Raw genomic sequence first — 72089 nt, 5'->3', positions numbered from 1 at the left:
AGACTCAGTGCTACATGTCGTTCTTGGTGATGTAATGGCTGTTGGCTCTAAGATCGATTTTGAAATTGAGGTTTTATTGTTGCACAAAATCAAACTTTACAGTCTTGTGTAACTAAATAATAGTGATCTCTTAAAGAGAAGCTGTTATAAATCAAAATTAACTTCACTTGGCACATTGTAGGCCTAGTATTTCTTCATACATAGTTGGAAACCTTTCAGATTTGAAAAATTCCTGGATTGGTTCAGTCATAATATCTGGATTTTTGTGTATATATTTTTGGAAAGGGATATCTTTATGTATTTTCTTTTTTTTTCAAGAGTGAATAACTGGACTCAAACAACTGTTGATCTTACATAAACCAAAGCTGATGATCCACCACTAGAGGGCGTCCTCACTGCAGCAGGAGCACTCTGCTGCAGTGAGGCTGGGCTCCACAGACAGATGTTACACAAACACTGTAATAATTTCAACGAGTGAAATTCAGTATTCCTCTGCTGCAATATCCGTTCATTCATGATTCCAATTCAATGAAATCATACGAAACCTAAGGTTGTAAAAGCACTGATTTTATTTTTATTTTTTTTTACAAAGAACTTTTATAGGGTACTGTATATGATTTAAAGGGAAAGGTTATGTGTGCATTATTTTAATGGTACGCAGTTTCACTGTAATGTAGAAGTGTAGGACCTCAACAAAACACTGTATTTGATTAACCAAAAAACTAAACAAAACGAAAGCCGCAAAATGCTGCATTAAGGAGATTAGATGTACAGTACATGTAATAAATCATTTTTTATGTTCTTTATGTGAAGTTTGTTCTTTCAAACTGGCCTCAGTGCACCTCGTCCTGCTTAAGGCCCAAAGTTACTGAAGCACATTTTCGAATGCATTGTATAGAAAAACACACATGATTGCTATCTTCTGTAGAAACATGTGCAGCTATAGGGTTTTGATCCAGTTACATAATAGTCTAATTTCCAATTCAATGTAAAATTGACAATGCCATGTAATTTTAATACCCATTTTAAAATTGCATTTGCAAACTTGGATTCATTCTGCAATTCATGAAAATCAAGCTCGGTTTATCATTTCAGTGAAAAGGAATATTTTTGGCACACCTTTAAATCAGCTATACTTGAAAAAAAAAAATAAAAACACAAAGTTGAGGCTTCAAATTAGCTTTTATTAACTGGTTACAAACACAGGCAAAAGTCTGGTGCATTCACCAGTTGTCAGTCTTAGTTTTAGTTATTTTGTGGGGTAAAATTACATAACAAACAGCACCAGACATTTCAGCCTAATAATAAAGTTGGGTATGCACAACTAAATAGTTTTCCTGTGCAGTATTGTTGGCCCGGTGAACTGTGACTGAACGATCATGAATAAATGAACAAGCCCCCTCAGTCCAAACTCGCATTTACAGATTGTACTGTATTGATTCTCATTATACAGTAGATATTTTCAGCTCTCTCCTCTTCCCCTCAAATCACATCATGCAGTAAGTCCAGAGTCAGGAGGAAAGTGTGCTCCTGGAGTCAAGAAGTCTGGTCTAAAATTCCTTTTGTTGTCCTCCACGTGTTTACTATGTTTATGAATATTTCAGATTTCTATTATACCATGAGTTCTCTGAAGAAGGCCTCAGCAGAAATGTATGAACGAACAATTCTCACCCAGCAGCTGTTGCATGAGCCATGACGAACTGGACAATAACAAAAATAGATTTCTGCACTGCAATGTCCCAGTGTCTCCTTCACTTAAAGTACTGAGTGATAGTATGCTAGAATTCCTGGATTCATGTCTCTAAATGGGTGAGGATGCTGTTTCAAAGTGTTCTTTCATCAAGATTAGAAATTGAACAGATAATTATGGACACTTGAAGACACATCGTCCATTTATTTACTGCATGTTGGCGCTCCACTTTTAAACACTAATCTTGTCTGGTATGGGCTGAAATAACCTTCATATTTTTAACAGTGAACCATGGCTAGAGCTCTACACCTATTTAAACTTTCTAATGTGTAATCCTGTCTAATGTCAAATCCCTTTCCTTGTCACTCCCCTAAGGCTATTATGCAAGGAAATAAGCTGTACAACATTAACCGAGATGAAAATGGCCAGGAATTAAATTCTGTAGTAGCTACAATCAAAGACGTTTTGATGTCTTTGCCTAAAATGATTTACTGTGTAGCATTTAATTTCTCAGTGGAGACCAGCAGGTGAAACCATAAGTCTAAGTACTGTTCAGATCTATGAAGATACAACCTAGTCCAGTTAGAACGCTAGTTTTCAAAGTAGTAAAGTTCTGTTTAATGCCTTATGGTGGAACATCACCCCCCAGTGTCTGTGTACACTGGTGTATGAGAGAGTGTGTGTGTGTGTGTGTGTGTGTGTGTGTGTGTGTGTGTGTGTGTGTGTGGGGGTGTGTGTGTGTGTGTGTGGGGGTGTGGGGGTGTGTGTGTGTGTGTGTGTGTGTGTGGGGGGGGGGGGGGGGTGGGGGTGTGTGTGTGTGTGTGTGTGGGTGTGTGTGTGTGTGTGTGTGGGGGTGTGGGGGTGTGTGTGTGTGTGTGTGTGTGTGTGTGTGTGTGTGTGTGTGTGTGTGTGTGTGTTTCATTGATCTAAGGTGCTTTGAGTGCCTTGAATATAGAAAATCACTATATAAAAATGTAACCATTTACCTTTTAACATTCCTGGCAAAGCGATAACCTCTGAGACAAGCAGGTAGTGACCCCTGGACCAGAAAAGTTACAAAGTGCAACTTTTATGCTCAGGAGCAACAGTGGTCCCCTAACTTTTAGGTTTAGGTGTCTTGAAAGTCACTGAATCAAATGCTTTATTATATTGTGTGTATATATATATATAAGATTTAAGTGAGGTTTTGCATGAGTAAAAATAAAACTTAAACAAGTTGTTGTGGAGGGATAATAAATAAATAAAAAAATGTTTATTATCCAACTATTCTTTACTATTTATTTTCCAGTAAATGACACAGTGCACACATTTGTAAGAACAATGAACATTACAAGTATCAAAAGATTCCTATTCTAAAAATGTTTCTAAATGTGTCGACAACTGAAAAATAATGCATGTATGTCTAATGAGAGGATCTTATCACAAACAGAACATGGGACAGTTTTTCACATTTTAAAACAAGTCAATATTCCTCGCCCTCCTCTCCTTCTCCCTCCATGGAATCAGCACCCACTTCTTCATAATCCTTCTCTAGAGCAGCCATGTCCTCTCTGGCCTCAGAGAACTCTCCCTCCTCCGTACCAGTGGACAAAGGCACGCTTGGCGTACATCAGATCAAACTTGTGGTCGAGCCGAGCTCAGGCCTCAGCGATGGCCGTGGTGTTGCTCATCATGCACACGGCCCTCTGCACTCTGGCCAGGTCTCCTCCAGGGACCACAGTGGGAGGCTGGAAGTTGATGCCCACCTTGAAACCTGTGGGACACCAGTCTACAAACTGGATAGTGCGCTTGGCCTTAATGGAGGCAATAGTGGAGTTGACATCTTTGGGAACCACAGCCCCGCGGTAAAGCAGGCAGCAGGTCATGTACTTGCCGTGGCGAGGGTCACATTTGACCACCTGGTTGGCAGGCTCAAAGCAGGCGTTGGTTATTTCAGCCACTGTCAGTTGCTCATGAAAAGCCTTCTCAGCAGAGATGACTGGGGCATAGGTGGCCAAAGGGAAATGAATCCGAGGATACGGCACTAAGTTGGTCTGAAACTCTGAGATCCACATTGAGAGCACCATCAAAGCGAAGAGAAGCTGTAATGGAGGACACAATCTGACTCATGAGCCTGTTCAAATTGGTGTAGGTTGGGGCGCTCAATATCAAGGTTTCTGCAGCAGATGTCATAAATGGCTTCATTATCGACCAGGAAGGCACAGTCTGAATGCTCCAGGGTGCTGTGTGTGGTCAGGATGGAGTTGTAGGGCTCCACCACAGCAGTGGACAGTCGCAGAGAAGGGTAGATGGAGAACTCCAGCTTGGACTTCTTGCCATATTCGACAGAAAGACGCTCCATCAGCAAAGACGTAAAGCCAGAGCCAGTTCCACTGCCAAAGCTGCGGAACACCAGGAAGCCCTGGAGACCAGTGCACTGGTCAGCCTAATGACCGATAGGAGATATAACAGACATTTAACAACCATAAGGTATGACCAAAACACAAAACACAGCGAATAAAAATTTACCCAACAGTTTTCGGGTCCTATCCAATACAAGATTGTGACAAAGTGGGCCTTTGTCCCTTTTAATAGTACTATGATTTGGTTTTGCACATGTTTGTTCATTTAATAACTTCAATACTCAACGAAATAGAACTATCCCGGGTTTGTTTTGTTTAGTTGTAATCAGTTAAATCACCACACATTTGTTAGTTAAATATATTTTATTTAGTTAAATGCATCTATTCAGTTCAGTTCAATAATCGTCTTACCTGCATCTCCACATGGTCTAGACAAAGACCATATAAAGTGCCCTATGTCGGCCATTTTATAGGCTTGAGTGGGGTCGTGGGCCGGACCATGTGGAGGGGGAAAAACTGATTTAAGTTTGTTTATTTATTTGTGTTAATGTCTTGTGTATTTTCATTTCCTGAACTAAGTGTTTATAGTTTGTTTAGTTGAACACTTTTGGTAAAGGGACTTGGGCCCGAGAGATGTTTTTATGGAATAAAGTGTTTATGTTAATGTTATTCCCACCGCCCCTGGACAAGAGATGGAGTAGACCGGGGGTGGGGCTTCCGGTACAGGGAAGTATTTTAGTCTGGCCAATTAGACAGATGGGGAACACCAGTGTAGCCAGGGTACACGTGGCTTTTGTTTCAGTTGTTTAAGTTTGGTTGCTTAGTTTTTCGTTGAGCACCGTTCATTTTTGTAGACATGTATTATTTTTTGTGTGTTCACGGTGTACCACTACACGGTAATAAATGTGTCTAATGGGACTTCTTTTGATCACTCGGGCCAGCTTCCCCACAAAGATCAATAATTTCTTTTCCAACTGTGTAATGCCCACGAGCATAGTTGTTAGCAGCATCTTCCTTTCCAGTGATGAGTTGCTCAGGGTGGAATAGCCAACGATAGGTTCCAGTTCACACCTCATCTACAAATACATTAGATGTGAAATGGCAGTGGTCATTTTAGTAACAACCTAAGTGCCAACAACTGACTTAAAAAGTGCTTTAAAATCTGACTTTACCTATTACAGTTGGCTCCAGGTCCACAAATATGGTTCTGGGCACATATTTTCCCGCTCCCGTTTCACTGAAAAAGGTGTTGAAAGAGTCGTCTCCTCCTCCCAGTCTTTTCACTGGGCAGCTGTCCGTCAGGTTGAATGCCATGTTCCAGACAGTAAAGCTCCCAGCAAGAGTTTCCAATCTGAACACCAGCCTGCCCCACGTGGATGGAGATGCACTCACGTTGAAACAGATCATACAAAATGTGAAATACTGTTGGAGGCAGCTAGAAACACATTTACAGCACGTTTCAATTCTAATAAAATAGTAATAAAAGTAACACTGTGCTTAGCTAGTAAAGGCAGTGATGTTAGCACCAATATCACATCACAAGTATTATAAAAATACTGATAACTATAGACCGAAGTTTATAAATCGTTGCATTTGTGTCATAAAAAGGTTATAACTTTGAAGGCAGTGTATTGTTGATGCAATCACAAATACAATGCTATAACTGTTGCTAGGGGCAACGGTAAAAATGGTCTCAGGCCATAAAAAGCGGGAAAATACATAAAAGTTCATCAAATCTGCACTGCCAATGATTAAATAACCACACAATAACTCAAAATTACCCCCAAAAATACTACATACACCAACACCTCACACACGATCATTATTTAGCACAAAGACACAAAAAACGTCTGAACTTGTAACGGTGGGTGTAGGTGCGGACCAAAGGATGCAGATCTCGGGACAGATTTACAGTGTTTTATTTACAAGGTGCGGGATTCAAAGTCAAGAGTAATAGTCACAACTGGGGGCAGGGGGCAAGGTGCAGGAGGCAGAGCGGGCGGCAGGACGGGACAAGCTAGGACAGACCAGAACCGGGACAAGACGGGACCAGGAACAGGACCAGGAGAGACCGAGCAGGAATAATCAAACAGGTGAGAGCCAAGGCGGAGGACGGGAGACGAGCCGGGAACCCAGACGGGACAGGAGGCGAAGACAAAGGGTGAACTTTACCGGAGCTGGCGCGCAGAGGCAGGAGCAGGAACGAGCGGGAGAACAGGCATCTGAGGAGTGGCAAAAATCCGGTCAGAGGCAAGAAAGCAGGTAATAAAATACAAAGACTTAAACTGGAGCATCCACGTTTACACGCGGACGATCTGGCTCCGAGTGTGTAAATACTCGGCAGCAGGTGACGGTGATTGCGGTGATGCGCTCCAGGTGCGTGCAGGAGGAGTCAGGGACTCCTCCCAGCTCCAGGCAGACAGGTAGGGGACGGGGAGAGGACACAGGAGGACAGGCACAACAGGCATCGTGACAGAACTAAAGTTAGCTAACGCCAGTTGATCAAATTCAATGGACGTTTAAAGAAAATAAACAAATAAAGATGAATACACAATGAAATGCCAAAAAGCAAAGAAAAAAACGTACCATGACTGACGGTTTTGATGAATTTGACAGTAGCTAATAAACACTGGGATTGTCCAGAGTCTTGTGGTCGCATTCTGACGGTTTGAGGCTGGAGTTGTTAAACTTCAGTGTTTCGGCCCAATGTGCCTCCAAAAGGCGCCAAAAATATAGTAATATTTTTTTTCTTACTTCAATTTAATTCAGTTAAATTATATATATTTTTGTAATAAACACATTTCCGTAGGCCTAATAATCTATTGTGGCCTACTGAATCTGTCCTGCTTCTCCTATACTCTTTTTTGGTCTTGTTTAATTATTCATAAACCATATAATCCTATATAAGCCTATTGAAAATAAAATAAAAAATAAGTGTAACTGCCACGTTTTACTTTTTATGTGTTTTGTATTATAATATTTTGATGTAATTTTGTCAATTGTCAGTAGAGGGCGCAGTAGCGCAGTGTAGGTGTAGCCCATGTGGTCTTTACGTTTGTTTTATTTCACCAAAATCTTGTTTTGTTTACTATTGAAATTGTACTTTATGTTTATTGAGCTGTTTTGTCGGAGGCTTTTATTTTGGCGGTGCCTGTATCTCCCGGGGCCTCAGTTGCTGCAGATGGAGGGAAGGAGTGGATTTGTTCCCGTGTCTAGAGTTAAAATAGTTCATAGAAAGTTCGTGCCAGTACCGTTTGCGTTTTGTTCCTGATTTGTAAGACCTTCACCATTATTCCTGCTGTAAAGATATGTGTGAACAGTGTTTTATATGTAAATACAGCACTTAGGAAAAGTACGGCTAGCTAGTGAATTTGGGTTAGCAAGTGCGATCTCACACGTGTCTGATACTTTGTCTTTCTGTAGACGTGCGGGATTGGCAGACCTGGACTGTGCTGTTTTTTGATTTTTATTTGTTTCACACAGATAATAAACCCTCCCCTGAATGGCAGACCCCTGTGTGTGGCTCAGTTTGTCTGTACAACACAACGCAGAAGGTGTTAGCCGGACAGCCTAAACCACCCAGCTACACCTGGAGGATTTACAATAAGGCTATATGTTTGTCCACCTTATCCATGTTTGGTCACACTCTCATTTAAGCATCCTTGTCCATAAAATCCATCCATGTCCATCAAATACTTTATTATTATTATTTTATTGTGTATATAGAAGATTTAAGTGAAGTTTTGCATGAGTAAAAATAAAACTAAAATAAGTTATTGTAGAGGGACAATAAATGGTAAATGTGAAAATGTTTATATTCCAACTATTCTTTACTATTTATTTTCCAGTAAATGACATACAGTGCACACATTTGTAAGAACAATGACCAAACATTACAAGTATCAAAAGATTCCTATTCTAAAAATGTTTGTAAATGTGTCGACAACTGAAAAAATAATGCATATATGTCTAATGAGAGGGTAGAACTTATCACTGCTCTGTCAGTTTGCGCCTGGTTGGTGCTGGACGGTGTATTTGTGCAGTGCAGCAGCAGCTCATGTGAAAGTGCCTGGAGCAGTGAGAGCTGCCCTGGGCTCAGTGTGGGCTGTGGGCTGCTCCAACCTCAGACTCTCTCCTCTCTCAAACCAGAATCATGTCTCCACTGGTTTAAAGTTACAGAGCATATATTCACACGTGATTGTTAGAAATGCATTGTTGGCTGTAATCCTGTTTGGGACCCACAGGATAACCAATCACAATTAGTTGATCTGCAATAATTTATCATTTATTTTGGATTATCCAGTAATTTAATTTGTACACCTTTTTCAGTACTTTTTTGTAAAAATAAATATGGCTTATTCTTTTGTACACCTCCTCATGCTCCCGTTTTTGTTCTATGCCCTTTTAGTTACTTGCCATCACCCTAGACCAAGTGGCTCGTAACAGTTTTCTTAAAGCTACCATCTCTAATTAGACTGGCCCACCACCCTTATTGTATTGTCACATATAGATGCTATTTACGTTACTGCAGTCCAACAATGTGCCAGCTCTGGACTGACAGAAGAAGACGAGACCAGACAAGTGAGCCTGAATAAAGGCGAGAGGGAGAGGGGGGGGGGCCAGGTTTCACATCTGTCATCTACTGGTGAAAAAACTCAAATAAACTTGCAGATGGTAGCTTTAAAGGTGCAGGATGTAACTTTTTGGTGAGGGGTCTGCCATTTGCTTGTCTCCATGGAGATACATTACGCAATATGACATTAATTTTACATCCATTCAATTAGTGGTGTATTTTATTGCTAACATGTCTTTAAAACACGCATTCTTACTGTAAGTGGACTCACCTTTCCACAGATCTGACCTGTAAATTGGCCTGGTGGGGTCACACGCTTCCGCAAAAAAGTTACATAGTGCAACCTTAACAGTTCCAAATGCAGAGTGATAATACTCTTTTATTTGCCATGGCTGCAGTATTAAAGCTGTTGCATGTTACTGAGTTTGACCATTCATTTCTGTTTATGTAACATTCTTCATTCTTAAAACTCTCTCCTCCACCTCAAAACGTGCAGTCAGTGTTGGTGCTTTCCTGTAGCTGTATCACTGCAGCAAAGATGAAGAATGTATTCTGTCTCCATCCTTGAACCTGTGTCTCTTCACACAATGAGGTCAAGGCCAACTTACTCCAACAACCAAAAAAAAAAAAGGAAAAAGAAAAAAATGAGTAGGGCATATGGGGTCCAAACAGAATTTACCCCAAAACTATATTTCGTCTGCTCTAGGCACATATGGGATCATGATGAAACCCACCTGAATCCAGCTGAGAGTAAATGAATCCACTGTAATGAATCTAATCTAAAACTTCGCATAATGTTTCCTCAGTTTATGTAACATGTTCTTTCATTCTTAAAAGTCTCCCCAACATGTCTTCGGTGTTTACTTCCTGACTGCAGCGCGTTCATATTGTGAATGTAATCTGCCCATGTCCTTGAGCCAGTATTTATCAAAGTGGATGAATAGGAGTCGGTTGTGCACGCGCTTGGAAACGTTGCGTCGTGTCTCCGGGAGCGCGGCGGGGGAGCTGGGGGTCGCAGATGGACACAAGTGTTGTGTTTGTTCCTGTGTCAGTGAATATCTCCACAGATGGGAGAATTATTACATTCAAAGGCGAAACACTCAAATCTGCAGAGCAATGAAAAACGCTTTAGACGACACAAGGCCATGGCGCACACACAGTTACTGTACTTGTTAAGATTTTTTTTTTTCTCTCACCATCTTGTGAAAGAGCCAAGCAGTTTTGTGGATTCAAAATGCATGCTAAATGACTGTAACACATCTTTCTCATGCGCATGGACTGAATATGTGCACGTTTGTTACATAACAAGCAAGTACAAGCAAACAAAATGAGAACTTTTAAAAACTATACATTATATTTGATTATCTTCAGCTGCACAGTTACCTTACATAACAGTGGATCATAATCAGTGAACATAATTTAAAAAAAACAATCACATTTTTGATCTTTTGGTGTTGCATTTATCCAAGATTCTTTGCCTGTCCCGAAGCCTGATTGGGATAGGTTTGATTGAAATGATTAAACCTAGAACTAAACATGGACAACCAAACAGCTTAAATGAGGACAGGTTTGAACACACCCTAACTCATAATAACTCTAATCAGTTCACTTAAATGAATAAACATCAATAATTCAGAATTTAAATAGTAATCTTGGTCCTCTGGTTGGTGGAGGCATATGAATAATTGTACCTACATAACAAATCCTGTTTCTTTATTATTTGACTAGTTGTTGTTCTCACTCCATGAGCCTGAGTGCACTGCTTTTGACAGAAGTATTTTGGGGCGACATTGACAGAAGAGATACTGACTCACTATTCACAGGTGAAAGGTGGAACTAGAGACAAATATAGAAAAGTCAGCATGGTTCTCACTGCCAAAACTTCACCAAAATGCACATTACAAATAATGGTTAGTCCCTCAAATGTTTCATTTTTAACTAAAATAACATCTCATTTTATGTAGCAGCCCTAAAATGACAAATGACAAAATGCAGGATGACATGTAGGAAGAAGCTGTGGAGACATGGGAGGAAGTGTATGGATAATGGACAACTTTTGTTTGTACTTGTCTACAACCGTGTGGGATTTAGTAATGTTATATACACATTAAAAGTTGTAAGGAGCGGTACATAACAGAGACAAGAAGGTGATGCCATCAGGCCATGTTACTGGTCAGAACAGTGACCACTCTAATAATGCAATTTTTAAAAACAATTAAATGCAGTTTGATGAGTTTAACGTCTTACTGTGGAACATTTAAGGCAAAGCAATGAATGAAATTTCATGGGGATTAGAAAGGTTACATAGCACACTTTAAAACTGAGATCTCAGTTTTGAAAGGAGCATAATGCAGTCTGACCTTTGATACATGTCTCTTCTTATTTCATTGCCTTTGTCTCTATTTTCTCCGGAAACATTTAACAAAAAGTTCTTTCACAGTGAGGCTACATAATACGTTTTCTTTCATCATTTAACTGACCAAGTTTTAAAGATTGAAAAATGTAACTGATTATGTAATTAAAATGATCTGACAAAAGCCTAAGTGGTGGAAATAGTTTCACTGAAAAGATCAAATTGTTCTATTGTTCTTGTTTAAAACCCTGTAATCGTAGTGTCTGCACTGGACTTGGCTGTTCAGACTGTAGACTGTAGATCACACTCTCCATTGGCAGAGTCTGTGTGAGGTTTTTACTTTCACACTTACGACCATCCGACACAGAGCAGCGCGGACTCTCAAAGTGCACAGAGGAAATGTAACAATTTTACTTAAGCATGGGTCTGTATGTGTGGTGAACTAATAATATGATGTGTTAATGATTGTGCAAGTGTCCAAAGATTAATCAAGAAGTATTAGCACTGCGGTAGTAGTGTTAGCTCCGTGACTCAAAGGTTGCCAATCTGATCCTAGCTCTCACATGTGCATATGTTGTGTCTTTGGGCAAAACACGCAACCTTCCTCGGCCCCAGTGTTTCTGTTTACTGGTGCGTAAATGTGCGAGTGAATAGTTGAGAGGTTCCTTCATTTTGAGTGACCATTGGAAGCATATCTTATAATAATCACAACATCAAGCATTCCACTGCCTATTGTTACTCTTTAATCTGTGTTGGCTCTCGACAGAAGGAATTTATTTAGCGTCAGTACAAAACCTGGACACTTGCACGCTCAACACATAGTAGCATTGCCCATTCAACCCCGGCTACGCAATCGTTCTGGAGTATTATATCTGATGACAGAGGGTGAGATAACAAAGGCTGAGCTGGCAGTGTTATGTTGGCACAGCATCACAGTATATTTCTCTTACAGCTGAAAAGTGAAATTGCTCTGGTAAATAAACCTATCCTGCATTAGCCTCATGTATCAATTCTTGGGCTACTCCAGTTTATTCTATAATAGAGACCCTGTATTGTTCCATATGCAGAGTACAGTCCCTGGATTTGCTTATTTGATTTGATTTAGTACAGTAACAAAGCAGTGAAGTCATTTAGGCCTCACATATCTGTTCGCTTCATGTTGCTAAAATGTGCTCATAAACACTCTATCAACCACTGACCTTGCCCTAACCCCATCCTTAACACCATCAGATACATATATTCTGACTTTTGAAAAAACAGCCTATCCTACTTTGTTCTAAACAGCACTACTTCAGAGCAGATTTTGTGTGTGCCTCTAGTTTCAACTTCTTGACCCCAAATATCTGTTTGACAGTTCCAACTTTGAAAACACATTTGTGTTTTGCTGTCACTGACCTCATCCATCTGTTGTGTGCCTTCACGACTCTAAAGAATAATTAGTCTTCTCAACTAAACCAAATATTGTCTGTTTGATCCTTGAACCCCGTGCTACATCCTGGGTTAATATGTGACAATAATTATACCAGCATATAAATTACTTAATCCTGATGTATTTTGGAAGTTTTTTTTGTGTATTTCGGATGATGGAAAAAGAGATCGGTGTTGTCGTCCAAAAGCCTGTTGTGGTTTGTACGCCTGTTGCTATGGAAACTACCATTTGATAGCAAGTGTGTAGGAAGGCACTGAGATACATGGGGAAATTAGCAAAATGCATGCTTTTGTGTGTGTGCTAATCTATTCATGATGTATATAAAATTGTTTGGAGAATTGACGAGGATTGGGATGCGCGTTGCAACACTGCATCCATTCAAATATCAGGCAACACACTGCGATGCTCTGTCTCATTATTTATTCAATGATTATTATACAGTATATGCCTCAAAGTGAATACTCCACTGCAGGCATACACTAGCACTAGCAGCATGTGTTTTTCCTCCCTTTCTTTCAATATAATCTGCATATTATCCAAGCAACTAACTGTGATCCCAGCAGCATCGCATCAAGGAGACATATTTCTGATTAGCGCTACATAGAAATGAGTTTGTCAATGTGGATTCTCATCAGGCTTGGGGAAAATGCATGTAAAATTAAAACATGACTAACAAATGAGTGTTATATGGTTCACTGCAGTCTTTCTGTCCATTCACACTGTGTTTGGTGTGGGAGGTGACCTGTGCTGCAGAATGACCCCTCAGGAAGTGAATATAGGCTATTGGTGGATTTCAGATTGGAGAATGTGATGATGTCATACTGCCAGATGGGGGAGGCAAGACAGACACAAATTTCCCTATAGTTTACCTTTTATTTTGCCATGAAATAGCTAAATTTGCAAATGATTAACCAGATTTTTTCTTGTATCACAACAAAAACATGCATTTTAACAATATTCATTATATAGCGTTAATACAAGCTCTCCTATAGGTGAAGTCAACAGGTATTTGTGCTTTAAAGGTACACTGTGTAACTTTTCTGGTGTAAGGGTCTGGCACCTATACTTGTCTCCAGGTAAATGTTATTGTTATGTGCTGGAATATTACATCCAAAACAATTACATCTCCATGGAGACCAGCGGCTAGTCAAAAAAGTTACATAAGTGCACCTTTATAAAGATTTTAATTTTTTATACATATATATTTGAGAGAGGTGCACTATGATATTTCTAGACCCCGTCCATCTCTTGATATGTTTACATTTACAGCAGACATTCTCAAACTGCAGTACAGGCACCAGTCAAAGGCCTCAGTCAAAGTTTTGTTAGTCCCAGTTTGTTGTTTGTCCTCCTGGTTGAATTCTGTTTCTGACTTGAGCTTTGGTTCAAATCACACTTTGGAAAAATCTTGTTTAATCCTAGCTCAGCCCTCATTTATATTATTTATGTAATTTAAATTATTTCAAGAGGACAGACAAGACACCACCCTCAGACTAAAACATCACCAGTGTCCACTGGAAATATTAAAAACAAAATTACTTCTGAAACAGTTTTAGAAGCTGATAAATCATGTCATATATTAATCAAGTTAGACCTAAATGTTGTGTCAGTTGAGGTTGTAGTAATTGTTATGAGAAAGATCTACTTCCTCTTACTTTGAAACAACTCATAAATCTGCATAAAGAACAGTGCTTTAGTCCCAGTGCAAGGGACAGGTTCATTTAAGAAAACTGCAGTACAAGTACATTCATTTATTTGTTTGGACCAAGTCCCAACAGTGACTTTAAATTACATTATATAAAGTACTGCACTAAATGACAACACCCAAAGGAGACCAGGAAGGTCACACAGGTACAATACTGTCTGTTTCATCCTCCTTAAGCTCACTGGCTTTGTTAAATCACATTTCTGGTGGTAGGTGCTGTATTTCCATGGAGACACCTTAATATTACTTTGTCTAAAATATTCCAAAGTATTGCATTAAACGTATCTATCTCCCTGGAGACATCGCCAGGTTAAGTTACATGACAGATCTGGAGAGAGGCAACTCTGCTCACTAGAAGAATACATGTTTTTCAAGGTATTCTAGCAATAAAAAAACACCTGTAACTGACTAAATAATACAGTAATGCCATACTATGGAACTTTTCTGTCAAAATAACAATAAGACTCTACATCAGGAAAAGTTACATAGTGCACCTTTACATCATCCAAATAGCCACAAAAGGTTTTCATAAGGTGTTATGAAGTAGTTTCAGTTAAGTTCAGCGGAAATCTTTTAAATGCAGTTATTTATGTAATTTTATGACAAAGATAAGGTTTTTCAGGGTCGTGCAAAGATACAACCGAATGACAGCCCAAATATTTGACAATGACATAACCCAGGCGTCATAGAAACTCAGGAGCTGCTGATCAAACTTATGGACATCCGGTTTGAGCCTTGATGCTGTCGCCATGGTAACCTCAAAGAGCACCAAATGTTCCGCTCGACGTGTGAGAGGATCATCTGTGACACTGGCACCGGCCCCAAACCAGAGTCAAAAACAAAACTGTGTCTGTAATTACCATGAGGACAATATCATATGTGCAGAAGGACATCAGATAGTCCTACAGGAGTGATGTAATGTTTAGGCCATCGGATAGTCCTACAGGAGTGATGTAATGTGTAGGCCATCGGATAGTCCTACAGGAGTGATGTAATGTTTAGGCCATCGGATAGTCCTACAGGAGTGATGTAATGTGTAGGCCATCGGATAGTCCTACAGGAGTGATGTAATGTGTAGGCCATCGGATAGTCCTACAGGAGTGATGTAATGTTTAGGCCATCGGATAGTCCTACAGGAGGGATGTAATGTTAAGGCCATCGGATAGTCCTACAGGAGTGATGTAATGTTTAGGCCATCGGATAGTCCTACAGGAGTGATGTAATGTTTAGGCCATCGGATAGTCCTACAGGAGTGATGTAATGTGTAGGCCATCAGATAGTCCTACAGGAGTGATGTAATGTTTAGTAATGTTTTTGTTTTGTTTTTTGTTAAAGGCAAAAAGGATATCCATGAATATCTTACTGCTTTGCCTGAAATGTTCCACAGTATGCCATTAAATACTTCTACCCCAAGCATTTCAGTGCTGTGTGCTCTTAAATACCTGGTGACAGGCCTGCTTATCTCCAAAGATATAATGCCACACTGGAACATTTCAGGCAAAGCAATAATATTGAGATTAGAGTTACCAATATGACATTAGTTAATGTGACTTGTGTCTATTCTTTGGTTTCATCTTCCTGTTAAAAGTTTGAGGGTTTTTCCCCCTTCAAAGGATATAATATTTAGCTTTAAATTGTTAATCGCTATGGCAACAGTCCCCATTTTTTATCATTATGAAACCCGAACAAATAACTAACACAGGTATAAACTGTGTAGCCTTTGTCATATCTCTTTTCATATTAAAATATCCACTTGAAGTAATCCTCTCTCCCCGATCATGTGTTTTTTTTCACACACTGCAGCAGCTCGCTCCTGTGTTCGTTTCTGAAAGTGCTGCAGTGGTCTCAAGGTCTGTACTGCTGCTGAAGCATTCCTTCTTTCACCAAAGGTTCCCGTCCGCTACGACCTCACAAGTCTACAGCTCTGGTTTCTATGACAACTAAGTTAAGCTAAAGTTGACTCATCTTTCAAAAGCTCTAGAAACAAAACAGTGGAAAAATATATTTGAAAAAAAAGAAAGAAATGAAATGAGCAGCAGTTTAGGCTCTTGATAAAGAGGCTCTTTCTAAAGCTCACTGTGGAATAGGATGATGTAGAACAGTTTCATGTCATCAGCGCTTTATTGAGTCTAGTCTATTACATTTATATGGCATCTTTTCCTTTATAGAATTGGGAAATCAAACATATTTTGAATAATAAATATGCTTTTACATTTTTCTGTCAGTTATCTCTGTGTAAGCAGATCTATTATGCACAAACAACTTTTCATAGCTCTTTTAACCATGTTACAGTTGTTTCTCCTCACCATTTACACTCTTAAAGTAGTATTTGGAGCGAGTCGTGCATGTTTGAGCAATCTTTAATCACTTATTTTCAAGACGCCATATTGCTTATCAGCTCCCCCGGTGTACGCCCACTTCTCTGTACTCTGTTCCCTGTTCTCTAATTGTATTTTCTTAATCAGTACGTAGGATTTGGCAACATTGCATAGGTGTTTTGATACAGATGAAAACAAATTCTACTGCTCACTAGTGTGAACTTCAGCTATCCATCGGAGGGGCCGACACTTTGCAATGAGTCCCAACGAATATTGTGATTTAAAATGTCCAAATGATAACATAATGATGCATGGGTGTCATAGATTATAACTATAGAGCAAACAAAAGCACAATAAATCTTCTTTAATCTACCTATTATCTTTAGTTGAAAACAAACACAGATAAAATCCACACTCCAGGCCATACGTGTAAGGTTCAAAAGTGTCACATAACCCTTTTTAAACAATAAAAAACACTGCAGTGAAAGTCTGCTGCTTGCTACAGTGAAATACCACTGAAGAGGCTGGGTCTGTCTGTTCCGTCATTTTAAATAGGAAGTCAATAGACCTGTTTTTAAGTGGTATTAGATCAATATTGTGCTTTACAATGAACAAAACGTAAAATAATGACCTAGTTATGTATTAGTTTAATACTAAATACCACAAAAAGCATGCTATATTTTCTTTAAAACTTACAAGTAACAACCTCTTACTGTGAAAAATATGTTAATACTAAGTTAAAAATACACACCAAAGCTGATTTGAAACAGCTTTATTCCTCCCTTGTACTAAACACCATACAGACAATGCTAAACTATGTGTTGTTAAAAGTACAAGGTGGGTTTGGCTTCAGAAATGCAGTCACTGTGATCCATTGATAGACTTGGATTAAGCAGATGCAGCCATGGTAACATAGGGATGAGCAAAGAGAAGAGCATTGAGTACTTTTTTTTTTCTTTTTCAGAGGAGAGCAGCGCAGGGTGGAACTGCCTGCTAGCTCCAATGACGCACGTTCACTTTTTGCGTATGCTATTACCAGAGCAGCAGCGAGCAGCCAGTTGGACAATTAAAGCAATGGCTGTTAATAGAAGCATACTGGATACTAATTGATTGATTGTGGACAGTGTGGGTTGTAACCACTAGACTGATTTGTTAGGGTTTTTAAATAGTAAAGGTGCTGCTGAAGGTCAACTTACATGTGATAGTATTGAATTAATGAAGATGAGAAAGAAGATGCTATTAATATTTAGAAGTTTGTATTCCGCACACCACAAATGTATTTATTGGAAGCATATTAGAATATTGCATTTATGTAGTATTTGTGTGATCTGTTACAAAAAAAACACCATATTTGTTAATATTTTTACATAACTTTATTCACTGATTGCGATGATCACTCATAATTTGGTTGTACATTTGGTTCAAACACATTTAGTGGTCTTCTAGTGGAGGTGATTGGAGCACAGATGATAAGCTCTAAGTGCACCCAGATCAAGCTGACCCAGGACCCATCATTCACTGTCACAGTAATTCATGATTATACGAGCAAATAAGTCACTAACTCTAATGTATGTCTGTGGACTGAGGAAGAGCACACACACACACACACACACACACACACAAACACACCCACACACACACACACGCACTCTGCTTAGGCCAGTGTAAAATGGATAACTTACAAGAGATTTAAGATGTGTCCATAGGTTAACACAGCAGAGATGACATGTAAAACTTACATTAAAGGCACATATTTAAGATGTGATGCATTAGTGGGGTCCACCTCCCTCTTGTCTCTATGTTATTGCTTAGGCTGGAATGTTCCCCAGTATGGAATTAAACTTGGGAGTTAAGCAGGTGTTGCAACCAGGCTATGATACAGGTAAGATCTATGGAGAGGTAACAAGGCATGTTTTTTTTTTTTAAATCAATAAATGCTAAATAAATAAGTGTAATGCCATGTTGTGGAGACAATGACATCTCCATGGATATAAGTAGAATTAAAGTTACAAATAACACCTTTAAGAAGAAGTAAGGACTGCATGTTTACAAGAAAAACATTACTGCCTTTTTAATGAATTAACTGCATTAATGTGGCTGCATCAGGGCCAGTTCTGGGCAGTGTTGCCATGAGGTAGGTCTACAAACTCTGCTCAAATGAATAGTCTACAATCAAATATTTGGTGTGAATTTTATTTGTACTAAAAAAAAAACAAGCCAACTGCGATCCCCAGCACCAGATTTTAAGGCGCAGAGTTCACGATGGAAAATCAGCACCGTGCCCAATAACATATTTAACGAGCAGAACCAAATCTGCTCCAAAAGTAGATCTCTTTGGTGATGGGCAACTTCCGGTGGGACTTTGCTAAAAACAACACTTTCTTCTAGATGGGACACTTGGACGTAGCATCAACAGCGCAGACGTTCGCGGGTTCACTCACTGTCAAAAACTCCTTTGAATATCGGCTCCACAAACATTACGCATAAACACAGAGGCGCGCTCCGCTCCGCTCCTCCTCTCCTCCTCTCCTCCTCTCCTCTCTGCTCCCCTCCTTCCTGCATCACCAGCCGCTGCTACCATCTCCCGCTCACGTAATACTCCCGTGAACGAGCTGACTTCTTCTCCTGGAAATGAAATCTTAAAATCTGTGCCATATCACATCGGATGTAAACCCAGCAGCCAGTCAAGGAAAAGTAAAAAAAAAAAAAAAAGGGCGTCAAAAACTACAACACTGGCAACAGTTTGTTACCTTTGACTTCATTAAAGGTAAGTGGGCGTTGTGCTTTTAAACAGTAGTCTTTTTATTCACTCAGAAGATGTAGTTGTAAAGTGTAGGGGATTGTAGAGGATCGCGTCTGTCGTGCGCTTTGGCGTTTCAAGCGAACAGCACGATTTGGGGCGAAAACTTTTGCGGCATTGGTCGCCTGTTTAGTGAGCCACTGGGTGCACTTTTTTTTTTTTTTTTTTGCTTTATCACAATCTCCCGCAACCTCATGAAAACCAAACATGTGGTCGTGTAACTAATGATGTTTTGGATTTATTTGTGTTTTAGTAAATGCGTCGATCGTTGCCAAGTCATTTTTTTTTCTCTCTTTCTAACGTGAACAAGCAGCTTTCTAATAATGTGTGCTGTGAAGTTGTGTGGACACGGACTGCTGCAACGTTTTGCACTTATGGATGGAGACACTGAAATCATTGCAGGTGTAGACTAGTCCTAAAAACATTTCACTCTTTTAACATTAGGATTTTGGTCACGGTGCTTTGAAGTGGCTTTGAGAGGAACGTGCTCTACTTCTTTATATAGTCTAAATGATTCTTTATTTATGTGATTTGGGGTTTATATGCACAAGGCATTATGATATCTATGAATCCTAGGTTCTGTTTATTGTATTAGTTGCTTTGGATGCCTATATTTTGATCTATAAAACACCAGAAATGACAGATAACACCCCACATAATTGTTAATTGCATATGGATAGAAATTTGGAATATGTAAGACACAATTTTAAACTTTTGGTATTTCTGATTGCTACTTTTAAAAGGTTCACCGTGTAACTTTTCTGGTAGATGGTATGCCACCTGCTTGTCTCCATGGAGATGCTTTGCCCGGTTATTTTTCTGTAGCTCTCTGTGAAGTCAGATCTGCAGAGAGGCGACCCTGCTCACAGTCACATTGGTTGTTAATGAAGATATTTAACAGTTAAAACGCCTGTAATTTACTAAAGATAAGTTTAAAGCCATTTTGTGAAACATTCCAGTCAAAGATGATCAACATGGAGACAAGCAGGTGGCGTACCTTGTAGCAGAAAAGTTACATACTGTTCCTTTAACATGGTTGAAGTCAAAGATGCTGGCTTTAATTCAATGGATAAATCTTGGAGCACTAAACACACTTTGGTAATTACTTTATACATTATTGTTTTACTAAGCCAAATCCTGTTACACATGGTGAGAGTTTGTAACTTACAGAACTTAGATGGTTCAAAAACAACAACAATATTGAGTCTTTTTATGCGTTTATCCTTTCATGACTTGAACAAACTGAACCCCTAATGCACCATGATATGTATAAAGTAGAAGTACGATGATATGATAGTGACTGATCATGATTTTCTTCATATTAAAACAAATAAAATGTCTTCCCTATTTAATTTAATGAGCACAAGGAATGCATCCAAGTCTAAAATGGTCAAATATACTCCAAAGTCTGAACTCTGCTCCAAACCACATGCTGACAGAGGATTAGCTGTGGACCTTTCCTTTAAAAAGACTCAAGCTGATCACTGATGATTACATATGATGCAGATCTGAGTATCCAAGGAATATATTTAACTAAGTAAGCCATATGCAGCAGGCAATGCAGTTTTTAAGCTCAAAGCATTTGTGACTAGTCATGAAATCACAAAACTTCCCTACAGAGGAAGGCTACATCGCATCCATTTTAGAAAAGTAAGCAAAGATAAAGGAAATACTGCCAAACTGCAAGTCATTCACAATTATAATCCCCATACGTGTTTCATGATTACGTTCATGCAGTGTTTTTGGTGTTGGAGACTGATGCTGAGAACTCCACAGTACCACAGTGCGGATACTGTAGCTCCGGTCGCCATGGAAACAAAACAACATCAGAAGAAACTGGTCAGAGCTTTGGCAGTGATGATGAATAGTGGCGTGTGACAGCGGCAACGAAGCAACAAGCGCACTGAGGACAACAGTATGAAGCCAGTATCCAAATGCACGATGGAAACTGTTCTAAGTTTAGGTTGTATGTTCAGAGTCTGCTGCTAAAAATGACAGGGGATACATATGACGCATTAGAGGCTGCATACAGTCGGAGTTGGCGCGAGTACAAGGCCGTCTGCCAAGCTGCTTTATCTTTTAAGAAAATTTACTTGACCCTGAGCAATAAAAGAGAAAGACTTTTATGTGACAAAACAACCCAGTATTAGACAAACTGGTGGTGACATTGTTCATTTATTTTGAACTTGTTGGTGCCATAAGGAGTAATGCACAGGAGGAGTGGTTTTAACAACTATATGGACAAAAGTGGCTGCTACACCTCCATTTACCCTCACATTAATTCATTTATTCACTATAGCCAGATTCATACATTCCTCTAACAAATGCATGTCTTAAGATGGAGAAATTAACTTTTGGACATTGTTTTGCGTCTTAGTCCTATACATGGGTTTCAGTTTCTGTTTGTAAGAGCAGTTTTGAATATTTTTGCCCTTTTAAAAGATATATTTTGTATGGTAACAGTACAAATGCTTCATCACTTTGAAACAAATGGCTAGACAGCTAAAAAGACCGATTTTGTCAGAAGATAACTTGAGTGGAAAGGATTAAGATTTCATTTCACTTTTTTGATAAAGTGAAGGGGTTTGGCTGGACATACTAAAATAGACAGTACGGATAAATATATAGTTTTTGTTGCAGAAATGAAAAATAATGAGGCTTTTGAAATCTGTTTTGTCTTTGGAGTTTTGTCTCTTATCTCGTGAGGACAGTTCTTTCCATATCTGCATTCATTTGCTTATTATTATCAATTTGCCTGATTCTTTTCAATATTTTTTGTTTCCAAGAGGGCACAGGTCTCTTTTTATTTGAGCGCAGAACAGTAACAGGCTGAAAGTACACACGCTTCTGTATTCCTTTGATTTTTGAATATGTCTAAAATATTTAAATGTTAAGTCTCACCCTGTAAGGCAAAGATTAAGAATTAAAATGGGCATATTATTGCTTAAATAGCCTATATGCGTTCTTAAAATATGAGAAAAAAGAAATTCTCACAGTTTGGAGTCAGATAATAACTACCGGTAACCTCATTTGTGTAACATGGCTATACTACATAGCAAGTCCACTCAAGCTGCTTTAAGTACCTCAAACTTTGTGCTAGTCCTATGTTATGCTAACAAACCCATCTGATGTACTCTCCACCTGTAACAAATTTAAATAGGCTACAGACCGCTGCATCACAGGGGGAGGCAGGTGCAATGCAGTTGGGATAGAAACAGATTAGAAGACCACATTTGAGTTCATAGAAAGTATTGTCCAAAACATCTTTATCCCTAATGTATAGCACCTCTGAGGCCTGTGGTGAGAGTCTGTATAACGGACTGTTTTCTGCTCAACATCCAGTGACAATGGTGAATGCAGCGTTGCCATGGAAACAAAGGTGTTACTTGTACTTTGTTATTGGCCGATGCAACTGGTCAGTATTAGCTAATGCTGCCTATTAGTGGCAGTGTTATTCAGTCTACTGTGCCAAACACAATAGGGAAAGCATGAATACAAAACAGAGGTAGTTTAATGCAGATATATAAGATTGTGACCACTGCTTTGTGAACAAGTGATTTTAGATTATTGAATTATATGACACCTGTTATTGTCCGTGGGTGGTATGTACAGAGTGAACACTGTGTCCTCAAAGTGGATGTGCAAAAGGCAGAAAAAATGAGCAACCATAGAGACTTGAGGGGAACTGACAAAGACTCAACTTGGAGCAAGAAAACTAGGTCAGATTATAGCAAAAATTTCTTGTCTGGCAAGTTTAGAATGATATATCTGTATTTTTATGCAGAGGGATGTGAGCCTGGTCATCACTCCCTCTGCTGCACCTTGAGCCAGCCTCGAACATGGCCATGCAATCAGATTTGTTTATTTCAGTGGCACGTGTGAAACAAAGGAGCTCATTGGTTAAACATTATTTTGAACAAAATCACATTTCTCTTACCTCAGATTTTAGTGAGTCAGTCATTGATACTGCAATGTTTTTAAGTCCACTGTGTTATTTTTTCCTTGTGTTCACCCATATTTATTTTTGAGAGGCAGTAGCTCTGTCGGTAGAGTGTTTGTCTACTGATACAATAGGTTGGCAGTTGGAATCCTGCTCTCAACATAAACGTCATTGGTTGAGCGTCAGATTCACTGAACCACAGATTGGAGGTGTGATTCCAACTCGTACAGATGAAAGCCGTTGATGTGGGAAAGAAATGTAACCCGCCTCATCCCTAGTGTCTGTGTACACTGGTGTGTGAATGTGTGTGTGAATGTGTGTGTGTATGTGTGTGTGAATGTGTGTGTGAATGGGTGACTGGTCCCTTGATGTAAAGCGCTTTGAATGACGTGAATGTGGAAAAGCGCTGTATAAAAAGGTGACAACTGCCACACATGCATACTCCTGATTGGCCAGTATATCTGTCAATCACGCCCAGGGAGATTCAGGAAGATTCAGTGGTGACCAGACTCACATCTTTGTATTGGAGAAGAGTGTATTCTGGATCCCAAGCAACAAAACTGCTGAATGTAGGGCTGTCAAAGTAAGATATCCATATTCTACTTGATATTAAAGTATTGAAACTAGATACTCATTTGAAAATCACATAAAAGGGACAACATTTGGATATTTCAGTGGCCCCAGGAAGACTAGCTGACTGCACTAGTTTCAACTAATGGGATCCAAATAAATAACCAATGACCTTTCCCGAATAGTTTTAGAACGGTCTTGATCTAAATAAAAACTTGTATAAGACCACTGTAATACTGAAGGACAAACTATTATTTCGAGTTGAAAAATACATTCTATTGTGTTTTATTATCGCCGTGGTTTCAAAATCGTAAGTATTCCAAAGTACAGTATAACACTAGTAAGGTGTCAATAGATATACGAAAAGAGACAAAATCTTTAATGTTATGGCTTATGGAGTTAATGACTTGAAAAACCTTTTACAAGAACTAAACTATGGAAAAAATGGTGTACAGCATTTTGTCTTAGTATCAAAATGGAGTTGCAATTTTAATATCTTGACAACACGAGTCGACAAAACAAATAGAAGTTGGTGACCGTAATGTTCTGCTTGATATGTCGTTGTAAGCCAAGGCAAACAGGAAGGTACCAATAATTGCCTGTTGTTGTGCTATTCTGCCTGCGTATTGTTGTGCACTGTCACTTCTCGCAAACAGACAATACGAGGATTTATTCTGTAACCTTCTTTTGAAAAACGGAAATAGGTGCATCTATTGTGAGGCAGGAGCAGATGGCACAGTATAAACTCAGTTCCACAAAAGTTATTGGAAAAAAAACTATCTACAAATCCCACATAAGTATATTCACAACATCCACAATTCACTGCACGCCAAAACTGCAATATTAAAACGTGATGAAAAGTATATGGTTTTTGCACAGGTTTTAAGCCAGATGTCCTTCCTGAGATGCAGCTTTTGTTTTTATTATATAGGCTTGAGGTTGGCAAAACATTTACAATGGACTGTTCTGGTCTGTATGGCAAATTTTTGTAAGAATGAAATAAACAAACCTTGTTTTTTGGGGGTTTTTTTTACTAGTTTTTGGTAGAACGTTGTCTTATTTCAGATTATTGCATGTTATTGCTTTGCTTAGAGTGTTTAATGCCATATTGTGTAACATTCCAGACGAAACAAGTACGTGGTATAAAAAAGCTCAACAGTTCACCTTCAGATTACGTAGCTTGGCAGCCTGCTCGCCATCCTCAGTACTTCTGTGTCTCCGGTTTTGAAGAGCCGTCAAATTTCTTCCGTTATATACTCGGTTGTTAGTCTTTTTTAGTCCTGCACTTAGATTATCACAATAAAAAAAAAAAAGCATGATTTCATAGAAGTTATTTATGCAAGAGTACTTTATAAATTGTGCTCTCAACACTAATCGCTTGTGCATGCCTGCCTGTGTAGTGCTCTTCATTAAGATGGTTTAAAAAGGTTGAGATAAAGACGTCTGATTCAGCACTATTCAAGTATGTGAATCTTTTCTTCTTCTGGGAGTGAAGGAGAACATCTTTTATCCACGAGAATACTCAGAAACCATTTAACAAAAGGGAAAAAACTGCATGACTTTATCAGATTGTGCAGTGGGTTGAGGCCGACACATATGGTGAAAGAGGCATTGATGAGGTGAACTACACTGAGCGCTTTCCACGTTACATAAGTTTGTCGTTTTTATACGTGTTCGAGTATTATTTAAAAAATGTTTTGTTTACACTAACGGCAAGATGGACCTTTATTGATCTTGCATTGGGGTAATTCACTTGTTATCCACAGAATCAGGGACTGTTGCTATAGCGATTCAAAACTAAATATTGATTGGCAAAATGTCTTCAATAGAACATGAAGCTGAAATCCATGAAAAACAGCTCTTAATACACACTGAAGTGCAGATAGTGAGATAACTGTGCTTGCAATACAAATCAAGACAAGATTATTACTAAAAAAAATGAATATAACGTCATAACATAAAGAATCCAAAGAATCCGACTGATGGTAGATACAGTCTGCCTATTTTTTCAGACTGCTGTATAGGCAAACTTATGTAATTTCCACCAAATGATTTTAATTTTTGTTAATCCAAGGTATTGTATATGAAGTGCTTTGTTTTAGGAAAGCTCGAATATAAAAATGTAAGATTATATATGAAGGATTTTTAGACGCAGCCCTTTTTTCCTACAAACAATAGAGCAAGTCTTTTGTTACACATTACTGCGCTGTACCTTCTCCACAAGTATTCAGACAGAGCTTCATAAATGTTCTTTAGCCTATGTTTTATTTAATACCAAAGTACAATTGTTTTATAATCCACTCACAGGACTGAATGAAGAGGCTGTTTGCTGCGGCTCTACTTAGTCTAAAATAGGTAGACTATAGCCTGAGAGCGCAGTAAGAAAAAGAACAGAGCAAAGTGTTCATGCTTTTTGTTTAAGTAGCTTTAGAGAAATAGCTTTTTTGTATATTGTCCCCAGGAAACTTCTGAAACAGCACGGCTTATTTTGGAAAACAAAATGGCCACGAATGGAGAGACACGGCTTGAGGCTGATGTACTAAGTGTGTCCATGTGTGTTTACTTTGGTTTATAGAGCAGCTTGTTCTTGTCACACATAAGTCGGGTCCCTAAAACATGAACTGGCCCTGGACGATAAGACTTAAGCTAAACTCTAAATGAAATAAGATAAGAGTAGTTTGAGTTGTAATTTGTATCACAGAGAATCATCAAACGTTCAGCTGCTTGTTGCTGATGGTCTGTGGTGACATGTGGTCTGCACCAGTTGGTTACGTAACAACAGTTTGAACAAAAGTGCAGTTTGCTTTTCGACAGTTCCTTATTTTCTTTGGCTGTTTATGTCACATTAACTTAAACGTGTAACTTCACTTGTAGATGTTTTGACACCTGTTTGTCCTCATGAAGATGCTAACGCTTTGCCTGGAATGTTTAGCTCGTCTCCGTCGGGCCACTGTGGAAAATTTCAGGAAAAGCATAACATCTCCATGGATACAAGCGGGTAGAACTTCCACGGCTTTGACTTTATAATTCAGAACATTTGATTTCTTGGTCATGATGTCAATAATGATGAATTATAACATCGTGATGTTTTGTCACAGTAATTATAACTTTAAATGTGATATTGTAACATGTCTGGTGTGAACTTGAATGAGCCTTTGGGATTACTGACTCCAGACCAGCTTATTGTTGTTTTATGGCCTAAATGTTCAGATTGTTTCATTTAGATTTCACTTTCACATATTTTTTCACGAGCTTACTATACCCTGCTTGCTGGAGTATGCTATTTTTCCCGGAATTCATGATGTAATTATAATTTGGGGGATGTTCTTTGAGGTAATAGCACAGTAAAAGTGCATTCCCCGCACTATAGTCTACTACAGTCGAGTCAAAACTGCTTGATGTAAGATAAGATGGGGGAATCTTCCGTGTTGCAATGCAAAGAAGCAGAATAATTCAAATATACAGAAAAATAAGAGTTTAAAAATAGTTCTGAAATAGACCTGAAATCTTACTGTTTTACTCATTTATAAATCAGGTACTAATTTAGATGATGTCACTGCTTTGGTTGTTTGTGTCCAGACCGGTGGTAAAAAAGCAGAGTCCTGGCTCCTGCTCCAGACAGAGGCTCACTCACATCCTCCCACTCTCTGCTCTGCTCCACATCCACAGCAGCTACTGAAGAAATACACTGCCAAAATACACTGTTTACATGTACACACTGGGACACTTAGCTGCTTTTGTTATTGTTGTTTATTTCATAGCAACAATTTAGCCTCATTACCTTATCACACTTTGGTACCACTTTGGAGACTTGACTCACAAATCATGTATTAAGGGGTTAGTAGAGTTAATTGATATTTGGTGTTAACTCATAAGAACCAGTGATGGGACATTCGTGAACGAGGCGGGGCTTTTATTCTCCACTTTTCTCCTTTAATGTTAATCTTACGATGATTATTCGTGATTATTTATGTTTCGATTTGTTGTATTGTGATTTTAATGTCTTTTTTTATTCTGTAAAGCACTTTGAATTACCTTGTGTACGAATTGTGCTGTACAATTAAACTTGCCTTGCCTTAACGTGAATGGTTAGATCCAGATCTTATTAAAAAATATATATATATATATATCTTTTTCCTTATAATTTTAATGCATTTTGTGCTAATTAACATTGAACCAACACAAAATCAGCACAGAAACAGAGAAGGTAACAGGAGTGAGAGCTTTGATCACAGAACGTATTTGGCATCGTGATAACAGTTATTTTAATGATTATTATTATTGTAGTGTGATATTTTATTTAGATTCTGGATCATTTTAGATGGTAAACACAGTCCCAGGTAAGCTCTCAGTCTGAACAATTTTAAACAAGCCTTGGTCATTTCTCTCTGTAATTAGTTTGTAGTTAAATGAGTTCTCACATGGGCTTTTGTTATATAAATAAATAAATAAATAGCAAAAGAGACAGTCTTTTGAACAGCTCTTTGAAATGAACGGACCCAAAAGATTACCATCCTATAAAGGAGCCGAAAGTCCCTTAATTAAGTTATTCAGCCTGAATCAGCCTTTATAAACTATTTGTTCATTATGAATGAAGTCTTTTCATAAGGCTAAGAGTGGTTATTTTAAAGTGTTACCCACACTTCTACTTCATGAACTGCTTGTGTGTTTATTGGTATAATGTACTTCCACTTATGGAATGATAGTATTTAGCACTGGCTGAAAGAATCGACGGGGCAGAGTAAAGACCAAAAGTCAAGAGTGGATCCTGTCAGAAATAGTTTTATGTGCACCAGCTGTTTAAAAAGAGTAATACTAAAGCACACATATTGGACGTCCAGCTGTTTCTTTTTCCATTTTTTTCCTGGATGTCTCTAAATCTTAATTAATAATCATAATTTAATTCACCAGATGTTTTTTGTTTCAGTAGCATTGTGTCAATGTTGGATGAAACACATTGATGAAGCACATTTCAATAAGTAAAAATATTAACTTCAACAAAAAACACTGCATTGATTCCAAAGCTCAAATGTTTTACTAAGTCACATTATACAAAACTGTTGAACTGTTGAATACAGACTTTATATAACAAAAACACTGAAATGTGTTTTCAGAGTATACTTTCCAGTGGAGAACAGTGCGTTAAACTGAAGCGATGGGTCAAGTCCACCTGTGTCTCTTGAATACTCTGCTGCAGCACAGGACTGACTCACGGCAGCTCTCTGAGTACAACTACACTGTGGATACAAAATGTGCTTTTAATTTGACGCTCCGGTGATGATCAAATTAGTTGTACTGGGTAATATGAGAATCTATTTTCTCATATTGATCTATCACTTATGAAAAACTGCTCAGGATTAGCTGTGAACCTCTTGATTAAAATGAGAGGTCCACGAGAGTTTTTTTTTTTTTTTTTTTTAACGATTAAAACAAACGGTGTACTTCTAGAAGACCAGTGTGTATCATCATGTACGGCTGACTTGGGCTGGTTGTAGCAACTTTGGGCTTAAGGTTGGATTGAAATTGCAATTTGAATAGTCAGAATGTTCAAAAGACCTGTAATGTGCTTTTATCATTGAGAACATGCAGTGCGGACTAGGGCTCTACGATTATGGAAAAAAACATCTAAATGTGTTTTTCTAATTTGATGTTCTACTCATGAAAAGCAGGAATCTGTTCAGAGCGGATTGTAAATGACTCCAGGAGCATTAACATTTGAGAGAAGCCTGAAACATGATGATACGATCAACTGAAATAACGTAATACAACAATCCTACAACAACATGTTTGGAGTGGTCTAAACGAGGGATGCACCGATCCAATACCGGTATCGGATATAGATACTAGTACTGAAAAATTTGCTGGATCAGATACCTTCCGGATAGTGGTTCAGTCGATATCCTAGTTAAACATATAAATTGATGTAATAAGACTATTTCCTGGTTGTAGTTGTAGTAGAAATAAATGAAGTTTTCAGACTTTGCACTGGCACTGATGGCTGATATCAGGTATTGGCAGATACTTAAGCCTACAGTATCGAAATCAGTATCGGAACTGGAAAAACTGGATCGATGCAGCTCCAGTCTAAACCACAGCTACAGCAAGAGTTTTCTATAAAAAAGATAGGATGTTTCGTTCTTTGGAGAGGACCTTTTTTGCTGCGTGATAATTGCTCCAGCTCACATAGTATTTTTGATTTGTTTGTGATATATTGTACAGCCACTAAGATGGTTCGTACACAGGGCACAGAATTTTCAACTTCTCCCCTGAACTCTATACCTATTGCGTATTTTTTCCTTGGAGTTATTCTTCCATTGTTGACCCTATAGCATACAACCTTCCCACAACACACCAGTATCCTCTGCAGTAGCCTCACTATATTCTGTGATTCAGGATCTCTTTCTTTATCCATTATAGATGTGTGTTGTCTGTCATCCCCACTGCAGTACAATCTCTTCTTCTCTCCGTCTTTCTGTCCAGATTGTGTTGTGCTGTGGAGGTTTTCGCGGCCCCGGCCCGAGCTGCCATGCCATTTGGTTGTTTAACACTCGGGGAGAAGAAGGATTACAACAGTCCTGCAGAAGTCACCGACAAATATGACCTCGGACAAGTTGTCAAGTCGTAAGTGCCAAGCTGTTGTTTTCATAGACAAGCAGGATACAAACAGACCTGTGCAGTTATACATGTCAAGAAAAATGCTATTAAATCATGTAACTAGAATAATCAGATAAGCCAGTATCTGATTTTTGGTGCATGTTTACAAGTACAAAAGAAGTCTGATCCTCAAAAATACTCGGTGACGTTTCAGTTAAACAGTGTATTTTTAGAGTAACTGTTCAAGGAATTAACTCAATCATTAACGTTTTATCTTTCATTCATGTTTGTCTTTGCTGCTTTTTGCATAATTTAATAATCAGTGAATAATTAATATGAAAGAAATGCGATCATGTCCAGCGGTGGAAGGTAATGAAGTACAAGTAGTAAATTCTGTACTTTACTTGAGTACATTTTACAGTTGGGACTTTTTACTTTTACTTCACGACATTTGAGAGAGGTATCTGTACTTTCTACTCCGCTACATTTTTTAACTGGAACAAAAAGCAAAAAGTACTTTTCATATGACTTTAGGGGTTATTTTTATGTTTGCCGTAACATCCTGACTAAAATTCTGATTTGTATTGTAAGCTGTTGACCAAAATCTGTATATTTTTTTAATCAGTATCTATCAAAGGATACAAGGGCTATATTAAATCAATTGTGCACAAACTGCTCTAACTACTGTGTGTTATTATCTATTTTATTTGTGCGTTTGAATAGCTATACATCAGTATTTACACCTGTATTACATGTAAACAGTAACAGTCATTTTGTGTAATCTTTTTTTTTTCCCAGGGAGGAGTTCTGTGAGATTTTCCGGGCGAAGGATAGAACCACCTTGAAAATGTACACCTGTAAAAAGTTTCACAAAAAGGACGGAAGGAAAGTGCGGAAAGCTGCCAAGAACGAGATAATGATCCTCAAGATGTAAGTGATGCTCTGAGCTCCATAAAAGACCATTCAGATTCCTCCAATCCAACACACTGTACACTTGAGACATGACAGTGTGTCCAGCAGCATTATATTAGTTTTCATACGGACACTATCTGCTTTTCTCTCGCCATTACCACATGTTTTCTTGTATATTCTTAAGCAGATATATAATTTATTCCGATGTATAAACTCTGATGACGAGGGCTGACTTGGCTGTCTGCCTCTGCTGAGATCCGCAGCTTGTTAGGGACTTCAAAACATATGGGAAAGTATTAGTCAACTGTCAACACTGCATGTACTGCTATAAATACACCACGCTACGTCTAAAAGAGATAGAAGTTTTACTCAGCGAGGGGCGGAACGGTCAAAAGTTCAAAGTGGGGCAACGTGAAGTCTTAAAAAAGATGCTCAGGTTTATGCAAAATTAACCTCCTGAGACCGGGTGTCCTCATCTGTGGACAACACATTTTTTGAGTTGTTTAGGCCACAGTGCAAATTTTTAGAAGAACAGCAACAAGAACATGTTCAATTTTGAATATTTCTAGGAGTTTAGAATATTTATTTATTCATTTATTTTTTATCTATTTTTATTTGATTTGATTTTTTTATGTTTTTTAAATTATTTTTTTATTTGATTTGATTTTTTTTTATTGTATTTTTATTTATTTTTTATTTTTATTTTATTTTTGTATTTATGTTTCATTTGATTTTATATTTTTGTATTTTTATTTGTTTTATTATTTTTTATTGTATTTTAATTTTTATTGATTGATTTATTTTTATTTTATTTTTATTTAAAGGCACATGTCTTCCTGCTCCTGTCAGCAGCACAAATGAGACACATTGATCCTAGAGGCACAATTGTTTCTAATTTTGTTTTTTACAATGTCTGTGTTCAAGCTCTTAATAGTTTTTGCAAATAAAGTCCTGCAGGAGCTTGGGTCTCAGGAGGTTAAACTTCGATCATATCAGTGTGGTCCAATAAGGTTGGGAGATATGATGTTATGGATGTACATCGATATTTTGCCCCAATCCGTAATAACTATAATCCTAAAAATTGTTCCGGGGGCCACTAATGTACCTGTCTGGTCCTATTACCATGCTATGCACAATGTGATGCTATTTTATCAGCTATATTTATGCACACGCCTCAGTCTTGTCTTGCCTACAAATAGATTCATTAACTCCCTTTTCTTGCTCTCTTCCTGCATCTCAAAAGGGTAAAACATCACAACATCCTGCAGCTGGTTGACGCTTTCGAAACCAAGAAAGAATACTTCATCTTTCTGGAACTGTGAGTATTATCGGAGGCACCTGGTAAAGAGGCTGCTAATCTAAAAATATGTGTTACTCTGTTTTGACACGTTTGGCTGTGACTTCTGCAGCGCTACAGGCAGAGAGGTCTTTGACTGGATCCTGGATCAAGGGTACTATTCGGAGAGAGACACCAGCAACGTTATGAGGCAGGTGTTGGAAGCCGTTGCCTACCTGCACTCCCTTAAAATTGTCCACAGAAATCTCAAGGTAATAGTAATATTCAAATGTACTTCAGTGGTCAATCTATAATTTAAACCAAAAAAGTTAGGATAATATACACAGAGTCATCCATAGCTTTATTATCACACACCTAATATAATATGTGAACACGTTTCTATCATAATTGACTTGATTTGTCTGTATAACTTGGGATGGTGAACAGTGAGTCAGATTTTAAGATGATAAATACTTGTATTCAGACATTATACGTGAGCTTCAAAGTGATGAAATATAAGTATTGTTACCATACTGATTACTGAATTCAAAACAAATATTATAAGCTATCTTTTTAATGGTCAAAAGGACTCAATATGGCGCCTAACAGAGGACGCTGGACCCCAAGAATACTGTGATAAGTGTATTTATTTACCAGCAGTGACCAAGCCGTAAATATGGTTGATTTACAAATCTTTTCTATTTGCATGAACATTATAATCTTCCCCCAAAATATTTTATTCATGACACACGAATAAACCAAAAGCACACAAGGCTCTGCTTCCTGCATTACTGTTCATCACTGCAAAATGCAAAATTGTAACACCTAATATGAGCCACAACAAATTGGCTGCGTCACTAATCCTTGCATGTGCCTATAATTTTCACACAATGAAATTAGAGCACAAAATTGACGCTTAAAATAGTAAATCCCACTCGCAAAAAAGGTGCCACAATAAAGAGGTAATCTGTGGTTTTAACTTCATCTGTTAATGCTAATGATCGTATGTGATTGCTGTATAGACGGTACATTTTAAAGCTGCACTATGTAACTTTTGTGGTGGGGGGTTCTGCCACCTGCTTGTTTCCATGGAAATGTAATTGTTTTGCATGGAATAGGGAAGATCTGTGGAGAGGTGACTTTGCAAAATAATGTGCTTTTCTAGCATATTTGAGCAATAAAAACACACAAAAGCAAATAAATGTGTGATAGGTGAGTTTATCCACTGTTGAACATCCCAGGCAAAGAAATATCATCTCCATAAACAAGCAGGTAACAGTCCCTCCAACAGAAAAGTTACACAGTGCACCTTTAAGCGTTCTAAAACGTTTTAAAAGAGGCTTTTTACCTTTTCCACTTTTGTAGCTGGAGAATTTGGTGTACTATAACCGACTGAAGCACTCCAAAATCGTAATCAGTGACTTCCAGTTGGCCAAACTGGAGAACGGACTGATCAGGGACCCATGTGGTACCCCAGAATATCTTGGTACAGTTTGTATCACATCTATAAAGCCCATCTAATATCATACCATTGTATTGACTTATGCTTGTGTCTTTGCAGCCCCTGAAATGGTGGGGAGACAGAGATATGGGCGGCCTGTGGACTGCTGGGCAATAGGAGTGATCATGTATATACTGTGAGTAGCCAGTAGAGTTCACATTTGTCTAAAATTGTAAGAATTCTGGATTATTTTATAGAGAGATTTAAAAAGATGCTTGCATTTTTAGTTTTCATTTAGTCTGAAGATAAAATGCACTGAAATGTCAACAATGGGTGCACACTTGCCCTGGTTTGAGCCCAGTTTAATCCTGATGTAGACTTGGTTTGGTCCTACTGTAGTCCTGGTCTAGTTCTGGTGTAGTTCTGGATTTTATTCTGGTTTAGTCACAATTTGGAAAGTGTGTGAATGCACTCTAAATCTATATAACATTTAGTCAACCAAAGAATACCTATTCTTTTAATTCACATGGTATTAGTAATTTTGCACTGGTTCTCCCACATGTAGAAATAATCAGACGTGGTCTTTGGATGTTTGCTTGTTTGTGGTTTGGAGCTCTCTGAAAAATAATAAATCTAAACTGTTTCATGGAGCTAAGATCATGTCCCACTGAACCCAACTAATCATTTTATTAGCTGAAAAACATATATTGTGAAACAAATTATTAAATTAACTTAGAATATAACTTCTAAACTATTAGGTACTACAAAAAATGAAAGTGGTTGCTGTTAAAGGTGTACTATGTAACTTTTCTGGTGGAGGGTTCGATACTTACTTATATCCATGGAGATGTTATTGCCTTGTGTTCAGTATGGCATTCATCTTTTCTATCTCCCTGGAGACTGGCAGGTGACACTACTAGCCCAAGTTACAAGTTTGATTTGCAGAAAGGCGAGTCCACACAAAACCCCTGTCATTGCCTTCATGCTAAATGGATCAATTTAAGGTCATAATGTGGAACATTACAACCAAAGCAATAACATTCATGGAGACAAGCAGGTGGCTGAGTCCTCCACCAGAAAAAGTAGCATAATGCATTTTTAAATTTATAGGATGAATCTGTCAAATTTGCCATATTTTTTTTTTCCCAATAGTTTGTCTGGAAATCCTCCATTTTATGACGATGGTGATGAAGATGAAGACAGCCGTGATAAAAATCTCTTTATTAAGATTTTGTCAGGAGACTATGAATTTGACTCTCCGTATTGGGATGACATTTCTGATTCTGGTGAGAGCTCATTAAGTACAATATTTTTGTTATTATTACAGTTTTTCAGCTTGTGTATGAATTGCTCCTGTTGTTTTCAGCCAAGTCTTTGGTGGCATCACTGATGGAGGTGGATCAGGACCAGCGGCTCACAGCACAGGAAGCCATCAGCCATGAATGGTACTAAACACTGTCACTCCTCTGCATTATTCAGACCAGTGGATATCAACCTGTCGGAGCTACAGTCTCTGTTTAGGTCTAAGGATTGGTCAATTTAATAGAGGAATTTCATTATGCTTAAACAAAACATTATAAAGTATAAAACAATGTCATCTTGACCACAGATTCACACTCAGTACTGAAATATAAAAGTAATTTTTGTGTTATTTTTCTCAGGATTTCTGGAAATGCAGCATCTGACAAAAACATCAAGGATGGAGTTTGTGCACAGATTGAGAAGAACTTTGCCAAAGCAAAGTGGAAGGTTTGATATTTCAATTTGAATGAAAATTAGCCCAGACTATAAACTTGCAGTGGGACATTACAGAGGTAGCATAGTCTGCTGTCTGTCTACAGATATGAAGTAAAAGGAAACAAAAAACATGTCATACATGATGTAAAAGTTGTTAAGTTACATTTTGTGTTTTGGTTTTCTTAGTATCAAAGCAGTCCTGATGTAGACTTGGTTTGGTCCTGCTTTAGTCCTGGTCTAGTCCTGGTCTAGTCATGTGCTTCCCCCACATGTTCAAATAATCAGACGTTATTTTTAGATATTCTGCTTGTTTGTGGTTTGGCGCTCTCTTAATAAATTAAATCTAAACTGTTTACAATGGGATGTTTTTAAAAGGTATCATAGCATATTTTTTAAACATTGCGCTTTTGCAGTATGCCTACAAATATGAAAAAAAAAAACATGTTATACATGATGAAAAAGTTGTTAATTTATGTTTTGTGTTTCAGTTCTCAAACCTAATATCAAATCAGCTCTTCACATTTGGGTGCCAGACCCTATAAACTAAAATCAGTTACCGGAAAAAGTTCTGTCTTGGTGTATGGTATAATGGCACGAAAGCATTCCAGTTTTAGTTGTGATCATATTGCAGTTTTCAAACCAGCAGAAGTGCATGTTACTGCTGAAATTTATCAAAGTAGATATATATATTTGTATATGCATGTGTACGTATGTATGTAAGTGTTTTACCTGTGCTCTTGTGTCCACTTCTGACAGAAAGCCGTGCGAGTGACCACACTGATGAAGAGACTCCGTGCGTCAGAGGGTGATTCTGGAGCTAGTCCCGGGGCAGTCTCTGACCCCAACGCGCCCACCCCGCTCACTGGGGCTGGAGCAGGAGGTCTGAGCATGGCCGCCAGCATCAAGGCAGCACTCAGTGAAAAATCCAGCGACACACAGACTGCCTCAGTGATACAAGATGAACAACAACCCCAAACACGGTGCAACGGTGACGCTGTCCATGTGCAGCAGAAACAAGCAGAGTAGGTTAAAACACAGGAGAAGAAGTCGTACAACCATTACCAGTCAAACCCACACGGAGAGTCTAGCCAGGGATTCCTTTGGCTTGAAACCGCCATATTTGAGACCGCCATATTTGTTATCCTGAGCTGAATTTTTCAACAGCATCATGCGTTCTGTCATATTGCCTCTTGTGTTGGTTGAACTAATAGTGTGTCATTTGTTCATTTGTGTAAAATTCCCTTTAAAGCTTTTTAAACGTAGCCCTTAGCTGTTTTCCTTTACCCGTCATTAAAGCTAACATGTACTTTAGTAACACCCACTGACTAACTGTATATAATGTAGAGGTGTTTGTATGCTCAACATGTTTATAGATGTCAGCTTCACAAGTTACAACCATTTTTTGTTTCATAAAAGGAATAACTAGTAGGCCTATAAAAATCTATTTTGATTGGTTCAAATGATTTGCTTAAAATAGAACATTTAGGTCAATATTCCATAGTTATTATATCACTAATAACTCAAATATTACATTACTAACAACCATAGGGACCCTACAGTTAATAATCCACTGCAGCAGAAGGTAACAGACACAAGCTAGTTATGTACGTAAGTTTATTTGTTTTTTCTTTCTTTTTAGTTGAAGTGCCTTAATATTTGTTGCAGTAGGCTGATGTACAGGAACATTTCAGAGACAGCTGTAGAGTTTCACTGGTGTCTCTGAAATGTTTGAGAGAACTTTCCTTTGCTTTCTGTTCCGTCTTGTGCAGCTTTATTGTTTTTTGTGTTTTTGTCTAATTTGATACAGTCACATGTAGAACAGGCCTAATAGTTAAAATGTTAATTTGTAATGTGGTGTTAGATGTTATTGTGTTGTCACTTGTAATTAAAAAAGTCCAAGTGGTGTAGCTATGTTTATTTTCACTGTCATGTATATTATGAAGGCCTACTGTTTAGCTACATTTAGCTACTGAACTGGTTGCTCCAATGCTTGTGACTGAATAAAATGAGCAATACAATCTGGCTGATTTTTTTATTTTTATTATTTTATTTTTTTTTAAATCATTATTATTATTATTATTATCATCATCATCATTTAAATCTGTTTAAGTAGCCTGCTGGGCCATAGCTCTAATTCGTTTTTTGACTAGAACTAGTCTGAGGTCTATTTAATTAAAGGTGGAGGTATAGGTTACAAACATGTAAAAGACTTTTTTACATGACTATTAGCCAGTTTTCACTATTGATAACATTGTATTCTCCCTAGAAATACCTGAAAGGTACATTTGTTGAGCATAATAATTTCTATTAGACCCCAGAGCTTATTTTATAACCCAAATCAGATTTTTAAAAATGGTACTTGTTAAAATGAACTAAACTGAGACTTTCTGGTTTAGTTCATTTATTTATTTATGAATCAGCTTCAAGGTAGAACTTTTGTCAAATATTGTATTTTTTCAGTCCGCTCCAGTAGGTGGCAGTGTTACAACACAACGCACGCGACAAACCCGGAATAAATCAATTGTTTTGTGTGCATTAACAGCATTACCAAGTGGCCATCATGGATCAAATACAACACCAACAACAACAATAATAATAATAATAATAATAATAATAATAATAATAATAATAATAATAATAATAATAATAATAATAATAAGCAACGTTGGATGATATTGGCAAAATGAGTGAAGAAAACTTAACCACAAAGATAGACTATGATCAAAAAGCAATCCCCTTTTTGTGAGTTACCAGCCTCAGTAATGTTACTATAAATGTAATTAATGAATTAACTAAATCAGTATAACGTCATGAGGAGTTAGATTTTTGTTTCCATCACCCAGCCTGCTACCCTGTCTCTATGGAGATGTTGTTGCTTTGCCTGTAATTTTCCACTACTGGCATTAAATATATTCCTCTTGCGTTTATTTAAATAAGGTGTTTTTTCTTGTTGAACAAGCTTGTTACCATGTATACTGTGAATGAGCTCATCTCACCTCTCCACAGATCTGACCGGTAATTTGGCATGGTTTCTTCACCTGCTTGTCACCATAGAGATAGATTTATGCCATACTGTGGAATATTGTAGGTAAACAACATCACCTGGACCCTTCACCAAAAAAGTTTAGTGCACCTTTACAATTGTGCATATTATAATAATTTGTGCAGAGGTGAATTCATGCTTTCAACATTTATGGTGAGGTCTACAATTTTGTGTTTTGTTTCGTAGCTGCCATCTCTGAAGCTAGCAAGGAAACGATGATGAAACAGGAGGTGGAGGCAAAACATCCAGTAACGGTACTTCCAGGTCTCAAGGGATGATGACTGTTCAGACTCCCTTTTTTTTTTTCTATTCCTGCATTTTGTTCAAACACAAAGCCTATTTTTACATTACGTACATTTCAAATTCCAGAAGAAATTTTTTTTTATCGTGAAACAGTTATTTATATGCTCTGATTCTTTCCTTTTTCTCCATTTAAAATGTATTTAACTAGCTATTATGTGACCGTAACAGTTTGTAAATAGATTTGGCATTATAGTGAAAACAAATTAAATAAAAATAATTTGTAAATAATTTGTATAGGGCAGAAGAGGACCATAAACTTTGTGGAAAGTTTTGTTTTATGTGGATATATAAGATAGGACAAAAAAAATCTTATCAATATATCCTATGTTTTTATGATATAAAATATAGACTATATCTTGATATCTTTAGTTATGGTGAACAGACCCTCTTTTTTTTCCCAAACATGTCCTCCTTTTGGCACCCTAAAAAATTACCCCAAAATACCTGAGATTTTGACTCTACCAGTTGACTGCTTTGTGTGGAGCACAATCTTGGCTCATCTGATCAGATACAAACAGCGGCGCTTGTCTGCAGTGTGTGCCTAAACTCTGCCTTTCCCCTCCTCACTGCAGTGTGCTCTCACATCTGACAGAGCGAGTGGACAGACTGAAAGAATATTAGCTTCTATGAAGAGGTTGAATGTCATATCGCAGTACTTCAGGTGTCAAATTCTACACCACCTTTTATATGATAGAAAAATTGACCTTATATAGTGGAGATAACAGATCCATGGCAGGGATGTGTTCATAAATCCAAGATCAAAAAGGGACACTGTCAGGAAAATAAACCCATGAAAAATATAGGCTACTTTGTCAGATATTACTGAGCTGTGGCTTTGTAGACCTCTAAAATACAACACGATTTGTCCAAAATTCCTCCAGACCTCTGCTACACATAATGCCACACATTTGCGATATTCAATTCAAAGTCCAACAGAGTACCCTCCTTTTTGATAGCCCCAATCTGGTCACCCTATCTTTAATTGTAATACATTTTGGCTGCTGAGATCAGGGCTCCGCTAAAAAGAGATTAATCTTGGTGGAACAAGAGATATTAACCAGCCATAACCCAAGTCAAAATGTCTGCAAAATGACAGCTTATAAGCAAGTTCTAATATAATGTTTACCACTGTTACTATTCTATTCCAAAAAGGTTCATTTGATCTTATTTTCTTCAAATTCAAAGGACCAGTTTGTTTATTTACCTTGACATGTTTCTTGTCTGTAGTCATCATCTTCTGCTTCCATTCACCTCAATTATATATGTTTATATTATATATTATATTATTATATATTATATGTCATGATAATGCAACCATGGTCAATATTGTGCTTTTGTGCTGTGTATGTTAATTTAACCCAGCAAACCTGAAAACAAGTACACACAAGCTGAAGAAAAACAAACAAAACAGATACATGCATTTCATATTTGATAGAGAAAATTATATGTATGGCTAATTAACACTAAATGTTGTAAGGATATGTCAGTGCTATTTCCTCACCAGTATGTGGCAGAAACACAAAATGGAGCTACTCTGACTCCACGAAGAAGAGCAGCCTCCGCCTCCATTTTTGTTATGCGGCAGACGCGTTAGCATCGTTAGCATCGTTAGCATAGGAGACTCTGGTGACAGAAAATATTAACAACTGTTGTCGATCCCAGACGCTCAGAGTAATCAAGGTATGTGCTATCCTTACACTTAAAATAATCGAACGTTTTAGCGTCAGTTTGTTGAATGTGGTGAGGTGTGCGGCTTGTTTTTGCGATGGCGCAGTGTTATCCGGCTCTGGGATTTGGCTGCAGTGTGCGAGATGCTAACAGCTGCGTCACATTATGAACCGAGTCTGGATACGTTACAATAAATGAATGGTAATCTCCAGACGAAATGGAAATACAGACCGGATTAATTCTACATTCATGGGATTCTTTTACTTGGATAATTTGAGAATTGTGTATATTTCATCTCAATGCTGGGCCTTGTCCCATCCATAACAGCATAGATGGACTTTGATTAGAAATCGACATTATTCTGAAAACCTCTTCTCTGTTATGGCTACATTAGTTTAAGCATCATTCGCAATTGAATTCAACCTTAATTTGCTTGCTCTGCAGATCTGTTTTCTGCTAATATGTGGGATGGACCTGGGCCTGGACCGAGACGACGGGGAGGACCTCACTTTCGGTGAACAAAATTAATTATTGTTGCAGTTTTTTGTAAGATGACAGAATAAAATATGTATTATACATGTGTTTGCGTCATTTATGTCGAAGTACCCTGTGCTAACTGTTAATATGCACATATTTCAGTGATCCTCATGAAGACTATGGGGGCAGGGACCGCCCCATGCCTGACTACAGAGGTAGGGGAGGGATGAACATGGGTCCTATGGGTCCAAGACATTTTGATATGCCACCCATGGACATGAGAAGAATGGACGGCCCACCCATGAGGGGTTATGACATGGACCCCCGAGATATGGGGGGTCCAGGCAGTAGAGATTTTTTCAGACGTGGTGAAGAACCAGAATTTGCTCCTGGAAGACAGGTTGAGATAAACTTTAAGGAGAGGTTTGTGTATACACCTGGTTTTGGAGAGCATGGGAAAATCCCTGATGACCTGGATGGCAGAAATATGCCTCCGCGTGAACCAGGAGGCAGATTCATGGACATGGATAGAGAAGGGTTTCCATTTGACCGGCTTCCGTTTCACAATGAAGGGAGGAGAGGATTCCCCATGGATCGAATGGACAGAAATGAGAGATTTCGAGAGGGGCGTGACCGCTCTCCAATGGGCATGCGCCACAGGGAAGACTTTGACATGGACATGCCTCCACCCGAGAGAAGGAGGATGGACATGGACCGACGTGGAGGGTCACCCTTTAAACCCAGAGGGGGGTTTGACTCCGACATGGATTTCAGAAACCGTCCTGGACCAATGTCTGACTTTAGAGGACGAGGCCAGTCTCCGCCGAGGTTTGGAAATGATCCTACCCCTCATGTCGACCGAAGAGGACCAGAGCTGGATCCAGAGGACAGCGGCCCCAAGACCAAAGACGAGGGTGATCATGGGGGAGACAGTCCACTAACAGACTACAGGTGCGGGGAGGAGATGACTCTGGCTGAAGAATGGAAAAACCGCAAGAAGGACAAAAAACCTTTTGACATGATTTCTAAAGGTTTTGTTGGTACAAATGAACCCAAATACCCTAGGGACTTTGGTCGGGATGAAAATATTAGGGATCCTTTGCATTTGCAGGAAAGGGATATGATGTCAATGGATTATCCGACTAAAGATTTAAATTTCCCGCACAATAATTTCCCACTTATGGACTTACCTGGCCAAAAAGGCCCACCAGACTTTATGCCTCCACTTAATGACCCACTTGGTCGGGAAAGGGAAACTAAACCTTGGCTTGAGGGCAGGGATCTTGAATATAGACGGCCACCACCGAATCTAGTGAAGACTCAACCTCCACATGAAATCCAAGAACCACCCAGCAGTTTAGAAGATGTGCCACACAACCAAGCACCTCCAAGGACAAAGCTGGATGAGGACCCTGACCTGAGCAACAGCAGCGGGCCACCAAGAGACCAGGACTACAGGGACATAGATTATCGGACGGCATCAAGAGCCTTTGATTTCAAAACTGAGGTGCTTCCCACACCAGACAAACTTATCAATGAGAGTAAAACAGCTGCACCGGAAAGGTTTATTGAATCTGCTTCACAGGTATGTGCAGTTAAACTGTTGTGTGTTTATACAGATTAGATCACTCTTCTCTTTTTTTGTCATTAACATTTAACATGTTTTTTTCCTCATAGGATCAGGACTACAGGGGTGCAGTATTTGAAGACCCGGTGTCCAATACAGTGTCCATCACGGGCATTCCCAAGACTGCCACCATGGAACAGGTATATTCATTAATGAGCTTTTTATAGAAAATGATTATAAAGCTCATGGTCTATTTTTTTTTTTTTTTATTGGTAGATTTTGGGAGCCTTCACTTCTGATGGTGTTCCACTTCAGAGAATGAAGTTCAAGACGGTTGTTCAAGGTAAGAGTTGTTCCAGAGTGCTTCTGTGTGAGACACACGATCGCAAACACCTCGATATTTCGCTATTCGACTTTCGATTTTTATATTTGCATTATTTCTAATGTTTGCAGTTGCTTTTGTGTATTGTGTGAACTTGGGAGTATATGGGATTCCAACTTGGTGTGAGGTCATTGTATGAACATTGTGGCTTCACAAAAGTCATGAAAAATACTGGTCACTCAGCATCAAGTCATTTTTAATATTAGCTACCCAAATTAAGCACCTAAAGTCTGCACTGTTGGTGCTTTTTTACTTGTAATAATTATCCTCTAAACAAAATGAAATTTCAGTTTTTGGTAAGGAGATGGCAAAAGCAGTTCTTTTGTCTCAAAGGAACATGTACAGTTGATTTTTTTTTTTTTTACAACTGCTCTGAAAAGTTATCAATTCAAGGTCCTTTCAAGTCCATCGCAAAAGAAAACCAACCTAAAATGTAAGGTGAATATGTGAAGTATAACAATACGCTCACTGTCGATCGAAGTCTGTCTTCTATGTCTTAGTTACTGTCTTTACTGGAATTGACTAACAAAGACCATCTGTATTTCAAATGCTGTCCCCAGGTTACAGCTACGATACTGCCATTGTGGAGTTTTTAAACCTCGAGGATGCAGTCCACATCATGGAGTCCAACAAGGTGGCCCATCCTCATCACTCTGCGAGGCTGTCTCCACCTGGAAACGAGGGGTTGAGAGGGCTTTGGGGGGTCGAGACTGGGAGGGGCATACTCTACTGTTTAAGAAAGAAATGCACTAACTATTCATTTGAACCCACAATCCACTCAAATAGGTGTCATGTCGACACAATTGAAATGTGGGAAACTGTACAAATTGGACATCCCTATGGCAAATACTAACTCGCGAATCTTTTTTTCTTTTTTTTTTCTTAAAGATGTCTGGCCCAGTTGCCCGAAAGTGGGGCTGGTTAGGCACTATTTGATTATCCGCTTTTTTATAAACACTGAGGCACTTTGTGTTGGGACCTCATTGAATTTACTGGTTGGAGGCTGCTCTATTTGCATCAAAGACTTACTATTTTTTAGAAAGGTTTAAAACTTGTTGTACTGCACACTGCTGCTGACGTTATTCTTATTATACTTAGCTTTTCGGTGTCTTTTGATTTGAAAAGAAGTTACATTTGCGAGGACTGACTTTGCCCATTGTCTACATGCACTATGCAGTTGCTCTGAACCTAGACCTAGAAAAACCTAGAGATTTTGACACTTGTGGCTTCATTTGTACATCATATGGAAAAGAAACTAAGAATTCATTGCTTTGTGTGATTTTTTTTTTTTTTTTTTTTTTCTTAAGGCATTGATTAGTCTTTTTTTATTTGTGTAGAAATGGTGGCATTTGAGTCTTGGCTAAAGGGGCTCCTATTCAGAACATGAACAGCTTTTTATTGTTTACCAAACTTTTTTTGCCACACGATTAAGGCCTGTTGGAGCCTCTCCCTAGATGTATTCAGTTCAAAACCTTTACTTTGGCTCGTGGGCCAAAGGTAATTAAAAGTCATATAAGATCTAGATGCGATTTTGGCATAAAGGAAATCTGATTTGTTTGTTCAGTGCTGTTGACTGTCGGTATTTGGTATCATTGTGTGTTTAATGACTAGTTTGTGTATTTGCCAACCTTTTTGTACTGGACCAGGCTGTGAACCTTTCTAGCAAGGATCTCAGTTGAGAATATTTATCAAGTTGAGGTGGTGGTTGGTAAACAAGTTGATGGTGGAGGCTTTTGAGGAGGAGGTGCTGGGCGTTGTATCCCCCGCGTACTTTAAAGACAGAAGAAAGAATGAAAAAGAATTTAAAGGAGAGAAAAGGGCGCACAAAAATAAAAAAAGCAGAAGATGTTTCTCTTGTATATGATCCTACTGCTCAACGTGAAACATATGTTACATGCTCTACAGGGTCTTATTTTGTGGTATTGGTTTGTTAATTTGTCTGCAGTCATATTAGTTAATGCAATTGTTTGGTTTGTGCTATGTCTGGTCAGAGCAGTAATGGCCGAAGACATTCACTCATTATTGCTGCAATCCCTTATTCGTTCAGGTCCATGGTAGAAAAGACTTCAGATAGTCATCAAGAGATGTTTTGACTCCCACCTGGAAGTCTTTTTCACTAGGACAATGATTGCTTATGGTTCCAGAAGACTTTCTGCATTCAAGTGTGAATGTTTGGTCAGAAAAATATAATGACACTTTATTGTGGTTGATCCTATAGATTCTTTGAGTCTTGATTTATTGGAGTAATTGTAGCTCAGTTGATGGGACAAATACATGAAGATCATAGTTCTTATACTGGGGGGGGGGGGGGTGTCATAAAAACTATGCCTAGTCGTTGGTCTCTGAGATTAATTCATATCTTTTAGTACTCTAGGTTAATGACAACATTTCTAGAGGTTCCTTCAGACATTGCGCAGAGTGGCTAAACTATCGGGCTTTGGGGCTCTGCGGTTGAAAAGGAGGAGCTAGGATCTTGTCTCTACTTGTCACTTTTATTCAGTTGACAAAAACAAAAGTAATTTCAGTCATGGATTTAGCCGTTATGTCTCGTGATTTATTTAGTTTTTACTTAGATTTCACCTGAAAAAATATGACATTGACAATAACTGTTATAAATATTTTAGATACATTTTAAGCAAACACTGATAACAGTATGATGAGTGTGATTTCACAAATTTGATGGCATACTGAAGAAAGTTAACCTTTGAACCTTTATTGAGGTTTTATTGTTAGCATGAACTGATATATATTTACAAGCACCATTTTAACCTATAGTAATATTTCATATAAAATATACATATGATAATATATGTCTCATGGAAAGTAAAGGTTTAATCATATAGAATTTGAGCTCAGCCTTGAAAAGAGGTTCAGCCCGGTATGATCATAGATCATGGGTGTGATGCATGTCTGGATTAGGTAGGACTGTGTTTAGAAAGTTGACTTTTAACACCATAGTGACTGGTCTTGTTTTGTTTCAGGGATCCCTAAAGATTGGCTCTAGTTCGGCTTCTCTGAAGTTTGTTCGGCCAGAGGACTGTAGCAGAGGTGCTCAGGTGAATACCATCTACATATAATGATTTACATCAATCAGTCAATCAATACTTTGATCAATACCTGCTTGAGTGATAACTAATTTCATTTTTTGCATGCTTCAAAGGAGTCCGACCATAGCTTTCCGCATGAATCCCAGTCACACTTTCCCAGACTCGGTGCCCCCCCAGAGGAGCAGAAGAGCTCTCTGAACGGCTCTGCTCCAGGGCTGGCCTCAGAAGGGAGCAGCTCAGAGCAGTGGCAGCGCAGCTCAGACCTGACTCCAGAGGCCTGGCAGCGGCAGGTGGACCAACAGCTCCAACAGCAGGAAGAGCCCCCTCGAGAGCCATGGTCCAGTCAGCAACCTCCACCACAACATCCACCTCAACCAGACTATGGAGAGAGCAAAAGTATGTTTCTTATTCTATTTACTACTTATTCCCCACTTTTTATAATTTACATAAACATGGAATCAGCATTGGTAAACACAAAATACTATGGGGAAAAAAAACTTGGAAAGTAAGTTCATATCCACTAAATTGCAGTGCTAGCATGAAATGGTATTTAAAGAAACATGATGCTAAAGAATGTACTGGTTTTATCAGTTTTTTTCCTTGAATTTTGGTGTTGTGTTCTGCAGCTCTGATAATAAAGTATGTGAAGCCCACCACAACAGTAGAGACCATTCTGAAAGCCTTGGACCCTTATGCCTATCTAGATGAAAGAAATGTGCGCATTGTTAAGGCTAAAACTGGAAACAAGTGCTTCTGCTTTGTCGACATGGAATCACATGAGGTAAAACTACACAAATACAAACACTTTATTTTAACTTATTTTATAGTGCCTTTTTTGTGTAATTATTTTGTAATGTAAATTTTATCTAGACCTTTATAATAAAACTCTTATATTTTTTCACCTCCGTATTTACTAAATACCAATTGATTTTCTTAATGTGTGTTCCTTTTTACAGCAAGTGAAACGTCTTGTTGAGCTTCTGTCTAAGCTCAGGCCTGTGTATATTGATGGTTTCAGGGTTTACGTTGAAATTGCAAAACCTTTGAAAAACCCTGCTCAACCCAGCACAACATGGGTAAGTCTATTTTTCTCATCACTTATGACAGTGGCTTACAAATTGTGTCCAGTCTAATAGAAAGCTACATTTAAACTTGATATATTTGATAATATTTATCTTTAAGTGTTACTGTCCTTGTTTAGTCTCAGGTTGGTCCTTATTTTGTCATATTTAACATTTCAGTACTAACTCTCCCTTGCAGCCACCACCAGCTCAGCAGCCCCAACAGCAGCAGCAGCCGCCGCCATTCATGCCTCCTCCACAGTACATGCCGCCCATGCCTCCACCTGTCACTGCACCCACAGAAATGCAAGGCAAGGCTCCCCTGACACTCAGCAGGCTATTTTAGTTTATTTATGACTTCTTATTTAGATGTTCTGTCTTCAGGTGGATTGATGCCTGTCACTCCAAATCTGCCCCTGCCCATAAACCCCAGCATTAACCAGGTGAGATATTAGCCAGAAGATGCCTGAAACTAGGGCTGCATGCTTTTGTTAAACAAGTTTTGTGATGATAAGTGTTTTTGTTTTAGAATTCGTATTCAGTTCACATTCAGAGACCAAACAAGCCAAGAAGTAGTATAAACTGCTAAACTAATAGAATCCAAAACACACTGCGTGTAAACTCAAAACTGAAAGGGTTGGCCAGTGCAAACCAAAAATACAGAATATTTTGTTGTTTGCAGAAGGTATTGTTACCTAAATAAATGCAGTGTGATTTGAGAATAGCCACCATTTACACATCTTTCTACAGATGAGTGCATTAGAGAGTGCTACTATTGTCTCACAGATAATCTGAGACATAGTGGTTTTTGGTTTGTGATTTATTGTACTACTCTACTTGTAACTGTATTTTAACTTCAGAAAATATACATTGTTTTTGTCGACTCACAGGGAGTTGGATATGTTGACACTCCGGTTCATATGCCAACTGAAGCAGTCGCTGCAGAGCCACCACAGACGCATTTCTTTGGTAAAATTACTCAAATATGAAGAAAAATAATGAGTTTTTTGTGAGTGTTGGTTTATTGACATTTTTGCAATTTTTTGCAGTTCCAGAGGCTCCAGATGTGAGCAATTACTTGTATGACGCCACTTCTGGTTTTTACTATGATCCAGAGACAACGCTGTACTATGACCCCAACTCTAGAGTAAGATTTTTTTTTTGTTCCTTCCCTCTACAGAATACTGTTATTGGTATTTGCAAATGTTTCACTTTTTACCTTTTAATAAATGAAGATGCAGTGTAAAACTTTGGTGGTGGGAGGGTCTTGCCACATGCATGTTATTCTGGACATTTTATTTCTTTGCCTCTTATATCACATCACACTTGTATCTACCTTGCTTTAATTTACATGTGTTTTTAATTTACAAACTTGCTCATTTTCCCCTCAGATGTTTCTAAACCTGCTTTTAAAATTGTAAAGAGCAGCTTGAATCTCCAAGTGAATAATTCAAACTCCACATGTCTTATTATTTATCTAGTATTTCTACAATGCGGAAACTCAGGAGTACCTTTACTGGGACCCTGCTCTGAAAGCCTACATCCCTGTTCCTGGGGGTCAGACTGCAGAGGGACTGACTGTAGGAGACCAGGCCATTCTGTCCAACCCTGCAGCCGACGCTCCTCTGGAGATGAAGAAGCCCCCTCCAAACCCCCATATAACACACGTCCCCCATGTCCCCCTTGCACCACAGACCACACAAACTGCACAAACTACTCACACTTCATTCACAACAGAAACTACACCTACTTCTTACACCACAGAATCCACACATACCCCAAATGTGCCGCATGTGCCAGTGTCCACCCCCATAGGTCCCACCCCAGCCCCCACCATCTCCCCGGAGCCTACCCCAGCACCCGCACCACCTGCCCCTGCACTCCCACCTAATGACACGAAGGAGGAAGAGGAGGCTAAAAAGGATGGCAAGGACGAGAAGCCAAAAAGTCGTGCTGCAGTTAAGGTAGAGCAATGATTTTAATAAAGTAATCCATTACTATTATTGTCAAACCTGGCACCAGCATGAAAACGGTGTTATATTAGGTTTTAGTAGGATAATTAGTATTTATGGGTGTATCATGAATCCAATTTTAATCAAGTCATGGTCTAATCATTTAAAATTGTCAATGGTGAGCTTAGGCCAATCATAGGGAATAGTTCAGATTTTTAGAACAGTAAAATGAACTTTACATTTAACAGAAATTTCAAAGTGTTCATCTTGTATTTTTGGCAAAGTATAGTTAAAAATTCAACCTGAATACACAACTTTTACCATGACAATACTTTCAGATTATGAAGGATATGGAGAGATGGGCAAAGATTCAGAATCGTCAAAAGGACAGTATCCGGACGCCCTCGCCTCATGTGAGGGGTGAGGACGACCGCAGGCAGTCCAAATCTGCTGATGCTGGTTTTGCTGTGTTTGAAAGAAAGGTGGGTAAAAAAAATGTATTATAGGTATAGTCAAGTTTTTTTTAATGTAAATTTGGATTAACAATTGACATAATTGTTTTTACATGTGTAGATAACGGGAGGTAGTGAGGAGCTATTCAAGATGCCCTTTGCTCCTGCTAAGAAAGATGAGAAGTCAAAGGTTTGATTTTCTGTTTTTTCTTCTCTTAAATGCATTTGAATTATAATTGGTGTGCAATTTAGACAAGTTGTGAAAATTATGGGTGCTAGGTAACGGTTATAGATTTACCTCTGCATATATCATATCTGCTGCCTATGTCTAACCAGGAAGTGAAATTATAAACTTCACCAGAATATATGAGTAAATCTTAAATATAATTATAGTTTAACCTGTCATATACTTTTGTCTTTCTATCCAGCGTTCAATGGGGTCTCTGGGTGCGCTGGTGTCAGACTATGGAGCAGGAAGTGATGAAGAGGTAGAGGACGACAAAGATGAGTCCAAATCCTCTAAAAACGCTCAGCCCTCGGAGAAGGAGGACAGACTGACGGACTGGAAGAAGATGGCCTGTTTACTGTGTAGGAGGCAGTTTCCCAACAAAGACGCACTCGTACGGCACCAGCAGCTGTCCGACCTACACAAAGTATGTTTCTGCTATTTTATTTTTCCACTCTTTTAACGAGTGTAGCTTCTAATGATAATTTTACTTTTAAAATAGCAAAACATGGAGATACACCTCAAGATCAAAAGATCAAAAAGGGAGCTAGAGGCGCTGGAGAATCAGGAAAAACAGGTACTGATAAAATATGTTGTTTGTAATGGAAGTAATGGATATAAAAATTGTAAGAAAGTGACAGTGTTTTGAATTTTAAGTGACTTAGTTTCCTTGCCTAAGAGAACAATGCAAAAAGGATTCAGTGGGAAATGTTGTCTTTTTATACAGAAAGTTGAAGGAAGAGTTTAGGGTAAAATAATGACTAAACATGTGTCTCCACAGTTAAACGCACAAACAGCCACCAAATCACCAGAACAGAGAAAGAGGAAACCACCGCCACAGCATCAGGATGACTGGGCCAGCAGCTCCAGGTGAGGGGATCCATCAGTGTTAATGTGATGTGAATATGAAGTGATCAAAGCTAATATTATTGTGTTTAGGGACGCAAAGAGTCAGCTGAGTGAGAGACCTGGATTAGGAGCAGAGCCTGCCCCCGCACAGGTAACTCTTCAGTTGGACTTTTAAATACATCCATAATATTTACTCATGCACAAAGTAACTTGTCTGGTGGAGGGCAAGCCACTTACATGTCTCCACGGAAATTTGCCTGAAATGTTCCACAACATGACATTACACTTGTTTATCTTGTATTTACTCAACTACTGATGTAGTTCAATATCAACATCACCTCCACAGATCAGACATTTAACTTGACATGTGTGTCATCAGCTTGTCTGACTGGAGTTTAAAGTCATACCATGGAACATTTCAGGAAACTCCTTGCCCACTGGAAAAGTTGCATAGTGCACATTAACCTTAACAGAAATTAGGAAAATTGTGGTTTAATAGCCATTTTAAGTGGACAGTTTACAACATAATAAATGTAGTAATGCCCTTACTATTTGTATTTTTTTTATTTATTTTTGTTGAATTCATGTTGCTGCCCTTTGGTTGATCTTTGTTTTTGTTTTTCAGAAAAAGAAGAAAAAGCAGCGCGTGTTCACTCATGCCGAATATAAACAAGCTGTACGCAATGCCATGTTTGCCCGGTATAAGGAACTGGACTAATGCAGCAGCTCACATCGCCAAAGTGACTCTACTACAGTACATGTACGATACTATGAACTGCCATTGCACCTACATGAAAAATCAGACATTTCTCCATCAATTCAGATCAAATTAAATAATATGTGGCCAATAAGAGCTGCTTGGACTGAAATAGTATTTTAAATTTTGTTACGAACTCTGTACAGAACATGTCAATGTTAGAAAATGTCTTTATTTTGGTGTCCTCATGGAATTATGTCCAGTGTTTTTTATGGTCCTGCAGCTGTATCTTGGTTATGGTTATACTATATTTTTGTTTTAGACTTGAATGATTTTTTTTTATTTTATTTAATGTTTCATTTCAGGGCTTTGAAAAAAACACTAAGTAAAAGAGACAACATACTGCAACTTGCATTCTGTTGTAATTTCAATTCATTGTATACTAAAATATATATAAATGATCTTGGTAAATTGAGTTATTGAATTCAAACAACTGATTAAAAATAATTATTTACCAGTTTATAATACAACACACAATAGTGTAATTTCTTAACATTCATGCATTGCTCATCTTGTTTTGAACTATGTGGGTCTACCATAGTCTCTATTCATTTTTACATGGTCAGTAAAAATCTAATAACCAACTAGAATAATCTAATAAAACCATAATTTCTAAGGTCATTTTGTGTGTTTTACATCTTCAGAGTTAAGTTTGTATTTGGAAGACTAAGTACAATGAAATATCCTTAACATGTTTCCTTTAATTTTTTTCTTCCCTTATTAGTCTTTTTCATTGTTTCTTGCTAACAGCTGCACAGGAGAATAATAATCTGATAACTCCAGTGATCAGAGTTCTGTTGTCTGTAAACAGCCAGTTAGAGGCACGTGCAAAGACAGTAAAGGTGTATATAACCTGCCTTTAAGTGTAATCTCCACTAGGGAGCAGCAAGTTACTTTGTTCTTTGAGTTAGATCAGCCCATTCATATGGAGGCAATTTATACCAGACTGGATTTCTCCTTGATTGTTTGGAAATGCATTGGGGACTCAAATCTACAAATGCCAGAGGTCTTTGATCAATTTCCATGTTTTGTCCTTCACATTGTGGGTCAGTGGGATCAGTCACAGTAACACAGGATGACAGATATAGGACCTACTCAATTTGCATATAAATAGATTTATTACCACATTCATGTTTTAAATTATTGATTTATACACACTGGATTAACTTTGTGTCTTTGGTCACCCAGAGGGATAAAATGCATGACTGAATACATGAAACGCACACAATTACTTTTTATAGTCTATGTTCCTATTGGCAAGAATCAGTAAAAGTCATTGGGGATTATTTTCTGTGATACTCTGAGAAGAAACATGCGCCTATTTACATTTTCTTCCCCAAAAATCAACTCCGTGCAGTGCTATAGTGACAGATATAGGCTCTGTGCATGTTTATGTATGAGAGCCCAAAGATGGCAGGGCACTGGGAGCTGTCATGTAGCGTGTATGGGTGAACGAGCATTGAGGCTGAGAGGAGAGAGAGGTGGAGAGGCAGTCAATTATCCCAGCTGGACTGCTATTAGCAAGAGAAGCCTGGGGACAAGACAGAAAAACAGCAAGTAATGTAGTAACAAGAATTTCTGTTTTGAATTTGTGTGCTATTACAGAAAGTAGATGATGGAAGTTTTGAAGGCCCATGTCGACTCCACAGCGCTCGGAGCATATTTTTAAAAAGTGTGTCATATGTGTGTAGTTGAAATGTGGTCTAAGTTCAAATGTCAAGGCAATAAATAGACACCTCTGGCCCCGTTATTGATATATCAAGTTGGTGAGTACAATCAACAAATCATCAATATCCATGACCTCATAGCTACAAGAAGAAGACTGACCATCACACATTCTGCAGTTACATTTTTTATCTTTTTTTTTTTTTTTCATAAGTTGATATGTTTATTATTATTATTATTATTATTATTATTATTATTATTATTATTATTATTATCCATCCATTTTCTTCCACTTATCCAGGGACGGGTCGCGGGGGCAGCAGTCTAAGCAGGGATTCCTAGACTTCCCTCACTCCGGACACGTCCTCCAGCTCCTCCGGTGGGACCCCAAGGCGTTCCCAGGCCAGCCGAGAGAAATAGTCCCTCCAGCGTGTCCTAGGTCTTCCCCGGGACCTCCTCCCGGTGGGACATGCCCAGAACACCTCCCTAACTCTATTCCGAGCTCCTCCTGTGTGACCGAGCTCCTCACCCTATCCCTAAGGGTGCGCCCGGCCACCCTGCGGAGGAAGCCCATTTCTAAACTGCGCGCGTGCGCACTGCTGACACGGTCTCCGCGCACAGAAAATCTGCGCTGCGCACAAAAAAATCGAACCGGAGTTGAAAATAAAATAAACACACAACAATTCATTCTGCGCTATTTTTCAGTGTGAGTGTGACCGGGGACGAGCTGCTCCAGACAATTATGTGATTCACAGACGTATCTGCGCAGTTTATCCACGTCATTGACAGGCTCCTCATGCGCCGCTACCAGAGTTTTAGCCGATGTGGAGTGAAGACTCGCTAATGATGCTAATGATGCTAATGATGCTAATGATGCTAATGATGCTAATGATGCTAAGTGTTTAATCCCTGAACGTTCCGACGGCCCGCCCTCGGGCAAAGATCCGCGCGAGTAATTGCGTAACTTTACGCACCGTTTTGCAGCAGTTTTGCGTTTTAAACATGACGAAACGGACAAAACAAAGGAAGTACGCGACCGAGGACACTGGATGTTTGTACAAGTGAAACTAGAGACATCTCGGACCCGGAGCTGTTCGTGGAACCGAGTGAAGATCATGATGGACTCAGGAGCAGAGGACCTTATGTGCTGATGGACTGGATGCTGTTCCTGATCGGTAAGTGTGGTTTATTCTGTTATTGACTTAATTATGGGTCAAATGTGTATCATGTGTAATCATTAGCATTAGCTAATGCCAATCTGCGCCCCCCCCATTTGAAGTGTGTGTGTTTGTTCACTGTTTGCCGTGTGTGGTTTGTAAATATATATTTATTTTGACCCATACCACTTGTTTTGAATATATTTTATATACAAATACACATTATATATTGTGTTTTGATATGATATGTAAATGTACAGTAATAGAGCAGCTGTGCAGATACAGATTCCTCTCAGTGTGTGTTGGTCATTGACTGTCACTAGTTTATGAGTTGTAAAAATCAAGCAAAAGCTTCACACAATGGCTTATACTCATAATACAAGTCAGAGCTTTATCATATACATGTTAAATGTGTTTTCAACATTGGAGTTTACAGTTGTCTTGGTTTGGTTGGAAGCTCATGTTTTGCCATAGTTAAAATTAAATATTTATACTTCCAATAGCATTAACATACTACACAGGTCATGAGCAAGATTTTTGTCATTTTAACTGTATAAGTGGCTAAAGCACTTAATTAAAAGTCTTATAACAGAAATGTAAATGCGGTAATTTGATTCTTTTAATAAACCATTTAACTTGGATGGATGCGATGCAGCAGGACCACAGTGCACACGTCTGATGTCGCTCACAGGGGTCCATGGGACCACTCAGGGAGTTTGTGTGTTTGCTCAGAATCGTGAAAAATTAGAGGGAACATTGATCATAGGTGAGGGTAGGAACGTAGATTGACCGGTAAATCGAGAGCTTTGCCTTTGGAGCTCCTTCTTTACCACAACGGACCGATACAGCGACCGCATCACTGCAGACGCTGCACCGATCCGCCTGTCAATCTCACGCTCCATCCTTCCCTCACTCGTGAACAAGACCCCAAGATACTTGAACTCCTCCACTTGAGGCAGAGACTCACCACCCACCCGGAGAGAGCAAACCACCTTTTTCCGGTCGAGAACCATGGCCTCGGATTTGGAGGAGCTGATTCTCATCCCAGCCACTTCACACTCGGCTGCAAACCGCCCCAGTGCCTGCTGCAGGTCCTGGCTCGAAGAAGCCATCAGGACAACATCATCTGCAAACAGCAGAGATGAAATCCTGTGGTTCCCAAACCAGACCCCCTCCGGCCCCTGGCTGTGCTTAGAAATTCTGTCCATAATTATAATGAACAGAACCGGTGACAAAGGGCAGCCCTGGCGGAGTCCAACATGCACCGGGAACAGGTCTGACTTACTGCCGGCAATGAACACAGCTCCTGCTCCGGTCATACAGGGACCGGACAGCCCTTAGCAAAGAGCCCCGGATCCCATACTCCCAGAGCACCCCCCAAAGGACACCACGAGGGACACGGTCGAATGCCTTCTCCAGATCCACAAAACACATGTGGACTGGTTGGGCAAACTCCCATGAGCCCTCGAGGACCCGATGGAGAGTATAGAGCTGGTCCAGTGTTCCACGACCAGGACGAAAACCACACTGCTCCTCCTGAATCCGAGGTTCGACTATCGGTCGGATTCTCCTCTCCAGTACCCTGGAATAGACCTTACCGGGAAGGCTGAGGAGTGTGATTCCCCTGTAATTGGAACACACCCTCTGGTCCCCCTTCTTATACAGAGGGACCACCACCCCGGTCTGCCATTCCACAGGTACTGTCCCCGACCGCCACGCGATGTTGCAGAGACGTGTCAGCCAAGACAGCCCCACAACATCCAGAGACTTGAGGTACTCAGGACGGATCTCGTCCACCCCCGGAGCCTTGCCACCGAGGAGCTTGTCAACCACCTCAGTGACTTCCGCCAGGGTGATGGACGAGTCCGCCTCTGGGTCCCCAGTTTCTGCTTCCTCCTCGGAAGACGTGACAATGGGATTGAGGAGATCCTCAAAGTATTCCTTCCACCGCCCGACAACATCCCCAGTCGAGGTCAGCAGCTCTCCACCCGCACTGTAAACAGTGTTGGTGAAGCACTGCTTCCCCTCCTGAGGCGTTGGACGGTTTGCCAGAATCTCTTTGAGGCCGTACGATAGTCCTCCTCCATGGCCTCCCCGAACTCCTCCCAACCCCGAGTTTTTGCCTCTGTGACTGCCCGAGCCGCGGCACGCTTGGCCCGCCGTGGTGTTTGTTATGGACAAACTGTGACTAGCACAGAAGTCCAATAACAAAACACCACTCGGGTTCAGATCGGGGAGGCCATTCCTCCCAATCACGCCCCTCCAGGTGTCACTGTCATTACCCACATGGGCATTGAAGTCCCCCAGGAGAACAATGGAGTCCCCGATTAGTGCACTGTCTAGTACCCCTCCCGTGGTGGGTCCACGGGAGGACGGCCCCACGTCGTTCCTTCGGACTGGGCCCAGCCGGGCCCCGTGGGGAAAGGCCCGACCACCAGGTGCTCTCCGCCGAGCACCCACCCCAGGCCTGGCTCCAGGGTGGGGCCCCGGTAACGCCAGTCCGGGCGACGTAACTGAGCTTGTTGGATTTTTCTTCATGTTGGGCTTCTGAACCGCTCTTAGTGAGACCTGTCTCCCAGGACCTGTTTGACATGGGTGACCCTACCAGGGGCATGAAGCCCCCGACAACATAGCTCCCAGGATCATTCGGGTACTCAAACCCCTCCACCACGTTAAGGTGGCGGTTCGGGGAGGGGATTATTATTATTATTTTATTTTTATATGCTTATATGGTCTACTTATTTCACTATTTGCACACTGAATATTTTATCTTAACAATGGGTCTGCCACCTGCTGAGTGTTTCCATGGAGACGTTGTAGCTTTGTTTGGAATGTGCTAAAAAAATATCTTGAATAACATGAATTCTTGCCATCACCTTTCCACAGCTCTGACCTGTAATTTGACCTAGTGCCGCCACCTGCTTGTCTCCACGAAGATAGTTAAGTTCTGCACAAAACCATAACATTTCCAAGGAGACGACTGGGCTCTTTACTGGAAAAGTTACGCAGAGGTCGTTTAACCCCAATAGATGCGTTTTCACTAAATGTTTTGTCTTACTTGCGAGGCCCCTATTGTAATACTACTCACTGCTGAGTACTTATATTTAATTCTCTGCATACCGTATGACCAAAGATAAAGAGTCTTATTTTACATTAAGTTTACATATACAAAGAAAACATGATTAACTCAAACGTTGTCTCTGTCCGTTTTGACAACTGATCAAGCGCACTTCCCCGTGTCGAATAACTAGGCCTAAATTGTAGCATGTGTTTGCGGTCGCCCCATGCAAACAAAAGGGGCTGCACCTCCACACACAGCCTCCTAGCAACATCATGCCTGTCTCAACCAATCCACCATCTGGCTCTCGCTGCCTCGTCTCAAGCACAAGTTGAAAGATGCTGTCTGTTACTGGATAATCTATGAAATGTCTAGACATCCTTCATGGACATGTTTTATATTTACAAAATGTGCTTGAAGCCAGACCAAGGTACCTGTCATTGAGAACATTACAGAAACATTTGGTCATGGGTGAGGTCATAGAAAAATCCCCCAAAATATGTGTTGCAGTTGTCCACTAAGTTCTAATATGTGGCCAGGAACTACGTATGTTTGCTTTGCTTTGGTTTGTGTGAGTTTGTTTGGTTCTGGTTGCTTATCGGTAAACTATAAATGGATATCATGCCAATGATGGGAGACAGAATGTGTGATGTGTGAGTTTTTGCCAGCTGATGTTTAAAGGTGTCCAGAGTCTTAAAACTACATCAGTTGGTAGTTGATTCCATTCTGGGACAGTGATGTGGAAAAATATTTTTTGTTCTGGCTAGTATTGGGTTTTAATATCAAATAGGTGCATGGTGAAGGGTTCTCTATATCTACTCAATATTATTGCTTTGCCTAGAATGTTTTACAGTATAGCATTATCTGTTTCCATGGAGACGAGAGAATGAAATCACTGAGACAAGCAACCAAAAGATCATCATATTCTGTTATACAGCCTCATTAAGACACTATATTTACCATTGCAAGATAGAGCTAATGCCTTGACTGACTATGCCTCTCAAATCCTGCTTCTTATGCATGTAATCGGACAAAACATTTACACAAAATCATCTTTCCGTTTAAGCCCAAATCTGTAGCCTATGTTATCTGTCGTACTATAGCCCCAGGTCTGTGTCTGCAGAGGTAACATGAGCGTTGTCTTATGAGCTCGGATGCATCCTCACGCAGTTTTGTCTGGCAACTTATACCAATATTTTTGCCAAGATTTGATCCCTATCGGCAGTGATGGAACAAAGGAAAAGTAATAAAGAAACTGTACTTAAGTATACATTTTAGGTATCTCTACTTTACTTAAGTGCATTTTGATACTTTTTACTTTTATTTCAGTACCTGAGAGCAGGACTGAAGTATTTTTTTTTTTTTTTATTGTTTGAGACCTGCTGAAAAGGCCAAGGAGTTTTTTTTTTTTTTCTTTTTACACGTTCGGAGTTTGAGCAAACACAAATATATAAATAAAAACAGCTAAAATATATTGACTGATTCATTAGTTTCTGCTTAACAAAATTCAGCTCAAATCACTTGACGCCTCATAAGACCTCATAATATGTGTGAAATACTTTTACGTTTTACTCTTTAAATATATTCCCAAACAGGTCCTTTTAATAGTAGATACTTTTACTTTATTTATTTATTTATTTTCTACTCTGGTACCTGTACTTTTTCTTAAGTGATAAAACTAAGTGCTTCTTCCAGCACTGCCTATTTGATAAAAATTCCCATAGCGTGATCCATATTGGACCTTGAGAAAACATTGTTCCACAGTTGACGTCATACAAATGAAAAAAAACAAACCCAAAACATAAAAGTGGTATTTGTCAGATGCCGTTTTATTGTAATCTGAATCCATTATTATTCACTGCTAAATAGAAGTTATAAATTTGGCTCCCTGTGGTCGAGAAAAGTTGAGTTTTACAAAGCGTCTTTCCGTGTGCTCAGACTTGTGTGACTGGGGCAGATAAATCCGAAGTGCTCAGACTTGTGTGAGTGGGGCAGATAAATCTTATTACATTATAGGCGTGTTGTCATAAAGCTGTAAGTTCTGTTCTGCATCACTTTTATAGCGTCTATCAAGAGGCCTGGCAGCGACTCCCAGTGCTTTGCAACTCATTATTATCTTCAATGAAATGCCACTTATTTTCATGAGTGGAGTCAGAACCAACACGTCTCACACTGAACCTGGCAAACTGTACTCTTAACGTCAGCGCTATTTCAACTATTGCTATCGTTTTATTATCTTTATACATTCCATATGGGTAAAAATATATATTTGAAATGCTGACTTAAGTGCTACGGTCTATATAAGTGTGAAACCTGATACTTGGGAGAGCACACAATTCGACAAAGTTTGAAATACAAGCTTGAAATTATGCTCTTTTCAATAAAAATAAACTAAAATAGATTATTAACTTTTTTTTTTTTGCTAAACTGAAAATATTACCATTTTGAGATATAATTTGTATAGTTTTTGAGGTCCAATGTAAACTCAATCCTGAAACTGACAGTCTGTGAGTTTAAATCTAGGGCTGTGTTTATTATTGCAAAACATGGCCAGTGCCTTGGTGGAGGTGCACTAAACACTGGTGGATGAAGTATTCAGTTTCTTCCTTAAGTAGAAGTACAGATACCGGAGCAAAATAGTATAAAAATCATCTTAAGTAAAGTACAGATACCTCAGATTTATACTTAAGCAGAGAAATAAAAGCACCACTTTGTTACGTCAAATTCTGTCCTCCTGAAAAGATGCCTGCTTGAATAGAATAATAGATTATTAATACACATTTTTTGCTTAACCTGAAAGATTCCCATTTTGAGATCAATAGTTTTTGTAGTTCAGTGTATATTCACCCTGGAACAGACAATATTTAAATTTAAATTCAGGGCTGCTCTCATTGTGTCTTACAATTGCGAATCACAGCCAGTGCTTTTTTATTCATTTTGTGGACATTCATTTTTCTTGTTAAACTCTGTCCTCCCTGCACTATGTTGATGTGACCCAGTATTAATAGAATAACATGTCCAGCCCTGGCGTACGTTACATTCTGCTGTATCAGAACATTCCTAAAACACTGATATGAGATGATTAGCAGTGAATGTACCAGGCACCATATTTTTAAACCGTCATACACACATGCATACATACCATAACATTATCTAATTCCCATGTTTGCAGAGAAATAATAGGATTTTTCACTGTGGTTGAATGTACACAATATTAAACCAGCGTGTTTGCCTGGAGGCTGTGGAGTAATCCCACTGCAGCAAAAGTAATAAAGAATCATTATCAAAGAAAACTATTGTCTTCCACTTCAGCGTGATGAAAACGGGTTATCACAATCACATGCTCAAATATTTATGTTTATTTAACTGAGGCAATGTGTAAGCTGATGGCTGTCGGCTGTTTAAAGGACACTTAACTGTCAGTCCAATTAACAACAACTGATTCTAGTCACATACATAACAGTGTAGTTAATTAGAAATACATGTAAATATTGAAACTATTGGACAATGTCTAGATGTGCAAACGATCTTGACACATGATCATTTTCTTGTGCTAACGTGATCTCGATACACCTATTTTTAGTAGTCTTGAGGGGCTCTGTATATATGACAATGACCTATTTTAAATTCAGAATCAGAAGACTTCATTTCACAACCTGATTTTGTGAATGGTTTTCTGTCAGATCTTGTTATTTTTTTGATTAAGACATATTTAAGTCCAGGTTTAGGTCTCATCACAAATGAGATTTATCTTGATGAACAATTAACTCTTTCTTTTAATATAGGGATGTTCAAACTTTTTTCTATGAGGGCTGCAAAGAGAAACATATTTGAACCAGAGGTCACAGAGCAGTGGATCATTCAGACGGTGGATTTAACATGGCTCATGGTTCATGGTTCATTTAACATTAATTGTAGGACTGTATTACAATGCACTGTGAAGTTTTTGAGGTTGCAGTGGTAGAAATATAGGCACATGTGACCTGTTCTTTACTTCAGAATCACCTGAGCGTGCCTGTACCTTTAACAGACAGGAAGCAGCTCTGTACCTGTGCGTTTCTTCTGTCCACATGAGAGCAGATGTTCCCCAGATCTGAGCTGTGATCCTGTGATGACAAAAACATGACTTTTCTTTTCAACCTCCCTCCAGAGCCCAACCTGCGGAAAGGCGTACATGTGCGTTGCATCAGAGCCTGATGAAAACTGCTCTCCAGACGTGGAAGTAATGGATCAGAACTCTGAAAATCACTCACTTTAAGACAAAGTTTAAAAATTTGTTGTAGAGGGGGAATTATGCAAGACACCTCCCTGTTGCAAGTTCAGTTCTGGTCTCCATTTCTCTCATATTTTTCTTTTTTTTTTTTTTTTTTTTGATAAGTTTGAGGTTAAGATACTCCTTATTGTCCACTTAGGACCTATTTGCTGAGGGACCCATCTCTTGATCTTGAGCTAGGCTTGGTCAGGACTACTTCAGGTGGAGGATTTTTGTCTGTTGTGTATGTTTTGCTATTTTATCTTTTAAATACAGTACTTGGTGAGGTAATACAGTATTGACTAGATCACAGTATGCAAATATAGGCCTATACTCATACACACAACATTAGAAAACCCTTCATACATTTGGCTTGTTTCTTTCCCGTCAGCCAGTCTTCATCAGTGCTTTAGTTTACATTACATTTCCTCTGCTGATAAACGTCTGGGCTGTGCTGTGGGAAATGTTCGTACGTGTGGCTTTTTTGCCTGTTTTCATTCACACAACATGATCCGTGCTGAGGTGGCCCCGGGATATTTTCATTCTTGTTCCTTGTAAGCCATAAGCCAGCTATGGTATTTTATTGTATTAGTTTAGACAAGACTGTAGCCAGATACCATGGAAAATTGTCAGTACAAACGATTATTATTCAACCCAAAGGCACAAAATGATCGATAAAATTCAGTAATATAAAAGAGGATTATTTCAGCAAGCGATATTACATTCTGCGGTGGATTTTTGATATAGCTAGAATGTGTATTGCATCAAAGCCTATGGCAATTTTATAGAAACATCATTTATAAAGAGAAAGTATAGGTACAAGTCTCAGTGTTGGCTCTTAATGCTGTAAAAGAATACAATTATCTTACATTTTTAGGTAGGTAAGGTTAGGTTAATTTATATTACTTGAATAACATTTTAAAATTCTGTATAGTTTTAGTTAGGGGACGCAAGGAAGGGTTTGCAGACTCTTATGTGAATATAAATATAGTTACTGTATTTATTGATGTACAAGTTTGAACACTACCTTGACTGGAAACCAACCATTAAAGTGAAACAACACTGAGTTCAGAGTGACATTTTGTCCTGCTTAGAATTGAGCTAAAGCACATTAGAGTAACAGTAACAAAACAACATAATTTTCCACACCTTTCACATGTAATTTTCTCCAAGTCCCAATATGCAAAGAGCATGTCATAAAGAGCCATATTATGTCAATGGAAATGCTCCACGTTAAGAGATTTGAATAACTCCATATAGACATAACGGTGCTAACATATGCATATAGCCAGTATAAGGCGACATCAAGGGAAACATTTTGAGTCCCTGAGGAGCCAAGTGACGGCACCAGAGCCATTAAGAGCTGAAATGGAGCTGTTACACTGTGAGAGGTACTTTAATCTGCATGTTTTAAAATGGAGACATAATTCTGACATATGTGGCTTAGAGGGAGAAAAAAAAGTGTGTATTTTTCCCACTAGAATGTTAGGAATATGTGAGGATTTGGAGTATGGAATAGGTAACAGGATGTGATCACATAAAGCCACCTGTCGCATTCAACTTAATAAGCCTTTAATTAGTCTTAACATCATCAGCATCAGTGCTCATAAAGCTATTCATCGTCTTCTTTGACTATGATTTTGAACATTGGATCATTTTAAAGATGCATTGTACATAGTGGACTGTATAAAGAAATGGACTATGTGCGTGTTTAGGTTAGTTATGTTCATTTATATATACCGTCTATGGTTGAGATGCTATTGCTTTGCCTGAAATATTACTCACTATGGAATAAAACTTTCCATCTCTCATTTCTGATCTTTAGTTTGTTTTACAGGCCAGATCTTCGGTTTACTCTTTCTGTTTCTTTGTGTAACATATCAGATGGTTCGTCATGTCATAAAAATCCCTCTGAGCATGTTTCTTCGTACAGAGACAGGTGTGGGCCCATAGCGGAGCAGAAATTGGGTGGTCTTATATCCCTCTACCTGTTCAATGAGAGCTGACAGCCATTAGCCGCTAACACTGACTGATGACTGAGGCAGCTCTAACAAATCGAGGAGCAGGGCTGAAGTCAAGCGCGCAGGTCTGAGCAGGAGAGGAGCAATACCCAGGGTTCAACGGCTCCCAAATGGAGGGTCAGGGAAGAAGAGTGGGGCATGGTGAGGTCAAATCAGCCTGATGGTGAAATAGATTTGAAAAAAAAAAAAAGGTTAAGAGACAAGCAAGTGCCGAATTCTGAAAAATTCCATGTTATTGCTCCACAGTATGGCTTTAAACTTGTCGCTTTTGGATTTATGAACTCATTGGGCTTGCTTCTCCATAGATCTAACCTGTAACTGGACTTGGCTTTGTCCATGGTGGTCAAAGATCTTTTTATTCTGTACTGCGGAGCATTTTCTGGAGACAACAGGAGCAGAACTTCCACCTGAAGAGTTACATAGTGCTGATGTATTACGTTTGTTCTGTATAAGTTGGGTCATAACAAAATGTTCAGACATAAATTATGGATAAAACATAATCACATCAGCTGAGAACCTTTTTTTTATATCAGTGTCTTTCATGGAATTATGTGAACTTTGAATATTTCATAGACTCACGGAGCCTCCAGTATATCTTGTTGTGATCTTTACGGCTGAAGTTGCTCTGATTTCATGAATAAGGCACATGTACAAATCTGTGTATGTTATTTATGAAAGCAAGTATGTTATGAAAATCTTTAATCAGGATTTACATGGAGATTAAAACAGAACATATGCCCACCATGAAAAACATAGCAACATGACATCAACATATGATTACCCCCAGCTTCTGTACAAACATTTTTACAGTATTTGTTAATTTTGCATTAGTTTTACAGGATTTGTTTTTCATTATGTGCAATTTACAGATAAGAATGAAATGTAAGAATGAAATATACACAATAAAAACACAACATTATACAGTAACTCTTCAGAAACATGTTACTGTTAATCTGTAAATGGTCATGGCCACATTTTTATCTAGTGCTTTTTTCACTTCAAGATATTCAAAGAGCTTTACATTCAGGTGTTTCCTGAATGTAAATGTGGATCTGACCGCTCTACCAGCAGGATTTGAACAAAGAGTCATGTAACACAGTCATCTATACTGAAAGGACAGAGATAGTACAAGTAGGGATCAAACTAGATACTGCCTTCCCCATACAGCTGTGTTACCTTAAATAACTGCACTTAAATGACCGGGACCATGTAATATTATACTACCACATGTCATTTTTATCCAACAAGTTTTCAACATCAATTCATACAACCCACTCTGTCTCTGCTTACAATGCTCAGATGTTTTTCTCATTTCCATGTTCACTGTTTACTTCTTGATCACAATAATAGAGTAAGCCTGATATAAATAGGAAAATGTCAGCATCTTTCAGCATGGGCTTGTTGTTTGTTCCTCATGTATGTTTATGAGAATCGATTTAATGCTTGTTTGTTGATGATGTCCTTTCTGCCATATGTCTTGGTTTTTGGCACGAGATCTTTCCCACAGTTCCTTCTTACACGGATTTTGTCTGTTTTTGGTCAAGCTGCTTTGTTGAAATTGGAGCAAACATGTTTGGGGTGACCACCTGTGCCTCTTTTCCATCCCATGCAGCCATTTTGTTCCTCATTCCGTTTATTTAGAGAACATCACATTTTTCATGAATACCACATGGCTTATAAAAAGTGAGATTTCAGGGTTGTAATATATCTCCTATTGCTATTCCAGTTTCTCTTTGCTTTATTGTAATCTGAAATAATTGGCTTTGTGTTAGGACAATGCTTGAGTGTCCACTGGATGCAGCACAAAGATGAAAATGTACCTAGTTTGTCTAAAAAAAAAAAAGAAGAAAAGTCAAGTTATGAGACCTCATTCAACGAATCACCTCCATAGTTATTCACATCATCTGGACCAACAAAGAAAGTGCGTCCGCCATCTTGGTTGGTTGTTGTGGTCATACGTTGTGTCGGGCCTGGTTTGTGTGCACACCACCTCTGCAGCTGTCTGTGCATAAATCAAATGTGGAAACTAGCCCTCTCCTTTACACTGTGTGGGCACATTTGACTAATCAGTGACCACAAATGCCCTCCAACCCGAAAGTGTTTATTTAGTCAGTACTGCCGTGGGTTTCACCATGTGTCGGACTTTGTTAACAAACCAGTCAGCAGGGACCCATTGTTTGCTTTGCTAGGTCCAAATACATGTTTCAGATACACGTAATCAGCAAATGAGTTGAGGACTGCAGAAGGTGAAGATATGGGACAAAAAGCACAGAGCACTGCAGTGAGGCCTGTGATTTGCACCCCTACCCCCAAAAGTGCCCAAATCCACACATCCAACCAACCCACACACAGACACCATCATAAGCACAGTTTCACCCGCATGTACACACACACAGACACACACTCACCCTAAAATACATGAGATTACATACAGTAAAACATGAGACTGAGAACAGCTGAGAAAGCACCATCAGAGGAGCCGTCGACATCAAGAGCAAAGAGCCGCCTGCAGCCAACACAGAACCCAGGGGAGAGATGAGGCTGAAACACCAACCCTCCACCAGGACACAGAGACGGGGCCCAGGGGAGAGATGAGGCCGAAACACCAACCCTCCACCAGGACACCGACACAGGGCCCAGGGGAGAGATGAGGCTGAAACACCAACCCTCCACCAAGAGACCAACACAGGGCCCAGGGGAGAGATGAGGCTGAAACACCAACCCTCCACCAAGAGACCAACACAGGGCCCAGGGGAGAGATGAGGCTGAAACACCAACCCTCCACCAGGACAATCAGCCCAGGGGAGAGATGAGGCCGAACACCATCCCTCCACCAGGAGACCATGAGACAGGCCCCAGCAACTGCAGCCGACCACCACTCCTGGAGCAGAGGGCTCCTACAGAGGAAACCCTGGAGATCCTAAAAGTGATAAAACAATACAACTCAAAAGTTAAGAACTAGAATATGAATAGCATCAAGAACATAATATAAAATAAGTAAATATACACACTGCATGTAATAATAAACCAATAAAACACTAAATATGAATCAAAAAGTAAGCTAAGTGCACTATGTAGCTTTTGCGGTTGGTGTGATGTCTTTATGAAGATGCTATTGTTTGCCTGGAATGTTGCAATATGGCATTAAAATCTCCATGAAAACAAGCAGGTGATGCCACCTAGTCAAGATGCTAGTGATTGGTGGTGAACCTGCTCTCAATAAGTTTCTTTGAACATGTTTGAACAATAATAAGACTTGCCATTGAATAAAATACACAAGATAGACAAATTTAATGCCATATATTGGGGCATTTCAGGAAAAGCTGTGACATTTCCATGGATCCAAGCAGATTATTTGTTTTCTCTGAGCTGGACCAGTTGAGAGTGACAGGCGTTACAGTAATAGAACATTTAAACTAATTAAAAGTCAACATGAATGGAAAAAATTGGTCAGTAAAATCTTAATGAAAGTTTTCTTTCTGTCATAACATCATAAAGAATTATGATTAACAATGGAAAAAGACATCCTGTTTGTTTAGAGCTGGAGTCTGGGCATGTTTAAGATGAGTGATACAGTTTTGTGTTATTACTGCAGTTGTTAGGTCTGGGGGTTTGTATGATGCATCTTTTGACTTTGAATCCCATTTGTCAGGCTGCACAAGAGGGGACTTGCTTCAACAGAAAATGCCCTTAGCCTCTGAAATTACACTGCAATTTATGTGTCATCTGGAATGCTTTGCTAACCCATCCGTATCCCGCGACAACCCTTAATTATCCCTACTTCTTTCTCCTCCTTTTGCCTTATGCTTGCGTTCTTTGACAAGCTTTGATATCAAAGACAGTGTGTTGATAATGGTGGACCACATCATAGTGTAGATAGCATTTCACGGTGGAGGTGTTATATGAGAAGGGCCAAAGGTAATATGGTAAATCTTATATGAAGTTAAGAATTTACTGGACAAATTATTTCCGGGGGGAATATTCAGAGCTATATATCTGCCTTTAAAGTTCTGCTGAGGAAAATTGGATTTGTCGCAGGTCAAAGAGAGGATCCCTGGATTATGTTTCTGTAATGTGTATCTGATTTGTAGCCTACGTGTACAGGATTAATCGGAAAAACAATTTAATTTTGATCCCAAGGTTTAAGGAGATGGGTTCTGTCTCCCCCATAAAAACATGCCTAAAACTAAAACAAACCCCAGAATTTTATCCTGATGGGCTTGAAGTATTTTGGAAAGACTCCAGCTCTCTACCACTCCAATTACTTCAAAGTTGCTACATTTAAGTTTTTATTGATACCCCTTGGACCACAACCAATCATTAACTCACCACAGGCAAGTAGTGAGTCGGGTTCGAAGGTTGGCGGTTCGAATCCCACTCTCAGCGTCAACATCATAGGTTCAGCTCCCAAAGATGAATGGTGTCGTTGTGTTCTTGGGCAAGACACCTAACCCACTTTGTCCCCAGTGTACACACCAGTGTATGAATCTGTGTGTGAGTGGTTCCTTGGTGCCTTTAAGGTAGAAAAACACTATACAAAAATGTGACTTTTTACCATTTATAATCTGTGTGCTCTGAAAATGTGCAGGATTAGATTTTCTCACAGATTTAATTTATAACATTGGACAAATAACATTAATCCTCTAAATGTTGTCTTAATCAAAACGTGGATTTTTCTGTTCTACACATTTCACTCAGTATTTCTCCACGTTCCTTCTAAGCCTAAAAGTCCCTGAATCATGGATGTAGTGCATTTGAGATTCCTCCTCTCTGCTGTAGGCTTAATCCCCTGCTTGCTTACCATCAGCACATCTGTCCAATCTCCAGTCCTGACATGGTACAGCTGTTGCCATGTGGAGCTGTCCCTGTTTATGATAAGCTTAACACAGCCTTAGATTACAGCCTGACACAGCACACGGGGCTTGTAGTTTGTCATAATAAATACACAGGAGGTGATGTGAGGCTGCCTCGCTTTCATTTCAAACAAGAAATCTTTGTGCCAGGATGAAACTGAAATTAAGTAAGAAATAAATTCAACCTGGAAGACTTGCATTTTCTACGTCTTGTTACCAGTATGTTGTACTGTAATTATTAACTATAACTACATCTGCTACCTTTGCATATCAACCAATCACATTTGAAAAACATTCCTATGAATGCACTCCTTCATCCTGCCATTTCACCTATGTGCGACAGCCCACTTCCATTGCAGCAGCAGAACCAGTAGCTACCTCAACCTCTCCATGCCCTTTCTTTCACCTACACCAATGTTCATATTCATTATCATCAACAACCGCATGCTGGGTATATCAAATAAAGAGATATTCAAGTTTTCATAGCACCTTGCTTACTTTTTGAGCAGGTATAAACCTCTGTTTGTCAAAAAGTATTTGCATACATTGGATTTTGATGATTGGATATCAAAACTTTCACTAGAATGGCTGTATTGCATCACTTAGGGCTATTTTTTTTTCTTTCTAGTTGGGTGGCACTTCAAGAAGCATGTACCGTGACAGCTAGTGCTTCAGCCTCATAGCAAGAAGGCCCTGGATTTGACTCCGGGGAGGCAAGGGGCGGAGTTTTCATGTTCAAAATCTCAGTGGGACTTTCCTGCTTGACTAAACAATAATAAATAAATAAATAAATAAAGCAAACCAATGTATATTCCCTTGTATCTTTTATAATTTAATATGTCATTTAAATTCTCTCTTTAAGTTACCTTACTTCATAGATGCTTTTAATCATGATTTCCAGATGCAGACAGGAAAAGTCTTGTAAGAATGAGAACATTTCATAAAACAGAGCAAAGGTTAGCCCGAGACTCTGTTAGCACATGAAATTATAGGCGTGAAAAGGTGACATAATAAAACAAACACTTCATTAATACATAAAACTGAGCATGTTTAAGAATCCCATAAATCCTCTGTTCCCAGCGTGAACATTATCTCCCAGACCTTACCTTTTCCTGGAACATGTGGCAGTTTGCCGGAGAGCACACCGGACCTGGAGCACATCTGGACCTCATCACAAGAAGGAGGAGGGGGCGTGGGGGGTCAGGAGGCAACAGTGTGTGAAGTGGAGGGGGCAGACGAGAGCAGGAGGGGGCAGGAGGGCACTCTGCAGAGGAAATGAAGAGACCTAAAGTGTGACACCTGGGTACACCCAACTTAACCTGGCCCTCACCTCCGTGGACCATGTCTGAGAGGGCACAGGGAGGAGGAACAAAGTACTTCAAGTGTACTTTTAGATACTTTAAATGTGCTTTATTATGTATCTCAGACTATGTTTTCTGTCATTCAGATTCTGTTGAAGAATCTCAAATAATGATGAGTGATTTGGGATGAAAACAACCACAACACAACTTTAAAGTTTAGATTCAGTTTGCAGGGGCGTTACTGGATTCTTTGATTCCACTGAAAAGAAATGATTGCCAACTAAACCTATAAAAATATTGTGCAATCTTCAGGGCCCTTCAGAATCTCTTAAAATCATTCAAACTATAATCAGTCAAAGTATCCCATAGTTTGCGTAGTTTGTATAAAATTAAAAATAGAAACAGAATGGTCTTATAACTTCTAACCTATAGCACTTTCCCTTGTGAAGCCGCCACAGAAATATTAGCAATTATCAGATCTGTTTAATATTCATCATTTATTTAGGCTTGGTCAGAAACACTGGCCATAATTAATGAATTTCATGGTTAATTTCAAAATGCAATTCTAAAATCTAAATTTAAGTAAACTTTTTTCACATTCTCGAACGTCCTGCACTTTTGCCTACCACCTCTGACAAACGAATTTAGCCCAGTATAAATCCATTTTAAGAAAAAGAACAACGCACTAGTGTGACCCAGCCCTGCTCTTCTTCGTCTGTAATTCACTCAGACTCCGAAAGCCCCAGTTCAGAGCGGGCCCTATCACTTGACGTTTCTGTATATGCGTGTTGACAAATTCCACAGCTTTTTCTTGTTAGTTTCAGGTCACATAATACTTCCCATATTTCAGAGCAGCAGGCAGGTCTGTATCCATAAGGGAATATCCAAAGCTACGTGGGTGTATCGCAATTACCATGTCTGCCTTGTGCACTTCGGACAGCCCGCTTTCTTTTTAGCTTGAAGTGATATCATCCATGCCACCGTCTTAAATAATCTAGGGATCCGGTGACCACTAATCCTAAAATTACATCGTGAAACTGTGATCAGAGGCTAGTGGTGCGTTACCTTACAAAAATGTCCCATAAACGCTGCCAATCATTTAATAGTGGCTTACATTCAACAGCATGTCTGTGCGGGTTCGACACTCACTTAGACCCTGGCTACGAGTCCAAGGATATATTTACAAGTACGCATTTGATATATTTGGGTCATTTTTCCTCACATTAATCAAGCTTTTTAGATGGTACATTAGTAGCAGGCTGTTGGATACAACTGTTGACAGTATTGGTTCAAAACTGTATCGTGCGATTGGGTGTTCTGGTTTTCATACATCCACACACCAAATTCATCTAAAAGGTTTTATTTGTGTAAAGCAAAGATTACTTGTGTATTTCTTGGCAAACCCTATGCGAAAGAAAAACTGCATGGTTTCTTTTGTGCAGAAATTCCTATTGGTATTTTACATTTGTTCTTAAAAGCACCTATTTTAAGCTGATTATTGGTGAAGTGCAATATTTGATTTGTTTATTTATTCAGGAGCTGGAGGAAGTGCCCGGGGTGAGGGAAGTTTGTGAGTTCCTGGCTAGACTGAAGAAGAAAATGGATGGATATTTATTTATTTACTGGACATCGACGTGGTATAAAATGTATATCGCTATTATTCCAATTTAAAAGTACTTCAAATAATTGATTTTCACAAAAAACATGAATTTCTTTGCAAATTTTTATTCCACACATTATGTTATTTCTAAAGGAGATTTTTGCCATGTTCTTTTCTTCTCTTTTTTATTATTATTACTCATTTCTGATAACAAAAAGAGTCAATATTTGCTTCCACATTATAAATAATAATAAAACAATAGAATGCCATTTTCAGCACAAAATACAACAATAATAATATTTTTAATAATTAATTAATGGTATTATACTAGTTTTAATACAGATCGATACCAGTCTTAAACTAATCAAAAAAGATCAGACAGTATCTAGTTTCAGTACTTGTTTTCAATCACTGTCTGGGTTCAATATTTTTGACAAGCCCAATGTGGTGTGTACAGATTTTTAATATTGGAAGAAAAATGTTATAACTCAGAACATTTTTAAAAATAAATATTCCACCATTAATCTTTCAGCACATGTCTCCTCCCTGAGCTGTTTCGTTGCAGTTTTATTTGAGAGCAGAGGACTTGGCTTCCTGCAGTACTGGAGCGGCTCTTCCCAATGGGACCCTTGGCCGCCACTCGCCTGTGTCCGGCCTCTTCCTGTTTAAAGTGTCGACAGTATATTTGACACAGGTCCTGCTTTGGCTTCCTCTCAGT

The 72089-nt window shown here is 39.0% G+C and overlaps 2 protein-coding genes and 1 pseudogene across 2 annotated transcripts; 2 read left to right on the top strand and 1 right to left on the bottom strand.

The window, feature by feature from the left end:
* Positions 1 to 3152: 3152 nt before the first annotated feature.
* On the bottom strand, positions 3153 to 5401 carry LOC117371567 (tubulin alpha-1C chain-like; annotated as a pseudogene).
* Positions 5402 to 18968: 13567 nt separating this feature from the next.
* LOC117371679 (caM kinase-like vesicle-associated protein) lies at positions 18969 to 37701 on the top strand. The gene is made up of 11 exons (XM_033967379.2): positions 18969 to 19177; positions 30201 to 30341; positions 31113 to 31244; positions 32470 to 32544; positions 32636 to 32774; positions 33868 to 33988; positions 34064 to 34139; positions 35096 to 35229; positions 35310 to 35388; positions 35605 to 35692; positions 36437 to 37701. The coding sequence occupies exons 2-11, from the start codon at positions 30247 to 30249 to the stop codon at positions 36704 to 36706; spliced, it is 1209 nt and encodes a 402-aa protein (XP_033823270.1). The 5' UTR covers positions 18969 to 19177; positions 30201 to 30246; the 3' UTR covers positions 36707 to 37701.
* Positions 37702 to 40584: 2883 nt separating this feature from the next.
* On the top strand, positions 40585 to 51741 carry LOC117370758 (RNA-binding protein 5). The gene is made up of 22 exons (XM_033966289.2): positions 40585 to 40706; positions 41139 to 41208; positions 41334 to 42756; positions 42849 to 42938; positions 43015 to 43081; positions 43681 to 43754; positions 46102 to 46176; positions 46281 to 46563; positions 46794 to 46948; positions 47124 to 47243; positions 47428 to 47539; positions 47613 to 47671; positions 48119 to 48197; positions 48278 to 48375; positions 48710 to 49192; positions 49519 to 49662; positions 49754 to 49822; positions 50061 to 50285; positions 50361 to 50435; positions 50640 to 50728; positions 50798 to 50858; positions 51333 to 51741. The coding sequence occupies exons 2-22, from the start codon at positions 41156 to 41158 to the stop codon at positions 51423 to 51425; spliced, it is 3927 nt and encodes a 1308-aa protein (XP_033822180.1). The 5' UTR covers positions 40585 to 40706; positions 41139 to 41155; the 3' UTR covers positions 51426 to 51741.
* Positions 51742 to 72089: the final 20348 nt, after the last annotated feature.

Source organism: Periophthalmus magnuspinnatus, chromosome 5, assembly GCF_009829125.3.
Source record: "Periophthalmus magnuspinnatus isolate fPerMag1 chromosome 5, fPerMag1.2.pri, whole genome shotgun sequence".
In the NCBI taxonomy this organism is placed as follows: Eukaryota; Metazoa; Chordata; class Actinopteri; order Gobiiformes; family Gobiidae; genus Periophthalmus; species Periophthalmus magnuspinnatus.
This window is presented reverse-complemented; position numbering and strand designations above follow the sequence as displayed.

Bases quoted from the DNA above. Each gene is read 5' to 3' on its own strand.
- LOC117370758 (XM_033966289.2), top strand. From the start codon at position 41,156: ATGTGGGATGGACCTGGGCCTGGACCGAGACGACGGGGAGGACCTCAC. The intron at 41,209-41,333 runs GTGAACAAAATT...CACATATTTCAG, and splicing joins CGGGGAGGACCTCACTTTCG to TGATCCTCATGAAGACTATG. The intron at 50,729-50,797 runs GTGAGGGGATCC...TATTGTGTTTAG, and splicing joins GACTGGGCCAGCAGCTCCAG to GGACGCAAAGAGTCAGCTGA.
- LOC117371679 (XM_033967379.2), top strand. From the start codon at position 30,247: ATGCCATTTGGTTGTTTAACACTCGGGGAGAAGAAGGATTACAACAGT. The intron at 30,342-31,112 runs GTAAGTGCCAAG...TTTTTTTCCCAG, and splicing joins CTCGGACAAGTTGTCAAGTC to GGAGGAGTTCTGTGAGATTT. The intron at 34,140-35,095 runs GTGAGTAGCCAG...TTTTCCCAATAG, and splicing joins GGAGTGATCATGTATATACT to TTTGTCTGGAAATCCTCCAT.